Source organism: Tenrec ecaudatus, chromosome 14 (assembly GCF_050624435.1).
Source record: "Tenrec ecaudatus isolate mTenEca1 chromosome 14, mTenEca1.hap1, whole genome shotgun sequence".
In the NCBI taxonomy this organism is placed as follows: Eukaryota; Metazoa; Chordata; class Mammalia; order Afrosoricida; family Tenrecidae; genus Tenrec; species Tenrec ecaudatus.
In genome coordinates this window covers 8,159,998-8,231,104 of record NC_134543.1, presented here as the reverse complement: position 1 = coordinate 8,231,104, position 71,107 = coordinate 8,159,998, and the positions used below count along the sequence as shown (strand labels likewise).

Sequence of the window (71,107 nt, the reverse complement as noted above, 5' to 3'; positions counted from 1 at the left end):
CCAGCATCTCTACCTAGCAGCCTTTTTCTTTTCAAGCCAACAATACCTGGCACATAAGCATCCATCATGCTTCTTGCCAGATGGTTTTGGCCTGCCAGCAAGTAAAACACTTGGCACACATCTTTGCCAGAAGAGATGGATGATCTTAGTTACACAGGGATGTTGCTGTATAATAGTGACCACACGGGACAAAACAATGTTTTGTTCTGTTACACTTAAAGTTGCCATGAGTCAGAGCCACCTCGACGGCCACTAACCATAACAACCTTAAAATAAACACTAAGGAAGTGAAGGAAAAGCATTCACCTGCGCATGCTGAATCATGGCACAGGCCCGCACGCTACACTGTGAACTGCATTTGGAATATTACAATTCCCACCCCTCTGCTTCATTTATTTGTTTGGATGCCTCTGTCCTGTAGGTGTCTTAAGTCAACGATTTCATCTGCCTGTTGAGCAACCTAAGGGTGACAGCCTTGGCTGACAGATGACAAAACTGAGTCAGAGAAGCCCAAATGCTTGCTCAGGGATTCAGTTTGTTTCAACTCAAGTCTAGAACCCCCACTAGCCATCCAATCACAGATGGAGCATCCCATAGAGTGCCATTTGACTCTATCCTTGGGCATTCCCTGTTGGGAGGTGGGTCTGCTGGAATTGATCCCAGTTCCTAGCCCAGCAAGTATCATTTCGCTCACCACTCAGTGGGATTATGATCAAGGGCTGCAGCCTTCGATGTGGATGGCAACACAATGTCAGGAAAACAAAAATCCTCACAACTGGACCAAGAGGTAACATCATGATAACCAGAGAAAAGGAGGACGTTATCAAGGATTTCATCTTGTTTACAACCACAATCAATGCTCATAGAAGTAGCCGTCAAGAAATCAAAAGATGTATGGCGTTGGATAAGCGTGCTCCACAAGACCTCTTTAAAGCATTGAAAGGCAAGGACGTGATTTTGAGGACTAAGATACAATGACTCAAGCCATGGTATTGTCAGTCGCCTCCTATGCGTGTGAAAGTTGGACATTGACTACGGAAGGCTGAAGAAGAATTGATGCATTGGAATGACGATGTTGGTGAAGAAGATTGAAAGTCCCATGGACTGCCAGAAGAACAAACGGATCTGTCTTGGAACAAGTACAGCCAGAGTGCTCCTTGGAGGCAAGGATGGTGAGACTGCATCTCATGTACCTTCAACATGTTAACAGGAGAGATCGGACCCTGGAGAAGGACATCATGCTTGGTAGAGAGGCAGCGGGGGTGGAAAGGAAGACCCTCAAGGAGCTGGATGGACACAGTGGCTGCAACAATGGGAGCCAACATAAGAAGCGTTGGAAGGATGGTGCAGAACCAAGTGGTGCTTCATCCTGTTATGCACAGGGTCGCTATGAGTCGGAATTGACTCGATGGCACCTAACCACAACAATCACATGAAAGTAATCGTCAGGGTGGAGAAGGTTTTCAGGGAAGTCTGTTGAGAAGAGGAGATGATGGGCAGGAAGGAGGGGGCTTGAAGTCAAGTTGGGATGGGGTGGCTGAGAGGGTGGCCATCCCTTGGGAGATAGCAACTGGGAGGCTACTGGAGGCTGCTTGCAGATCCCTTGGAGATGTTTCATGGTGTGAATTCATTGTGCCTGTTGACAACATCTGATCAAGAGTCCATTTTCAGATGATAGCAACAAATATACAACAGTGCTTGACACATGGATGGATGGATGGATGGATGGATGGATGGATGGATGGATGGATGGATGGATGGATGGATTGTCATAAGAGTTGTAAGAGACCCCAATAAAATGATTTTTTTAAAAGAGTCCATTTTCTGGGCTGCATCTCCCAACTGTAAGCATTCTCCTCCTGCTGTGCTTTTGGGGGGAGTCCTCCTTGTTGTGGACATGGCTCAAGTTTCCCAAGGACTTTGTCATGGTGGGGCTGCAAGAGGTGGGACCTGACAGAATGTGTGTCATCAAGTGCCCGGTGTCGGCCTTCTCTGTGGCCCAGAGGAAAATGACCCTGGCAGAAACCAGACCTCTGGCAGCCAATGAAAGTTTTGTCTAGGACTTCCAACCAGTGCATTCCCGTTCAGCATCCTGCTGAGAATTTGCCTTTCCACCTGAGATGTAGTGAATCCCAATGGACAGCCTGACATCACCTGGAGATCTTGTTACAATGGAGGTTCTGTTTGTGGATTTCAGGCGGTGAAAGGGGAAATTCTCAGCAGGGGGTTGAGCTGAAATGACACTATTCAAAGCCCTGCTTGTGTGTACCTCTGTGCTCCTGGCTTGGGGCACTGAAGAAGTAGAAGAAGGAGGAAGAAGAGGAAGAGGAGGAGGAGAGGCAGTCCTTGGTTTTATATATGATTAAGGAGCCTTGCTGGGATTGCTGGGATAGTGGTTATTTGTTGGGTTACTAACTACAAGGTCAGCAGTTCCAACCCACCCAACAATTGGCGGGAGAAAGACTTGACTCTCTACTCCCCTAGAGAGTCCCAGCCTCTGAAACCCACAGGGACAGTTATACCCTGTTTTCTAGGGTCCTCGTGAGTCAGAATTGGCTGAAAGGCAGTGTGTTGGGGTTCCTGGTCTAGTCCATTGGCTCTAGCTCCGTCAAAAGCCACACCTGGCCTGCCTGGCACACAGTCCCCCCCGCACAAGCATAATCTGTCGTGAACGTGCTATTGCTTATTCTACACACCTCGTAGGGGTAGCTGCCTCTGGCTCCTTGGAGGCCCAAATTGATCAGGCAAGTAACACTCATTGAGCATCTATCATGTGTGGCCAAGAAGTGGGGATGCAGCTGGAGGCAGACCTGACAAGCCCTGTCCTCAAGGCGCTTTCTTTCTTGGGGGACAGACAGCCCTCAGGTCAACAAACATATAAAGAGGACCCTGGGGGCAGCCAAGGTGGTCTGCAGTCTGCGGAGAACGTGGAATTGATGAGCGTGAGTGGGGTGGTCGGGAGATGGTTCTCTGAGAAGGTAATGTTTGAGTTTCCAGCTAAGAGAGGGAGACAAGATCATGTGGGGAAAGGGGACCCGATCAAGGAGAGTATGGAGCCGCAACTTTGTAGGCAAGTGTGTGTGTGTGTGTGTGTGTGTGTGTGTGTGTGTGTGTGTTTTGAGCACATCCATTGTCCTCTGAAGAGGTGTGGTCCTAAATTTGAAGCTCTGTCTCACAGGCTTGCCTTGCCATAGTCCACTCACAGCACCAGCAGCGAGGGACAGCCAGGGTGGAGAGAGCTGGGAGGGAAGTCAACTGGAAGTGAAGGACATGGTAATCAGGAAGTAAGTGCTTTAGATCAAGACTGGGAAGGGGTGGCTGTCCCTTGGGACCTTGCTGGGGTTTGTAATAGTGTCCTGGGGTTGCCATCACAAAGTACAACGAGCTAAAGCCACTACCATGGGTTCTTAAGTCCAGAATCAGGGGGTCAGTGGGACCAAGCTCTTTAAAGGATTCTGCCTTGTCCCTTGTGGGCAGCCCGGGTGTCCCTTGGCTTGTGGTAGTATCACTCCAATCTCCGTGTTCCCTCCCATCAAGACTCCTGTCTCCACGTGGCTCTCTTCCCTGAGGATGTCCCCTGTGTCCCTTCTATTTTAGGATACCAGTCATATTGGAAGGGGACCCAGCTCCAGTAGCACCTCATATAAAGCTAGCTCATTATCTTTCAAGACCCCCTTTCCAAATAGGGTCACATGCACAAGTACCAGGGATTGAGGAGTTCATTTATCTTGTGAGGGGGACCACCATTCAAGCCAGAAGAGAGCTGGGTGCTTTCAGGGCACCATCGGTGCCCAGCCCAGAGCCCAGAAGGCTATGCCCCCTGAGGGTTGCAATCCGCAGCCAATGGTAGCCTGATGACAGATACAAGAGCTGTCCCCTCAACACCACAGCTCCCCATGGGGTCAGGCAAAAGCTGGTCGCCAGCTGAAACCACTCTGTCTCACTTGTTCCACCCACCCTGCCCTGTTTCCCTCGTGTCCTTTTTTTCTGGGAATTTCCAGGTGCCACCATCAAGCTGACCCTAACTCCTTGTGCCCGTATCTGTCAGGGTAGAACTGACTGCCACGCGGTTTTCAATGACTGATCTCTAGAAAGGAGATGAGCCGGCCTTTGTCTCCCAAAGCACCGCTGGGTGGCCTCAATCCTCTGGCCTTTTACTTAGACCCCTTATGGCAGAGTGAGCGCTCCCAGGAAATCGTTTGCAGGGTCCATCTCATGTCTGACCCTGGGGAACCCCGCCTAAGACAGGTGAGCATTTATATGCAAGAATGGCGGGGGTGGGGAGAGGGTCAGTGAGCCCAAGCACAGCATTGCCAGTGGCCGAGGACAGCAGTGGGCAGGTAGGAAGTGGCCACAGCAAGGAGAAGCAGGGATCCTAAAACCACCAGAGCTTTCCAAGGATCCAGGGGCTCTGAAGCAGAAGGTGTCCATTTAGAAGTTGGACAAAGATTAAATAGGCCCTTGCCCCTCCCTGCAAACCTGAGATACGTGGAAGGAGAGACAAGAAACCAGCTGCTTGAGGAGATGGTGTGGGCGGCTGTGTTCTCTAGGAGCAGCCCAGAGCAAGTTAGTATGTTATCCTGTTGTGGGGCGCTGACTCTGAGTCAGTCTCCAATTCTGGCCAAACCATGTACTGAAGTCCCAGGGTGCACCTAGGATGGATCACACATCAATGTGTTGTAACCCATAGGGTTTCTGATGCCGTCCCCTGCCCCCACACCCCCACCCCTGACGTAGATCCATTGAGCATGGGGTCACCATGAGTCTGGGACTGGATGATGGCATCTAACCCCAACATTATCCCAAGACTCCCTTTGTGCATAACCCTAAGCTACATACTTTCCAAACATTGTCTTATCTAGTCCAACATTAGCCTTAAGACCTATTGTCCCACTCTCTGAGGGGTCCTTGAGACCTGGGAAGTTGTCCCGCCCTCTGAGGGGTAGCACTGAGCATCGGTGATGTCGAATAACTTGACCACGGTCTCAGACGTTGGGGTGCCTCAGAGCTGGGGTTCCCAGGTGGGTCTTTTTCACCTCAAAGCCCTTGATCTTCATCTCTGTGCCTCTGATTCCAAGACCACAGTCCTAGCACCCATCCATCACCGCCGAATCTTTGAATACAGCCTCCAAGAAAGAGCTGACATCACTGTATGTGTGTGAACTTCTCCCTAGGGTCTCTCCCAGGATGACAGAAATGACGTTGGAGATTAAAAGCCCATCGAGGCTACAGGGCTAATTTCAAAAATTGATTGTAAATGACACCTTAATAAGAAAAATACAAAGAACCCAATTTAAAACAATGGACACAAGACATGAATAGACAATTTATGAAAGATGACATCCAGGTAGCCAACAAGTCTATGAAGAAATGTTCATGAGCAATCAGAGACATACAAATGAAAACAACTACGAGGTACTCACCTCACACCAACACTCTTAGCAAAACTCAAAGACATGGTGAATAATAAGTGCTGGAGAGGATGTGGAGAGATGGAAATGATCCTGCATTGCTGGTGAGGTTGTAGAAGTGAACAACCACATGGAAATCAGTAGGGCGCTTCTTTACACCAATGGAAATACAACTACCTAATGATCCTACACGCTGTCTCCTGGGTCCCTACCCTAAAGAACAAGACACAAATGGACAGGTGCACACCTATGTTTATTGCAGCAATTTTTATAAAAGCAAAAATATGGCAACAATTTTTTAAAACTCCAACTACACAGGAATGGGTAAGCAAACTCCGGTACTTGCATTCAAGGGACCATCCTGCAGCCTTAAGAAGCAATAACGAGTCTGTTAAACACCTGAAGGCACGGACAAGATTAGAGAACCTTGTGCTTCGCAAATTTAGTCCATATCAGCAAGGTCACTATCGGATGACGCCGTTGTCATAAAAGCAAAGAAAGAAAAGGGAAAAATTGGTTTTCACACCAGAGGATAAGACTTTCAAGACTACGAGGAAGCCAGGGGTGGGGCGGAGCAGAGCGGGGAGAGGAGAAAAAAAGCAGAAACTATGGAGGGAGGAGAGAAGGGAGTGGTGGGAGGAGGGAAGGAGAGTGAGGAGAAAAGACATGTACTGAGGGACCACCGTGGGGTCCTGTTCCGGATTGGATTGGATTTTATGAGAGGGCTGGACAACTACGTAGGATACGTTTTACTTTGTAACTATTGTATTTCATGAACAAAAGGGAAACCATAAATCTACCTGAGAATAAGTAAGAGTCAATAAAGCTCATTTTAAAAAGAGAGAGAAGGCTCACGGCTTTAAAAGCCCTCTAGACCCTATCCCTGTCAGATGTAAACACCGGTCGGAGTGGCTATTAAAGGGGGGAAAGTAAAACTGGACCGGGCTTGGGTTCTTCAGAGATACACAAGCTCATTTCAAATACACTTTTAAAAGCCCGTCACAGCTTAAATTTATTGGAAAGCTGGGCTTGGGAGGAGATAAGTGTGTAAACAGCCTCCTTGGTCCCCCTGGGAGGTCTGTGAATGATCTCAAAGGAGGGTTTGCCTTTCCAGTTACTTATCCGGGGCTTCTACCAATGACATCCCAGCTGCGGAAAGCAGCTCAGGGGCCACCGGGCTTCAAGGCAGGAAAGCCCCGGATGTGGGGCTCCCTGGGCCCCTCTTGTGTGCCAGGCATCTTCCATACTAGACCACCCATTTTACAGGTAGGAAGCTGAGGCCCTGCATGGGTGCAGCCAGTCTGAGCAGACTCTGAGGCCAAGGCATTCGTCCCAGGGTTCCACAGGGTGGCCAGGCCAGAATCCGGCTCTGCTGGCCCCCAGCCGGCCCTCGACTCACCTCACATGTGATTCTCTGGATGTCACCACCGACCTCTCTGGGGACTAAGGGGGGACTTCCCAGGACCTGAGCTCTGGGGCCGACCTGGCCTCCACCTGAATGACTGTGTAGCAGTATACAATTCTGTATTTCTCGAAAAGGCTTCCTGACTCTAAAAAAATTTTAAAGTTTAGAAATTCGGCTGTTTGGTTTTTTTTTCTCTTTCCCTTCTTGTCTTGCTCCTCAAGTTGTCAAAGCCACGATGCCTCGTGGTCTGGTGTCAAGGACAAAGAATATCAAGGGCCAGGACTTAAGGATGGACTTGTGTGGTGCGTGCGTGTGTGTGTGCATGTGTGCACCACACCCGCACACAGAAGTCACGGTAGACAGGTCTTGAACAGGACATCCTGACGCACTCCTCAGAGGTGATTGCAGATGGCAACCAGGGCTTTGTTTACGCTCCCTGGTTTGCAGGTACACAAACACGGTCCCTGGGTCACTCGCTTTCCCACAGAGCCCCGGACAGCGCAGACACCCCCGCTGGGCAGGCTGGAGCCCCTCGGAACACGAGCAGACAGCGTGACAGGGAGCGGTCCAGCGCCTCAACTGTCCAGGGGCTGAGAAACCAGGCGGTAGAAAGAATCCTTGCTGGGCAAGGCGGGAGAGCCAGGCCTGGCCTCAGACCTCTGGTGCTCTGGGTCCCCAAACGTCTCTGGGAGCCACAGAGCTGTGTTCCCCCAGCCCCAATCCTTCATTCAGAACATGTGAGCTTCTGAAGCCCAAGGCTGCACAGGGCCCCTGTTTCCGGGTCTTCCTGGGCAAACGGAAGCCAGCTGTCTTAGCTCTGCGGGGTTTCTCTAACGCAGGGGTTCTCAACCTTCCTCAGGCCGCGACCCTTTCATACAGTTCCTCATGTGGTGGTGACCCCGCCAACCATAACCTTATTTTCATTGCTGCTTCGTCACTGTCATTTTGCTGCTGCGACCCCTGTAAAAGGGGTCATGCGACACCCCCCCCCCTTCAAAGGGGTTGCGACCCACAGGTTGAGAACCACTGCGAGTCTACCAGCAAGGCCACAGACATTGGCTTTCACAAACAGCCCTTCCGTTTTTCACAGCTTCATTAGATTCCGCCAGAATTCAAGACACCAGCCAGCTCTGGGGGAAAGCTCTCTCTCTGTGTCTCCTCCCTCCCCTCGCAAGGAAGGTCCGTATCTCTTTTCCGCTTCTGTTCCTTGGCTCCCTGATGAGCTTCCCGGGCGGAGGCAGGTGCAACTTCCCCACGACTTCCTGGTTTTGCCTGTTGTTTACTCGGCTCTCTGGCATCTCAGAAGAGACTGGCCTAAGGCACACCCTACACGAACCCATCCCTGTTGACAGAGCCAAGCCACGCCAGCCTCCAGGGAGATGACCACAGCTGTTCGTAGCTGTCTTCCAACTCGAGGCGCAGCACGGACAGCAGGACATAACCTGGCTCCCTGCTACGGCCTCCTCCCCACACTCGCTGCTCTCTGGGAGCCCACGGTGGCCGCCTCTGCGTCCGTCCACCTTGCGAAGCAGCTTCTTCTTTTGTGCTGACCCTCGACTTTACCACGCGTGGTGGCCTGCTCCAGGGACCGGTCTCTCCTGGCGACAGGGCCGAAGTACATGGGACAATGTCTCACCGGCCTCCTGTCTCAGGAGCATTCTGACTGTACTTCTTCTTCGTCTTCGGCCAAGACAGAGCTGTTCCCTCGTCTGGCAGCCCCGAGGAGAGTGCTGAGTGACGCTTCGGCTGTCAAAGGACTCCACGCTCCAGCTTCGCACCTACTCGAGCAGCAGCGTGCAAACGAAACTCCGCTCGGTGTTCCTCACTTTGTTCAAAACCCGACTTGAAAAACCCCGGGTGGGCCCAGAGGGTGTCTGCAGCCGTGTCTCGCCACGGGCGGACACAAAGGAGTGACGCTTCAGTCTAAACACCGCTCTCACTCAGACAGCGTACGAGGGGGTAACCCCACCACCACCACCACCAAAAAATAACAAAAAACGATGCTCCTTTGTTTTTTTGGTGTGAGGAGGATCATGCATTTGGAGTTCCTTCCACCAGGCCATCCTGGTGTTTATTAAGCTTTCTGTTTAGAGGTTCTGAGAAGATTGGGCAGTGATGTGTGACAAAAAAGGCGTCATCTGTGGCAGACGGGGGACTGGTTTTGCCACAATGCACCTGCTCAGCAGCCGTCTCGGTGCGCCAGTTTGGAGCAAAGAGCAGCAGGCTTCTCTTGGCCCCACGTGCCTGAATCACTGACCTCGCTCCATGCGACTTCTTGTTTCCAAGAATGAAGAGGGACGTGAAAGGACAGCGATTTGGAGGTGTAGAAGAGGTGAAGAAGAAAATGAGGGGGTTGCTATCAACCATCCAAATAGATGAGTTTGAAAAATGTTTCCAAGAATGAAAGCGCAGAGTTGACAACTGTATTAAGTGCAATGGAGAGTACTTTGAAGGTGGTAAGGATTTTTTTTTTGTAAAAATAGTTAAATACATAGCTTTGAGGGGGGAATTCTGGGGTTCTTATGGGGAGTATAACCCCTCATATAGGACCTTAGAACCAATTATGTTCAGGTCTCAAACTTTTCGGTGTTCAAAATTAATTTGGCAAGAATTGAGTCGGACATCCGAAGGATCACTGTCTAGTCAATGTTCTTCAGCAGCCCTATAGGTTAAGGGCGCCGATTCTGCTCTGGACTTGCTTAGACCGTGCCCAGTCTTCACAAGCATAAGAAGTAATCGAAGCGACCATGACTTTGGCCAGGTGCACCTCAGTCCTCAAAGTGACATATTTGCCATGCCACACTTTTAAGGAATCATATGCAGCAGATTCGTGCAGTGCGCCGCTCGATGTCTTGGCTGCAGCTTCCCTGGGCAGTGACCGTGGATCCAAGTAAAATGAAATCTTTGACTTTTGTTTTCTTCACACTGAGGGGCACACCTTACTGAAGGCCGGGGCCGCGAGCCTTCATCAGCAAATGCTTCGAGTCCTCTCAGCTTTCAGCAAGCAAGGTGGTGTCATGTGCATACGGCGAGTGGTAAGGGAGCCTTCGTCCCATCCGATGCCATGCTCTCGTCCACATAGCCCAGCCAGTCGCATTATTTGCTCAGCACACAGATTGGACAAGAGGGAGGAAGCAATAGGACCCCGACACACGCCTTTCCTGACTCTGAACCATCCAGAACTCTCTTGCTCTTTCAAACAAGGAAGTGCCTCTTGATCCGTGTGATGCTTCGGCGTGAGCACAAGGAAGTGTCTGGAATTCCCACTCGATCAAGGCTACCTGGAGGCTGTTATGATCCACACAGCGGAATGCCTGCGCATAGTCAATTTTAAACAAAACAAGAAAACACCTTTCTGGTGTCTCTGCTTTACACCCAGGCCCATCTGACACTGGCAATGATTTCCTTGGTTCCATGGTTTCTTCTGACTATGGCTTGAACATCTGACAGCCCCTTGCTCAGCAACTGCTGCAACTTTTTTTTTAACTATCTTCAGCAAAATACTATTTATATGGAATGTGAATATTGTCGGTAATTTCGGCATGCCGTTGGGTCACAGACATGGGTCTCTTCCAGTCTGTTGCCAGATCACCGTCTTCCAAATTTCCTGGCAGGGCGACTGAGTGCTTCCAGGGCTGCATCACCTTGTTGAACAGCTTGGTTGATATCCCATCAGTTCCTGCAACCTGTGATTCATCCATCTCTTCAGTGTCCCCCTGGACTTCTGCCTCTAATGTCACTCGTTCCTGATCACACGTCCCTTCTTGAAATGGTGGCATATGAACCAATTCTTTTTGAACTACAGGTACATGGGTTAGGATTTGCAAAATACTTTTAGGGGGAAACAATTCAATCCACAGCACCAACCTACCAGGCCCTCTGAGATCTGGGACCCACGTGATCGACTTTCTCCTGTCTTCCCGAGTCCATGGATGTGCAAATGGCTGATGAGCCTGATAGTGCCGACATCTGCAGAGCCCCCCACCACCCGGCAACCAGGAGCCATTAGTATGACATTCTGTGTACTCTTTCATAGAGATGTGCGTGTGTCTGTCTGTCTGTGTGTACTGTGTGTGAATGTCTGTGTATATGTATCTCTGTATGCGTCTGTGTGTGAGTGTGTCTGTGGGTATATATCTGTGTCTGTGTGTATGTGTGCATGTGTGTGTGCATGTGTGGGTATCTGTGTGTACGCACAGATGTGTCTGTGTATATGTGTGTATGCCTGTGTCTTAGTATGTGCATGTGTGTGTTTCTGTGTGCACACATGTGTCTATATGTGTGTGTGTCTCTCTGTGTGCCTGTATCTGTGTGTGTCTGTCTGTGTGTGTCTGAGTGTGTGTGCATGTGTGTATCTGTATGCGCACACATGTGTCTGTGTGTCTGTCTTTGTGTGTGTGTCCTGTGGAGTTGCTGGTAAAGTCATCTCAGTAGCCCAGGGAGTCGGACAGGTGTATGAACACCTACCCCAACCTATCACCTGCTCCTCCCTCTTCACGTTCTTCTCTGGACCCCTAGCCTGTCTTGCAAGGAGGGTGTCCCTCTGACCATCTGAGGAGGAGCGCTTGCTCCCTGAGGTCCACAAGAAGCCACAGAAGCCAAGCATCAGAGGGATGCAGCCTGCTAGGGAGGTCGGTGTGGGGGCGGAGGTTGTTGGAAGCCTCTGGATGCTTCCACCCCATATTAGAGAGGAGAAGGCTGAAGGTCTAGCAGGTGCTGTGGCTGACAGCTGGACACACAGCACAGCCCTTTCAGTGGCAGAGACAGAAGACACATGTAAGACAGGGGATGTTGCTCTCCTCTGCAACTTTCCATCCCCCTGGAATTCCACCCGAACTCCCCACTCCCACCTGTACGATCGGTCCCTCCCCCTGCCCTTTCAGGTGCTGAGGAGGAGCCTGGCTGGGCGTGCCACTCTTGTCTCTGGGGGGATCACAGGCCTGAGTTCTGACCAAGGAAATTCAGACAAGAGTCAAGTCTACCACTTCCAAGCCTGACCATGGAACGTGCCACAGACTTCTCCAAACTCTCTGCCCTTGACTGTGAGCTGGATGAAAGGGCCCAGTGACACTGGGGACTAGTTGGAAGGCAGAAGACACTAGCACTGTATAAAGGGCCTTCCTAAGGACAGGAAGTACCTCTTTCTCTCTCTCTCTTTCTCTCTCTCTCTCTCTCTCTCTCACACACACACACACACACACACACAGGCATTCCTAAAAGACTGAAGGGAGCAGAATTGCACGTGCACACACACCACACGCAAGCACACACTTACCCACACATCACACCACACCACACACACACACACACACCCAAGGCCACATGGAACTTTACGTGAACTGGAAACAGGCCTTTACTGGACCAAGCCTCTGAGTTACAGGAGCTCTTTGTTCCTGCAGCCGGCGCTGGCGCTGGCTTGCTCTCTCAATGCAGCCCTCCTCCTCTGGCACGCTGTGCTGATCACACACCACCTTCTCTCGCCCGCCTCCCACACTGTACCCCGGGCACGCTGACCTTCGGTGTGGTCCTCCTTATGAGCCTGGCTTACTCCTTCTCAGGCTTTTCCACTTGCCAGGGAAGCTCCTTTCCCTGCATCCATCTTTCTCATCGTTTGATGCTCAGCTCGAGTGTCGACCCCTCAAGCGGATGTGTACCCATCTCAGGATTTCATTCTGCTTTCATTACACCCCAAGCTGCACCCTGGTGGCAGTGAGTTGCCCGCTGGGGTGCCAATGGCAACACGAGCAGTTCATACTCCCCAGCTGGCTGCTCTGGGGGAGAAGGAGGAAGCTGCCTCTTCCCATCATGACTGGAGCCCAGAAGCCCTGGAGAGAAGTTCTCCTCTGTCCTGCAGGGACACCGTGAGTCGTCACACACTTGCAGGCAGTGGGTTTTCATGACACCGGAGCAGAGGCCACCATCTGGGACGTCCTGGCTGATTTCTTTGCATATTGGCCTGTGATCGCTGCCCGTAGCGTCATGAGGTCCGGGACTTGGCTGTTTGTTCCCTGAAGCATGCCCAACACTTAGAACCTTGCGTGGTTTCTGTGAGATGCTTATTAAATGAAGGAGGGAGGGGATGAGGAACTGGGCAGGTTTCAGCCCCATAGCACCCAGGCCCACCTGGCTGACCATTCCCTTCTCGGGTACCGAGAGAAGGCCATTCTCTGTCCCATTCATTTCCCAGAGGAGGGCAGGCCTGGCCCAATATTTGAGCTTGGTTTCTCGTGTGGTTGGAGTCGTTGGGTGCTACAGGGCTGGTTCGGACCCACAGCAGCCCCGTGTCCAAGGGAATGCAACACTGCCGGGCCCTGCGCCATCCTTGCACCTGCTCTTGTGGTTGAGCCCACGGTGGAAGCCACGCATCCACCCATCTTCTGGAGGGGCTTCCTCTCTTTTGCTGCCCCTCTACTTTCCCAAGCATGATGTCTTTTTTCCAGGGACTGGTCTCTCCTGACAACATGTCCAAAGTACACAAGATAAAAGTCTCGCCATCCTGGCCTCCAGGAGCACTCTGTCCGTGGGTCTTCTGGGTCGGTCGGCTCTCTGGGCAGTCCATGGGACTTTCAGTGTCCTTGGCTATCACTGTAATTCAAGTGAATTGATCTTCTTCGGTCTTCCTTATTCGATGTCCAACGTCCATGTGCATACGGAATTATTGAAAATGCCATGGCTGTGACAGGCGCACTTGATTCAAGGTGATGCCTTTGCTTTGCGACACTTTGGAAAGGTCTTCTACTTAAGGCCCTTCAGGAAAGTCTTGGGGTCTCAGGCACCCCCTCTGTGCAGGGATCCAGTCCTGTGGCCTCGCCCTCATACTTATCGCAGGAATGGTTAAACAGATGCTGTGTCCCACGACCTCCCGCAAAAAACGGAGGGACTCTGCTTGGCTCCCGTGACATCTCCAATGCCCAGCCCTGTGCCTAGAGCCTAGTAGGCCTATGTGTGCATGTGTGTTTGTGTACGTATATATGCACATCTGTCTGGTCTGATGGTGCAGTGATGATGACCTGGACTGTGACCCCCAGGTCCACAGTGAGAAACCACCAGCTGCTGCTTGGGAGAAAGAGGAGACTCTACTCCCATAAAGCGCGGCAGTTGCGGAAACCCAGGGGAGCAGTTCTACCCTGTCCTAAAGGGTCGCTGTGAGCGGACCCTGTGGCAGTGAACTTTTACACACACGCACACACACACGGAAGTTGGACTTGCTGAGCCACCCAAGGGGAACGGAGTGCCTTGGGGCTAAGGGTCACTGGAGTGGCCTGGGCACTGAATTCAGGGAGCTGGGTTTGCTGACCCGCAGAGCTGGAGCTCAATGCCTTCGGGCTTGCAGCAGAGTGGTCTGCCCCTGCACACGTTTATTAACAGACTGAAACGTGGTGACCTGTCTTGACAACAACTACCTGGAGCATTGCTCACTGGCATCACAACTGGTCAACTTCCTAATAAACCCTTTCACCATGAGCTTTGTCTGAGAGTTGAACCCAAACAAGTCAAATGCAGAATATTGATTAAGACATGAAAATTATAACTATAGATTGGAGATATAGCTCTATAGATCTAGATAGGTATGGATGTAGATGTAGGTGGAGATGGAGCTGTAGCTGTAACATAGGTACAGATAGAGAATTAGATAGTTATAGAGATATAGCTATAGATTTAGATATAGATAAAATATAGATATATAGATTTAGATATAAATATATAGAGATAGCGATGTAGATATCAATTTAGATATATAGGTGTAGATTTAGATATAGATATAGAGTTAGAAAGAGAGATTTAGATAGCTTTAGATATAGATATAGACATAGAGTTAGCAAGAGAGAGAGATTTATATAAATATTTAGCTTTAGATTCAGATTTAGATATAGATGTGAGAATAGATGTAGATTTCCATATCCCGTAACTAGTTGCTTTTGAGTCTATTCCAACTCATGGTGACTCATGTGTGCCAGAGTAACCCCCTCCCACTTTAATGGTTCCCTCAGTGGGAGGGGGAGGGGAAGCAGGAAAGAGGAAGCAGTAGGCTAGAGGCAAGACAGGTGTTAACTTGGTTGACTAAACCAAATTCACTGCCCTCCAGTCAACGCTGACTCACAGTTACCCCTGTGGGTTTGCGAGACTCTAACTGCTGGTGGGAGTGGGAAGCCCAGCCTTTCTCCCTTGGCGCTGCTGCTGGTGATCTTGCACTGCTGGCCATGGGGATGGCAGCCCCACACATAACCACTACGCAAAGGGAATGACAGAAAGAGGAGGCAGGGAGCAGAACAAGCGATTGGAAGGTTTAACAGCTTGATAAAATGGTTGCATGCCAAGTTAATGGTCTGGAGTGTAAATCCCCACCTAATTCACCAGTCAAATGTAAATCAAGACCAAGAAAGCTCTTCTCCCTAAGGCTGTTCAGTAGCTCTGATTTCCGGATGTAGATGTCAGGACTCTCCCCACCCCCTCTGATGGGACATCGAATCTAGCTCCTCAGTCAATAGCCGAGTGCCTTCACCTTATGCTCAGAGCGTTAACATGCTTGGCTGCCGTCTGAGAGGTTGGAAGTTCAAATCCACCCAGAGGTGCCTCAGTGAAAAAATAAAAAACAAGTCTAGCGATGGACTTCTGCAAAATCAGCCCTTGAAACTCCGAGACGTTTAACCCTGAAGCCACGGGGTCACTGTGAATTAAGCTGGTGCAACGGCAGCTGGGCTTGAGATAGGTTTAAAGACAGAAGATCAATTCACGATTCAGGAGCCCTGGTGGCATAGTGGTTACTCTCGGGCCGCAAACCACAAGGTCAGCAATTCAAAACCACCGGTAGCTCCTTGGGAGCAAGATGAGGCTTTCTACTCCCACAGAGAGTTACTTCCTGGGAAATACACAGGGGCTTTCTACTCCCATAGAGAGCTGCAGTCTGGACAGCGCACAGGGTCGGTTCTACACTGTCCAGTAGGGCCACTATGAGTCAGCATGGACTCGATGGTTGTGAGTGTGGTTTTATTAACGATCCGGGTGTGCACAGTAAAACCCTGGAGAGCTGGAACTCAGATTCCTCGGGTGGGAAATACCTCGATTCTTGGCTTCGCACGAGAAAGAAATTCACGCCGAAGCCTGGTTTGCGATCCAAGTAAGTTTTATATAGATAGAAGAAGTTTCCGGTTTTACAGTTAAGAACACAGGCAACCTCGTGGGACTACACACCCACACATGCAGCCTGAGGCCAGAGAAAAAGGGAGAGACCACGGGCACAGCCACGTGGAAGGCAGAGAAGTGGGGGTCAGAAGAGGATGGTGTCCCAGTTCCAGCCTTTTGGGGGCCTGAGGCTGGGAGGCGTGGTCAACGGCACTGGTTAATCCCATTGGCTGAATTAAGCTCACCTGGCCTAGATTGGGGCAAACCAGGTGTGCCACCCACCTAGGTGTACCGTGCCCCTTCCTGGCTAGGGGCCTGAATTGGCGCATGCCCGCTGGACACCCTGGTCCCTGTTCTGCTACCTAACAGAACCTGCTACGGTTGGGACCTGTCAGACAAGGGAACCTTAAATACAAAGCACTGGGAAGACTGCCGTCTTATCTTGTTCTGAAGCTCCCAAAGTCCGCTGTATTGTCGGTGGGATCATGGATGATTTGGCTGCATTGCAAATGATCACTCTTGATTTTTTTTTTCCAGTGTTGCCCTATCCCTGATAACATTCAGATGAGTTTAGACTCTGTCTGGGCCCAGGAACCCCACCCATGACCTTTCACCTACATCCCCACCCCCACCCCCCCTCCTCCCAGCTCTGCCCCTGTGGTCCAGCTGTGAGATCTCAGTAGCTGAGGATCCCAGAGATCTCTCTCTCCTTTCTAAGAGGACAACCTGGTAGCAGATGCAGATTGAAACCCAGCCCAGCTGCTAATTCTTGGTGTGGCCTGGGGCTGCTGCCTTAGCCTCTCTGGCTCTGGGTTATCTGTAACTGAGGGAGTTGAGAGGGGATATCAGGGGCCTTTCCCCTCCAGCTGTGTATGACGTGACCCAGTCTGTGTTTCCTTCTGCGTCTTGGCCAGATGGCCTCTTCTCACTGCAAGGACTCACTTGCCCTCTGAACCAAACTCCACAGCTCCACCCCAAGTAACTCTTAAGCCACCAGACTGCATCCTCTCTCCAACTCCACCCTGGCTGATCCATCCGTCTTCCTCCAACTACCTGCACCTCCAGCGGCCTTGACACACCTGTGTACCGATGTTGTGCTCCCTTATTTTCAGCTGAAAGTGTCGCCTCCTCCAGGAAGCCTGGCCAGATTCCTGTCCTAAACACTGTCCGTTCTGGTCACTCGCATCCTGCATCCCTCTATTTGGGGCAGAACTGTATGGTTGTAAGCAACAGAAACCAGTTCTGGCTTTTCTAAGGAAAATGGAGGGAGGAAGAGATTGACCTGGAGAAGGCTACGAGGAGGAGGAAGGAGGAAGAGGGGAAGGAGAGGTAGTGGGAGGCTTGAAGGTTCTCCCATAATCGCAGGAGAAGGTGGAGTCTTGGGAGGGACAGGGACGCAGCCCTCAGAGATCCCAGAGCCGGAGCTGGTCTGCAGCATCCTCGAGTTCTGTATGGCTTGGTTTTGTGGCAGAATCACACCATAGTGAAAGAAGGTTATGTTTGTAGCAGGTAGCGCTGGGGAGGACATTGGAGGTGCTGTATCAGAGGGTGTGGGCATGAGTGCTGGGCAGGCAGAGCCAGCATCTCCTGGGGCTCGGTCACATGCCTGTATCATGCTTGAGAAGAAGAGCTTCGGGTTAAGATTCTCCCTCTCTGACTTAAACACGTGTCTGTAGGGACAAAGATCAAAGGGTGTATTGCATTGGGGCAATCTGCAGCATGAGACCTGTTTGGAGTATGGAGAAGCGAGGCTGTTACTTTGAGGACTACGGTGCGCCTGACCTCAGCGAGGGTACTCTCCACTGCTTCCTACGCATGTGCTCCAGGTCAGCCGACCCTCCATCGTATTGCCCACTGGCTTGACTTTGTCGAGGAAGATGCTGGAGCTCAGAGATTGTGACCTGCCCAGGCCTCTTAGCCCTGGCCTTGTCCCCAGAGGATAACCCTGGCCGCCTGCCTGTGCAGTCTGTTTCGCACAACAAAGCAGCATGGTGGTCTTTACAGCCTGATGAGGTGGCTCAGATGGGAAGAGGAACTGGGGAGGTGGCCGGCCTAGAGGGATGCACAGAGGGGAGGTGATATGTCTAAGGTGATATGACCAAGAGTGAACAGACTTGACATTCCCCCCAGACCCTCTCCCCAGGGACATACCTGCTCCAATCGTGTCTCCGTCTGCGGAGATGATGGTGAGCATTGGACTTGATAGAGAGGCAGCCCCTCTTCCTGCTGCCAGCCTGGGGTGAATGTGGCTGTGTTTGGCCCACTCAGTGGGGAGGGTCGGAGGAGCCAAGAGAACAAACTGCGTGGTTTCGCCTCCTGATGTGCTCAGCCCAGGCCAGCCCAGCCAGCGGCAAGCCTCACCAATCCACAAGGAAGTTTGGCTTACCTCAGCCCCATAAAATAGAAGGCAGAATGGCACCCAGTAGGCCCTCTCCTTCTGAGTCTCTGTATTCGTTTCTTTGACCTGGTCAGCTTCTCGAGGCTTCCTGCCTTTCTTGGCGCAGAGCCGCTTCCTCCCCATCTCCAAAGCCAGTAATGGCTGCTTGGATCCTTCGCTGCTCACAGCACTCTGACAATGATTCTTCTGCCTCCCTCTTCCAGACGAAAGGACCCTCAGGATGCCACTGGGCCCGCCCATGTAAGCCAGGACCAGCCTACTGGCTTACGGTCAGCTGGTTGGCAACCTCTGCGATCTTGACCCCTGCTTGCCATGCAGCAGAGGATAGGATGTGGACATCTTTGGGAGGAGGTATTATTCGGCCCAAACAGACTGCGTTCACTCTTCTAGCCGTCCGTAACATGCTGGTATTTTCAGCACCGTCATTCAAATGCATCCAGTCCACATCGGTCAGTCTTCAGCATGCTCCTCAGAAGGGAGGGTCGCAGATGCTCAACATGTTCTCAAGAAGGACAAGTCTCGGGGGACAATGAGCTTGGTAAAGTAGAGAGTCAGCAAACAAAACAAAAAAGAAAGAGGGAGACTCTGAATGAGCTGCGTCGACGCAGTGGCTGCAGCAATGGACTCAGTCCTAACAGTGTGAGGATGGGCAGCAGGACTGGGCAGGGTCTCCTTCTGTTGCTCAGAGGTCTGTACCAAGTGGAACCCACTCGATGGTGCCTGCCCACAGCCAATCACCCAGGCCAGCAGTCACCCACACAGGGTGATGGCTCCATCCCGGTTGTTGAAATGGCCGTAGATTTGTTCACCTCAAACTCTACCACATATGACGAGACAAACTCTCTCTCTCTCTCTCTCTCTCTCTCTCTCTCTCTCTCTCTCTCTCTTTCAGGACCAGAGAAGGGGAAGAGAAAGACAGAGCTAGTGGCTTCCTAATATCAAATTCACTGATTGCTAAGGGAGATTTCTATCCAACCCACAGGCTCCCCTATGATCCCTTGATGGATGAGCTGGATGATAGGTAAGTAGGTAGACAGATAGATGTGGATGGATGGATGGATGGATGGATGGATGGATGGATGGATGGATGGATAGATGATGGATGGATAGCTAAATAGATGTGAATGTATAAATGAATGTATAGATATGGGTGGATGATAGATAGATAGATAGATAGATAGATAGATAGATAGATAGATAGACAGACAGATAGCCCTGCCATCTAGTCCATTGCAACTCATGGTGACTTGCCATGCAACAGAGCAAAGCACTGTCAGGGGCTCTGTCATCCTTACACCCTCCACGTGTGAGTCCATGGCTGCCGTTACTGGGCCCACCCACCTCACTGGGAGTCTTCCCGACCCCCGTGGGCTCTCTTCTTCACCGGTAAGGCCCTCTAGCAAGTCATCCCTCATGAGGACAAAGCAAATTTCCAGAAACGGATCATCAGGCCCTTCTTCCTAATCTGTCTTTGTCTGGGAGCTCTACTGAAACCCAGCCGCCGTGAACGAGCCTGCTGACATCTGAAAGCCCAGTAGCCTGGCTTCCAGCATCAGAGCAGCGTGCCAGTCACTACAGTACGACACCCTGAGGAGCACACGGGTCTTGCTCCCGTTGGCGGGCATTTCTGAGACACAGTTCAAGGTTCCCTGGAAGGCCTGGTGGTACCAGCACCCATCACCCACAGCAATGACCAGCACCGCTACACATGGTGGCATGGCCTTATCCTCCTTACTTCCCTCACTCTCCCCACCTTCATTCCTCTGCCCACAGGGTACCCCCAACTCAACATCCTGACGGGAATCCCAGGGTCTTCTTGGGAAGGCAGTCCTGTTGGTGCAGGGTCTCGGGTGCTGTTGGCCCGTCCCTTCTGGGAGAGGCGCCTGCAGCTGTGGCCTCTGGAGCAGCTGCAAGCTCCACCATGTAGATGCCGTGGCCCTTCCTGGTGGTGCTGTAGAGGGATTGGTGCACCCTAAGTCGTGCTGCTTTTCCAAGACGGACCCCACAAAGTCATCACAGCAGAAAGCCCTCTGGACATGGGCGCTGCATAGCCCCAGCTCCACAGCCTCAGGCTGGAGGAGGCGGGTGCTCTGTGTGTCAGGGCCTCTCCGCACAAGACCCCTGTGTCCACACTCCTTCCACGTCTGTGAGATGATGTAGAGGAACCTTGGGCACCCATGGACGCCACAGAGGAGTGGGCCACGGTATCTGCTGTGGAACTCTGGGTGGCAGTGAGGGTGGTGGGCAGGGGCTATGGAAAGACCCCTGAGCAGGGAGTCCACATCATCATTGAAGAAAGATCATCGGGGTGGCCCCCAGCCAGGCACGGTTCTTAAGTACCCAGAGAACCAGACAGACAAGGTCCCTGGCATCTTGGACTTTGCTCCCCTGAAGGGGAGGGGACTGCGTGGTCACCATGAGCAAGTGGAGGCTAGATAAACAAGGGTGGTGACAGATCTGCGGGGAGTGAGAGAAAGAGAGAGAGAAAGTGTGTGTGTGTGTGTGTGTGTGTGTGTGTGTGTGTGTGTTGTTCATGGACTGGTGTGTGTGTGCATGTGTGTGGCATATGTTGGGGGGGCAGTATGGGTATGTGATGTACGTGGGTGTCAGTGGGTGCTTGGTGTACGTGGGCTGATGGGATTATGGAGTGCTGTGTGTGGTGTATATAGGGTAGTGTGTGTTTCCACGTGTATGTGGGGAGATGTGTTTAGTGTATAGGAGGTGGTGGGTAAGGTGCAGGTATATGTGTGTGGTCAAGATGGGGTTGTGTGATTGGAGTGTGGTTTGCATGGAGTGGTGGAGTAGGGTGAGGGGTGTGTGTATACTCGCGTGTGTAAGAGGGGAGGTGTGTCTGTGTGTGAGGTACGTGGAATAGTGTGTATGTGTGGGGGAAGCCAGTCCCTCACACTATCACGGGTTCAGTAAGTGCAATTGTACTGGTAGGATATATAAAGATAATAGTAAAGTCATAGAGAAGTGGAGGAGATGGGAAAGAGAGCAACACAGAGGTCAGACACATTTCATGGTAGCATGCTCACCTCAGCTCCTCTTGGTGGTACACGTGGAGGTGGGAGACGGGAGGGTAGGAGCGAGCGAGAGAGTGAGAGCAAGCAATTTATTGCTAACCAAGGCTTATATATCTTTGGGGGCGCACATGCCCCCTAATTACAGGTAAAGACATACATCACAGAAAGGGGCTGTACAATAGACAACACGAGCAATAGGAAGGGGATATACAATGGGCATAAGCGTAACAGTGTGGGGAGGAGATGGGGTGTACGTGTAATAGGAAGGGGAGGGACTAGGGGTATACACGTGACAAGGGCAAACCCTAGACTAATGATGGAGGCCTAACCTTGGTCACCCTTGAGTGGGCTTGACCTCCCTGTCTCTCCTTCAGGGAAACAATCGACTACTATCCTGGGGGAAACAGAAAGATTCCTCCCAAGTCGTCTCCCCCAAATACATGTTAGACTTAGGACACAGCTTGCAGCTAATGGTGAATGATTGTCAAGTTACCTTCCTGAAGGCAGTCAGTTGACAGACTACTGACTGCTACCACCACAGGTAGGGCCCCCCCTGCTGTTAAGGACAATGGGCTACTTCTCCCTAAAGACTTGTGGCCATCTGTTTGGTCCCTGTAGGGTGGGTTTGCACCCTACTGATAATGGTTTCATGGAGAGCCAGAGAACAAGTCAAACCTGCTCAGTGACATCCAAAGTTAAGTTGCCATCATGAATCTAGGGTCCCCTCGCCATCTTGTCACATGTATACCTTTATTCCCTCCTCTTCCAATAGCTATGAACCCCTAGATCACCCCCTCCCATTACTGTATTACCTATAGCACAACCCTTAACTGTGACGTATGTCTTCACCTGCAATTAGCGGGCTTGCACATCCCCAGAGAATATAAAAGCCTTGGTTAGCAATAAAGATATCTCCATCTCTCTCTCTCTCTCTCTCTCTCGCTCTCTCTCTCTCTCTCTCTCTCTCTCTCTCTCTCGCTCTCGCTCTCGCTCTCGCTCTCGCTCTCTCTGTCTCTCTCTCTCTCCACGTGGACCACCAAGTGAGGTTGAGGTGAGCATGCTACTATGAAATGTGTCTGACTCCATTATTTCTATCTCTCCTCTATCTCTCATGCTCTCTATGACTTTACTATAATCTTTACTTACTATCGCTGTACAATTGCTCCTACCAGATCCGTGATGATGTGTTAAGCTGGTTTCCCTCATACTATCCTTATCAGAAGGGAGTGGGCCCTACTTAGGGTGAGACAGACTTTACATTCTGATGGCTCTGGATGGCTGACAACCCTTAGGGAGAATAACCCCTGACCTACTTCTGTTGACCTCCAAGTGTATAATCATTTGCCACATGTAGCCAGCAGCTAGGTTTGGCATATATTTGGGGGAGGCAACTTGGGAGAAATCTTTCTGTATCCCACATGGATGGTATACCTGGGGTTGTGTGTGTGTGTGTGTATGTGTTATATGGAAAGGTGTCTGGCAGGAGGCCTGGTGTATGTGTGTAGGCAGTGTGTGTGGTGGTGGTGGTATGTGTGTGGTGTACATGGAATAGTGGGGGGGGGTTGGTGAGTGAATGTGGGGTGAGGATGGTGTCCATAGGCGGTCTGTGTGGATGTTGGTGTATCTGTGTGTATGTGTAGTGTACCTGGAGAGTGTGGGGATGTGGATGTGGGTGTATCTGTAGGTGTGGGTGTGGTGTGTGAGTGGATGTGGTGTATATCTGTGTATTTGTGTGTGTATGTGTGTGTACATGGCTAGTGTGGTGGGTATGGGGGTGTGAGGAGGGTGGCATGCGAGGACCTGGTGTCCACAGGTGATGGGGGAGGGGGGTGACCTCCATCTCTTGTAAGAATACCTGTGTTGGATTAGTCCCTGAACTACACACGTGATTACACTGCAGTTCAGGTTGATGGTTCAAGCCCATTCACAGGCTGTCGGGAGAGGGCTTCCACTTAGGAAAAATCAGGCTCTGAAACCCCTCTGAGCGCGGTCATGCTCTGACAGGCGTGGGGCAGGCCTGACAACCTCGTGGGAATTGTCATTCGAGCCCACTAGACACAGATCATCCAGAATAATCTTACCCTCACCTCCTTAACTTCCCTGTGAAGACCCTCTGGAGATCACCACTCAGTGCCCTGCAGGGGACGCCTCAGCGCAGGCCCCCCAGGTAAGCTGTGGAGGACAGCACGCATGCTTCCCCCCTCCCTGTCCCCGGGGGCCACGGGCACTGGTCTGGCTTCCCAGCAGCCCCAGTCACGGTCTCGGAGCATCTCTTTCATGTCTACATGGGAACAACTCCTAACGACACGGCGTCCAAGCCCCCTCATGCGCACCCCTACCCACTCCTCACGGCCTCCAGGTCAGAGCTGCCTCAGTGTCCCCATTTGCTCCTGTGCTGTCTGCCCCAACCCAGAGGTCGTACTGGTTGACCCAAGCAGCGAGTGTTGTGGACGCATCTACTCCCCAGGGCTAGGACATGTGTCGGTCTCTGTTATTTGAGTTCATTCACATGTGTGTCTGTTCACTTCCTAGGATGCCCTCCGCGTAAACCCTGGAGTCAGGAAAGGAGCCCTCGGGGAAGGGAAAGGTCACCCTTGTCGGGGGAGAGACCGGAATGAGGTCTCAGAAGGGCAAGCGACCGGCAGCCACCGGCCCCGGCCCAGCGGGGGCCTTGGTCTATTTCTGGCAATGAGGAAGTCTAACTCCCATTTTCAGGTCACCTGGGCACTGCTGGCAGCCCTTGCGGGAAGCTGGTGCATTAATAACAGGGCATGTTGGCGGTCGCCCACTGATCTGGGTGGTTCCCACACTTCCCCAACACCTCCCAGGCTCTACCAAGAACCATTTCTCCCTCCCGGGGCCAGTACAGGTGAGCCCCCAGCCACAGGGGCAGCTGGGGCCCTGGGGGTAGTCCAGTCCTTCTGTGGCCACCACTCCATCCTCTCAGGGACCCTCCCTGGCTCGGGGCCACCCTCTGGACCCACAGAGAGACCAGCATGAGTCTTGGAGGGTCAGAGTCCCTTGCGCTGACCTCCTGTCTCCCTCCTGCCACCAGGCTTCCCCCCACGGGTACTGTCAGGTTAGGGGTACACTTCTCCCACTCAACTGGATGGGTCCCTTCCTCTTCTGTAAGATGGTGCTGCTAATCCTGGGTGGTGTATTGGGCTACGCACATTGAGCTACTAACCCCAAGGGCCAAAGTTCAAACCCAACAGCTACTCCAAAGCAGATAGGCTGTCCACTCCCGAGAAGATTTAAAGTCTCAGAAACCTACATGGGGCAATTCTACGTAGCCCTTTAGGGTCACGATGCGCTGGAATCGATTCGATGGTGGGGAGTTGGGGTTTATTGGTTTTAATCCCAGGTGGTGTAAATGGTTAACAGACCCAGTTTCTAGCCAGCAGGTAGGACCCTCGGTCCATCCAGAGTCGCCTCGGAAGAAAGGCCAAGTGATCTGCATCAGGGACACGGCCATTGAAAGCCCTGGGAGTGGCTTGTTGCCAATGAAGTCAGGTTAAACTTGACCAACTGTTGTAGTCACCTAATCTGGTGTCGATTTAAGTATTAAGAGTGCAGGGGTGGAGTCAAGGCTGTCAATCTGGAGATGGCCAATGAGACTTCTGTGTGGGCATGGCCTTCTCCTGAGAATTCTGGGAAATCTGGGACTTCCTTCTTGGAGGCAGAAGACACTCTCTCTGTCACTCCCTGGGAGACTCTACTGACAAGGCTGACTACCTGCAAGGCATCCCTGAGGAGATGCCACGTGGGCCTATTCTGATGTAACCAGACCTCTAAAGCTGGAGAAACCACGAGAGACACCTGCCAGAGCTGAGATGCTTACACCACCACTGGATCCAAAGGCTTTCTACCCACTGGCCTGTGATCATCATTCTGCATTTGGCATCATTGCATGTGCTTCGTGAGTCTGAAGAGGACTTTATAGATTGGTATCAGACATATGATGGGCTGATATCAGACTTATGGACTTGGACTGGACTGGGTTGGGATGCTTTCTCAATGTTCGATTGCTCTTGTATATGAATCTCTCTCTTATACACATATGTGTGTCCATGGATCTGTTTCTCCAATCTCCCCAGACTAACACACCACTCTATCGTGTGGCCTCCCTGGTAAGTACTCCATGGCTTCAAATGAGGAAGGGTGTGTGTCAGGGTTGTGTATCCTCTCAGCCTACTTGTTCAATCTGTGTGCTGAGCAAATCACCAGAGAAGCGGGACTACATGAAGAACAATGTGGCATCAGGATTGGAGGAAGGCTTACTGACAACCTGTGACATGCAGATGACAGGACCTTGCTGTCTGAGAGCAAGGAGGACCCGAAGCACTTGCCGATGAAGAGCAAGGAGCACAGCCTTCCGTGTGGATGACAGCTCACTGTCACGAAGACCAAAATCCTCACAACCGGACCAACAGGCAGCATCATGATAAATAGAGACAAGGTTGAAGCTGTCAAGGATTTTGTCTTGCTTGGATCCACAATCAATGCTCATGGAAGCAGCAGTCAAGAGATCAAAAGAGGTATTGCATTAGGTCAATCTGCTGCACAGACCTCTTTATTGAAGAGCAACGGTGTTAGAGGACTAAGGTGCGTCTGACCCAAGCGGTGGTGTTCTCCATTGCCTCCCGCATGTGACAGTGGATATTGAATTAGGAAGACCAAGAAGAATTGATGCATTTGAATTGTGAAGTTGGAGGACAATATTGAAAGTACCATGGGCTGCTAGAAGGACAAACTGATGTGTTTTGGAAAGACAGAGTGCTCCTTAGAGGCAAGGATGGCAAGACTGTCTCACGTACAGACATACAGACTGTCTCACATGTTGTCAGGAAAGACCAGTCCCTCGAGGGGGACATCCTGCTTGGTATAATGGAAGGGCAGTGCAAAGGAGGAGGCCCTGGATGAGATGGATGGACACGGTGGCTGCAGTGATGGGCGCAGGCACAGGAGCAATCGTGAGGATGGCCCAGAACCGCACGGCGTTTCCTTCTGTGGTGCATGGGGTCATGACGGGTCAGAGCTGACTCGATGGCACCTGGCAACCACACCATGGTGCCTTGGCATTTGCCCTGGTGTTTAATACGTCCTGCTTTCCTCTCGATTGATGTTTCATCTGTCTTGTTTGTTATCCTTATTAGTTGCTTTGGTTTTTGATAGTTTTCTCTGTGTGAACTCCGGGGTAGGTAAGTCTATAGAAAGAAGAGCTGGATTAATGGTCCCTTGGGCATATGACAGGGGAGTTACTAACGAGGGTAAGATGAAGAGAAGGTGCTACAGTGGGTTGTGGTGATGCCTGTACTCCTCTTCTTGATGGGAGTGAACTGCGAACTTGTCAATCCCACTGTTGGGAGAAGGGAGCGGGGTCCTACATACTTGAGGTTGCTGAGTATGACTGTTGAGTCCAGGGCAATGGCTTCGTCTGTGGGGGGTGGGGATGGGGACACAAAGCATGGGGAGACCCTCTGAGGAGAGAATGGGGGTGTCCTCTTGCTCTCAAGTGACTGTGGGGTTGACCTGGCATTGAGGAGGCAAAACCGACCCTGGGGCTAGAACAGGTTCAGTCAGGGGTGTTTGCTGGACAAGTGATGAATGGGTGGGAAGGCCGGGGAGGAATCACTGAGCAGGGAGGAATCACTGAGCAGGCTGGACAGTGTGTAAGGAAGGCCTGAGACGAATTGCTGTCTTAAGAGGCTTGGATTCTGTCAGGAGGGGCTGTGGGGCTGGGAGGGAGATGAGGACCAGTCAGATCTAGAAGCAGAATCTCTAATGTGGGGAAAAAACATGAGATGTTCACTTGCTCCAGATGAGTGAGGAAGCACAAGTAAGCCTGTGCTTACCTTGCTTTCTGGGTAATCTGCCCTGGTGGGAGGGGCCGCTGAAAGGGGCAGGTGGGTCTGGGTAGGTGGTGGCCTTGGAGCTGTGAGCACTGGCCTCAAAGAGCCTCAAGGTCCCCGGAGGTGATGTGGAGCCTGGATCTGAATCTAGGGGTGGGTCCTAGCCGATACCGGTCACCTCTCCCCTGCAGAAGCCTATATGACTGTGCTCTGTGGGGGACGCTGGGACTGACCTCAGGGGCCTGAGATGAGCTACATGGCCAGGGGGCAACAAGAAGGGGCTGGGAAACAGGCCTGAAGGTGAACAGAGGGGAGCTGCTCAGAGGCCACAGGCATTGGACTGGAGGGCCTGGCCCTGGAGATCCAGTGACGTCACCCAGCAGAGGAATGTAACTCAGAATGCCATGTGCCCACAGCACCTCTCCCAGGGAGCCCTGAGCACTTAGCTGGAGTTCTGTCAGGGTCTAGCGGAGTCATCACCTGACAGGCAGCTCCCAGGGAAGCAGGGTGAAGTTCAGGGAGGGGGTGGTGCAGGGCGGGTAGTTTACTCACAGCAGGCCCCAGGGCACTAGACCTGAGTCCAGGATGCAGCAGGGGCTCTCTGGGGTGCAGATCTCAGCACTGAGATCAGGAGAACGCCATCTGCCCTCCAACTCAGCCACTTGTTAGCTGGTTGACCCTTGGCAAGTTGTTCAACCTCTCTGTGCCTCCACGTCAAAGGAGTAAATGGGAGAGCACTTCAGCCCACTGCTGTGGAGTCAATTCCAACCGACGGTGACCTTACAGTACAGAGGAGGGCTGCCCCAGAGGGTCTTCGAGGCCGTAAACCTGTACCGAAGCAGACTGCCACATCTGTCCTCCAAGGAGCAGCACCTTCCTGGACGGTAAAGCTCTCTCCCACTGTGGAACTGAGATGATGCTGATGCTGACTGTGGTTGTGTTAGTCCTGGTAGACCAGAGAAACAAATTCAGGGAGACTCATATGTGTATAAGAAAGAGCTTTATCTGAATTAAATTAAACATTTGTTGTATCGGAAAAAAAAGAAAGCTTTATATCAAAGAGTAATTGAATATTGAGAAAACATCCCATTTCTGTGATGGCAGGTGTCTCCAGCTCAGGGCACTAGTGTAGCTCCATGTGTCTTGTCAGCTGCAATGTCTCCCAGGGCGTCAACCTGTGTCCCACCTCAAGCAAGCTATTTATCTCCTTAGCACCTCCAAATGAGGTCATCAAGCTGTAACCTGATTGACCCCTTCACTCTTAATCCTCTCAAATTGACAACAGATTATGCAGCTACCGCAGTGATGAAGGACCGGCCCACTGAGTGGGTACAGACCCAGCCGTCCCCTGGACCGGAGCATCCTTCCCTGCCCCGCAGAATGACGGTCTGCATGTAGGAACCTTCCAGAGGACAGCAGGAGGGGCGTGAGGACATTGCTGAGGGAAGGCAGACTAGTGCGGCCGCTGTGGGAAGGCACATGATGCTGAGTGATGGTGGGGGCCAGCACGTCTGGATCCCTGGGTACAGACCCCAAAGAAATGAAAGCAGGGGCTGATCCCGCAGCCCAGCAACCATGAGAGCAGGATGCACAGTAGCTGAAAGACGGCAAACAACCCATCTGACGAGTGGACGGACAAAGCGTAGTGTCCGCACCGGCAGACCGTTCCAGCCTCATGACATGAAATGGAGTTCTGACAGGTGCCTCCACATGGGGCCTTAGCAACACCATGATGCGTGGGAGGATCCAGGTAGGTACAGGTGGTCACCTACCTGTGATTCCTTGTAAGAGAAATGTCCCAAACAGGGGATCCTCTGGCCACTGTGTGAATCCATCTCAGTCAACACCTTTCTCTTTTTCGCCGCCCTTCCACTTTACCCAGTGTGATATCCTTCCCCAGGGACCGGTCCCCTCCTGATGACACCTCCAACGTACAGGTGAGATGCAGCCAATTATTAGCCCTGGTGGTATACTGGTTGCGAGCTGGGCTGCCATCAGCGTGGTGGGCAGTTCAAAACCACCAGCAGCTCCACGGGAGAAAGACTGGCTTTCTACTCCCTCCCATCAACAGTGATGGTGTGAGAAGCCCACGGGGGTCCCAATGAGCCAGCACTGACTCGATGGCAGTGAGTTTGGCCTGGCTGTGATTCCTCATGTGATGTATTCTCATTCTGGACTCTGGGCTATGGGCTATGATCCTGTTTTAGAGGGAGTTCTCTGTTACAGGATTAAGGTGGGATGCATCTTTAAGCTCTGCTACAGGATGTGACTTTTGTTTCTCTGGGAGTGTGGTGGCGGAGTGGTTACACATTGGGCTGCTCACCACAAGGTCAGTGGTTCAAAACCACCAGCCACTCCAAGGTAGAAAGATGAGGCTGTAAATATAGTCCTGCAAATGGACAAGGGCAGTTCTACCCTGTCCTATGGGGTCGCTATGAGTCGACATCAACTCGATGGCAGTAGGTTGGCTTTTGAGTTTATGATCTAATAAAAGACAAAAACCATATCTCCATCAAAGCCATTCCTCCATGTAGAGGAGCTGTATAGGGCAGAGGTTGGAAAGGCCAGGGCCATCAGAGGGGCACCTTCCAGATCTCTGTCTGAAGTGGAAGAGGCCAGGGCCAGAGGCGCCTGAGACTGTGGCCTGATGGCGATGGAGCCAAAGGAGCAAGGAACAGGAGGGCTTCTTGGTCCCCTGAGGCAAAAGGCAAGAGGGAGGCTTGAAACTAAGAAGTGAGGCTCTGGACCAAGGGCAATCTTTAGGGTCTGCTGATACTGACTGGTGGCATCCTGTTCACTCCCCCCGAGAAAGCCCTGAATCGTACTGTCTGTGGTTCTGTGCAGTCAGTCCAACAAACTATGGAAGCCAGGAGGATGGAGCTTGGAAACATGCCTGACCCCTGTCACTTGGCCACATGGAAGCCAAAGGGGGTCAGATGTGCCCCCCGCCCGCCCACCTGCCCAAGGCAACATGTGACAAAGTCTTGCCAACCTCACTTTTAAGGAGCATTCTGACTGGACTGCCAAGAAGAGAGATGATTGGTGCCAGCTGAACATTGTGGATTCTCTGAGTGTCACAGCACCCTGTGATGGTTGTGTTGATGCCCACATCTTGCCCACCTAGAAGCAGGCCCCAGCTTGAGCACACGCAGCCTGTGGGTGGCAGAGCCGGGCTGGAGGTGAGCTTGGTGGGCACAGTGCTCACTCACACTCGTGCCCCTCACCCCAGCCCCGTAGGGAGGGTGTCCAAATCTCCCAGAGCGGCAGACAAGGTGCCACAAGATGTAGAGCCTGCGAGGCCATGAGTGCCCAGCTCCCTCCCCACTGTGTGCCCAGCCCTCTCCTCACTGTGTGCCCAGTCCCCTCCCCACTGTGTGTCCCCAAAGCACAGGGTTCAAGAGGGCAGTGGGGTGAGGAGGCACCTCTGTATCCTTCCAGCATCTCAGACGTACATCAAACACATCAGTCAGTCATCAGGAGCCCCTTGAGGAGACCCCTGATGACGGACCCCACAGATCCGCCGCTACCCCCATCACGTGGATTCCGAATCACGGAGGCCCCGTGCGCCGCTCAGTAGAACTGCTCCTGAGGTTTTCTTGGCTGGTGACGCAGCAGACTCAGTGTCGGGCTGCCAAGTTCCAACCCCAGTTCCCAGGTTCAAACCCAGCAGCCTCGCCTGGAGAGAAAGAAGAGGCTCTCTCTCCCCAGAGAGATTTACACTGTCAGAAACCCTACGGAGTAGTCTGTATATCTGTGTGAGCGGAAATCTACTTGACGGCAATGAGTTTGAGGTTTTCATTCAGTTTAAGGTTTGAGGGTTTTTTGTTGTCTTGGGGCTTTTGGTTTGTTTATTTTGATCCTCTTTACTGAGATAGTTTGCCAGGCATTTCTTCCACATTGCTGCTAGGTGGAATGGAGCCAGTGAGCTTGTAGTTAGCAGTCGAGAACCCACCATTTGTGCCAACCACCGTGTATCAACCCTGACAGCATAGTGGTCACAAGTTGGGCGGCTCACTCTAAGGTCATTAGTTTGAAACCATCAGCTGCCCAGCAGGAGAAAGATTAGGCTTTTTACAGCTGCGGGGGAGCGGGAAGCGGGGTGGAATTACGGTGTCTTGGGCACTCAGCCAGGCTCCGGGCAGGTCCCTAACACTCTGCAGTCAGGTCCGGAAACCGTCCCTCCAAGCCTCACTCACTGAGGAATTCTCAGCCTCAGAAGACAGCGCTAGGAAGTGAGCAAACGGAACGGAGCGGTGGCAGCCCCAGAGTCTAGGACGGAGAGAGGAAGTGTGGCCTTGCTGGGTGGAGCAGCCGGCTGGGGGACTCTTCCTGCCTGGGGAGGCCCAGTGTGATCCATCCACCTCACCAGGACCAGGACCGCCTCCCTGTTCTCCGCCTCCTCTCCCCGTGTCCCTCGCCCCACTCAGCTCCACAAAGCTCTGCACCCACCGTCAACCTTTTTTCCACTCACAGTCCGTTTGCCAGACCCTTGGAGAAGACTTGGTCTTCCTGCTCCGTGCTCATCGCTGTCCAGCAGCTCTGACTGACGGTGACCAGGCAGCATGCTCAGCCGCTGCCTGGCCTCAGCCAGTACACAGACATGTGTGCTCACAAGGAAAGCGATCAGCCACTGGTTAAATGTACACACCCATTGTGTTAATGCACACATGCGTGGACCAAGTATTCACTCACTCCCTTACTGCCATCCAGCCGACACCGACTCACCAGAAGTGCCCCTGTGGGTTTCAAAACTGTTACTCTTTACAGGAGTCCAAAGCCTCATCTGTATCCCACGGAGCTGCTGGCGGTTTCGAAGTGCTGACCTTGTGGTTAGTAGCCCCATGAATAACCACCACCCTGCCACCAGGATACTAAGTGTTAGAATGACAGCCCGGCTCATGATGGGAGACGCCAGCCACCCCTCTTGACCCATCGAGGTCCCTGACGGTGCCTGACACCATTGGTAGGTGCCGTCGAGTCGATTCCGACCCATAGCGAGCCTATGTACAACACACTGAAACACCACCTGCTCCTGCCCCGTCCTCACAAAGGTTCACACTGAAGCCCATGTGGGTCAAGTAATTTAGCAGCCAGTCCAATGCGCTCATGATCACTTTAAAGCAACGGTATCCTGAAATGTAGTTCATCATACATACGGCTGATACTTAAATAAGAACAATGTAAAAGAGGCACATGAAGCCAAATGGGCAGTATGGTAAGCCTTGTCTCTCGGTTCACTGTGTCCTCGCTTCCTATAGGGGAAACACCTTTGCACTCATAGGGACTCTCGTGGGAACTGGGGTGTAACACAAAGCTGAAAGCAATGCCCATGTATCACCCGCTGATTCGGCGGTTCTCAGCCTGTGGGTCGAGACCCCTTGGAGAATTGAACGACCCTTTCACAGGGGTCACCCGATTCATAACAGTGGCAAAATGGCAGTGATGAAGTAGCAATGAAAATAATTTTATGGTTGGGAGGGGTCACAACCACATGAGGAACTATAGGAAAGGGTCGCGGCATGAGGAAGGTTGAGCACCGCCCATCAGTGATTGGTTGGCATTTTTTTTTCTCTTTGCGTTGGATGTTTGTTTCCTGAAGTAACCGACGCAAGGAAATAAAAATATCATATTTCCTCAAAAGTAAAACTAGTTTTATGAAATGCATGAACCAACACTACACGTGTGGTCCCGTCTGTTGTGTTATACCTGTGGACAGGACCAACCTCACTTAGAAAACACGGAGGTACAAAGGAAAGCTAAAAAAGAGTAAGGAACTGCCAGTACCGGTCCATCCATTCCTCTTCAGACTCATGCAGCACAGGCAATGATGCTAAAGCAGGATGACCACAGGCCGGTAGATGAAAAGTCCTGTGGATCCAGTGGTGGTGGGAGCACCCCAGGGCCAGCTGCCGTCAGCGTGGCTCCATGTGGCTTGTCAACAGGAATGTGGAAGCAGAGAGAGAATCCTGAGAAGGACACGCCCACAAGGAGGGGTCATCAGACTGTGACCTGATTGACAGGCTAGACTCCGCCCCTTCATTCCTTCATCAAGTTGACATAAATGTGCGTAACTATCACCACGGACTTGAGGAAGTCTGTCCACAGAAACAGACACACCCACACCCCACGGTCAACAAACAGGCTGTGTGCAGATATGTCCACGGAGTCAGCCTGGCCAGGGAGGGGCTTCCCCCAGGCTGAGGCGGCCAGCTCCAAGGGAACCACAGGTGGATCCCAGAGCCTTTTCGGGGGCTTTTCAGGGATGAGTGTGGACCCAGCTGCTGGCTGGTAGATGTGCTTCTGAGAAGTTACAGGAGGAGGGGGACAGCAGATGGGGTTCCGGCACCCCACCTGCCCCCCAGCACCAGCAGGCTCCCTCTCCTCCTGTCTCTCCTTTGCAAGGAGGGTGTTAAGGTTTTTTTTAATAAAACAAGGGCCTGAAAATCCCTGGATTTTCCAGGAGGGTCACAGCTGTCAGTGGTCAGTACGTTTTGGTGGCCAGACCGAGAAAGTCAGGCTGAATGTTCAAGTGGCAGGAAATCCCCTCTAAGCCTCTCACGGGGGTGGGTGAACGACTCAGGGGCACAAACACGTCACCACCGCCCACAAACAGGTCACAGGAAGGTGCTCCCCCCTTCAGGGTGGCTCTGAATGTCTGTCCCCTACAGCCACGGCTGCCACCAAGAACCAAAACCTCACTGCCACTGAGTCAATTCTGACTCATAATAACCCATTAGGACCGAATAGAACTTCACCTGTGAGTTCCCGGGCCTCTAACTCCTTCCCGGAGTTAGAGGAGATAACTCTCCCACGGAGCAGCCGGTGGCTTCAAACCGCTGACCTTGTGGTTAGCTGCCCAGCTTGTCACCCACTCCGCCACCAGGGATCCACAAGCGGCATAAAGTAAAACCAGGCCCCGACCCGCCCATGTGCCTCCCCCTCTGTTTACACACCTCCTGTGAAAACGCCCAGGTTTACACCTAAAACTCAGACCCAAAGCAACTGTCTTGAGAAAGTAAGTAAGGCCCAGCAACGGTGTTCTCGTTCACCAATGTATCCGCGGGCGAAGCTGACCCAAGTGAGAGCCAGCTCCGAGACACAGGAAGACGATAAGCTCTTGATGAGCTCTTTGGGGAGGGGCGCACCGGCCTCCAATAAAATGATAATTTTAAAAAAACAGTCAAAGAAAAAAAAAAGAAAGAAAGAGGGTGGGCGAGTGGCTTAGAACTAACACCTGGTTACCAGAGCTCCTGGGTAGCTGGAAGAAATGGCCGAGTGGATGTGTTTTGTGCTCAGACGGTACCTGGCGTGCAGTAGTGAACATGACTTGGGTCAGGCATGGTTGTCACTCCGCACCACACTGCATCCTGCTGTCAGCTCCATTTCTGAACTCGGTAAATGGAGGCTTGGAGAGCGAAGTTACTGGCAAAGGAGACCCACCGCAGCATTGGAATCGAAACCAACCCAGGACAGATAACTCCTGTCCGGGACCCATTAGCCCCTGCAAACTGCCTCTCTCTGAGGCTCAGATGGGCAGCCGGCCACACAATAGGGCGGAGCTCAGTGGGCAGGCGTAGCCGGGCTGGGCAGCTGCTGTCATGCCCACCAGACCCCGGCCTCTGCAGACCTGGGTTCTAGAAGCTCCAGACAGGCAGCCTGGCTCCTAGAGTGGGTGGGTGGAAGCACACAGCCTGGCTGGAGGTGAGGGGAGGGAGTGCCTGGGAGGGCGGTGACATCACCACCGAGCCCTTGAAAGATGAGCTGTTTCCAAGGGCGCTCCAGCTCCGCCTGGACGGCAGGCAGCTGGGACGGACAGACGGAGGAGGACACCGAGGTGCCCACGGGCTTGGGCTTCCTCTGGACGAGGTAGGTGCGGGCAGGAGCTGGTCCAGCTGCCTCTGTTGGCCAGGAGTGCGGGCCAGCGGGCTGGCCGCAGAAAGAAGTGTCCCTCCGGTCCGTGTCCGGCGGGACTTAGGGAAAGCTCCCCCTTTCCCTGAGCCTGGGGAAGGCTCCCAGCAGCAGGACTGGAGGCAGGTGACCCGTGGCGTGTGAGAGCCATTTGGTGAGTGTTGATAGACTCTGGGTGGACGCCTCGGACTGAGGCAGCAGGGACCAGCCCGGAGCAGTGGGGACGGGAGTGGGGCTGATACTCCTGACGCTGGCTTGTCACTTCCACCTGTGACACTCTGGCAGAGCTCTACCTGTGTGACCAGGGGCAAGAAAGACGCTTCCTCTCTGAGCCCCCCCGCCCTTGTCGCCTGCAAAGGACAAGGGGGTCAGAAACCCCAGACCCACTCTTTGTGGAAGGCAGGCGCTGAGCCAGGCAGCGAGAGGAGGGGTGTAAACGGTGCCCTCCCGGGGGTGCATGGGGAATGTTATTTCAGACACGGCTTCCTTTGCCACCTGTTTGGGTCCTGGCTGTTCGGGCGGGGTCTCGGGGTCTCTAGGTGGGGGACACAAAGAGCAGGTCTTTGCACCAGTTTGGAGCCCTGGCAAGCCCAGTTCTGCCTCTCACTCCGGGTGACATTGTTGGGCAAGTTATTTTGTCCCAAACCACAGAGAGCCCTAGGCACCTGGGGGATAAGCGTTTGGCTGCAAACTGCAGAGGTTGCTGGTTCAAGTCCAGCAGGCGCTCCACGGGGAGGGACACTTGAGGCCGTCTGCCCATGTGAAGATTTGCTGTCTCAGAAACCCCACGTAGGCAGGGTCTCTATGGGTCAGAGTCAGCTAGGTGGCAGGGGCTCGTTTGGGTTACAATTGCAGGGTGGCTCTGAAGGCCCCAGGGTGGGGACAGTGGGGTGATGGAGGTTGAGTGGGTAGGGGGGGTCCTACCAGGTAACCAGAAGTTTCTCAATCGATGGAAGTCCTATTGGAGCTGCTGAGAGCAGCAGGTTTCCTGGACCAGGTGGGATAGGCTCTGGGTGCGGCCCACGGGGCAGGTTACGATGTGCCTCTCATTGAGTCACGGCTGCCTGGGGTTCCTGCCAGCCCGCAGAAAACGGGAGTTCAGCCGGCTCAGAGCAGCTCCCCCTCTTGTCCCTCCAGGCTGGGACAGGATGAGTGGCCCTGGGGGCACACTGGCCCCTCCTCTGCAGGAGTGCCTCTGCGGGGCTTTCAATGGTCTGTCCTCGGGCTCCGGCAGCAGTGCGGTGATGGGAGCCATTGGCAGTCAGGAGCCCTGTGGCCTTGTCCCCTGTCTGGGCTGAGAGTCAGGGCAGCCCGGAGAAAGGGTTTTGAAAACCAAGAGGGCATCTATGCCCGCCCCAGGCCTCAGCCCAGCTCTTCCCAAACTCCCAGAAGCCTGGGATCATGAAGTCTAGACCTCATGTGGTCCAGAGGGGGAAACTGAGTCTCAGGGAATGGACAGGACCTCAGAAAGACCCTTTGCTTGCCACCCCCACCATGGGCCAAATCCAGCTTGCTGTGGCCCGGTTCTTATCTGTCATCAACAGCAAGGGTCAGTTGGAATGATGACAGGTTAGTGGAACTTTGGAGCTGAGCGGATTTGGCGGCCACTGCTCAAGGGGCCCAGCAGGGAGCCACTGTGATGCCAGGGGTCCTCATGCTGAGACCCTGGCTAGCAGGATGTCCCGAGGGGCCCCAAGGGGACTGCTAGGAGCGCTGCTCCATCTTCTGAGCTCCTGGTGGTCGTGGTCCAGGGAGGAGCAGCCCCAGCAGGGCTGTCAGGATGAGAGCAGTGGCCTGCTGTCCCGTCCACCACGTATTCTGCATGTGTTCCTGGTGTGGGCAGCACCGACAGGAGCCTCCCTTCGGACTGAGATGAGGTTCCCCCACACACGAATTGTGGGGTCGCTCTGACCTCTGAAGGGAGCTGAACTCCACATGGATCCTCTCTGGGGCTCAGGACTCCACGTGGGAAAATGGGCAGTTCAGAAACTCAGCAGAGGCCTGAGCCCCTGAGGCCCAGTGGCTGGATGTGAAAGAGGGGTCTTTTCAAGGTGCTGCCCAGAGCCCCAGGGTGGCACCGCAGTGGGCATGGTCTCCTGGGAGGGGGTGGGGTGGAAGCCTGCCCTCGGTAGACACCTAGTACAAGTTGCCCCGCCTCGGGAGCCTTCTTTGTCAGTTAGTTACAAGAAGGTGGGACCAGGAGACCCCCTACAGTCTTCTCTAACTGGAATTGTCCTGGAGTGACCGGTGGAGACAGGACAAGGGGATAGAAGCGGAAAGGGAATCGGTGCACCGATTGGAAGGACACAGGGTTGGAAGGACACAGGTGGGGCTGGGGGCTGCTGTAATGATACATGTGGGACCATGCATTGAAGCATGGGCTATTGGGTCCATGAGAAATGTGTGAGCCCCAGCTGCTGACAGACAGGTTGGAGGTTTGGGTTTACCGGAGGTGCTGGGCAGGAAAGGTCTGGCCATCTGTAGAGCATAAGTCGACCCTGACTGATACGGGGTCTCCACAGTCAGAGCCGACTACACCACTGGGACCAGCATTCGTCGGGAACCTTGGGACATAGACTCCAAGGGCAATGCCCACTGCTCCATCGTGACCCTCGTCTGAGACCTCATCCTCGTCTTCCTCCTCCTCCTTCTCCTTCCCCACCCCACTCCTCCTCCAGCTCCTCTGCTGACCTAGAAGGCAGAAGCTGGAGGTAAAGACAGGCCACGACCCACATGACTCTGAGAGGCCTCTGCATCCGCAGCCCCCGCTCCCACCCCCACCCCCACCCCTGACGACCCTGGACAGTCCCATCGCAGGTTGTTCCTTCACCTCCTGGGCTGGGGTCCCGCGGCAGGGTCTCTGTTCTTCCCTTCCTCACGCCCTACCTGTGCATCCAGCTGAGCTGCCTGTGTCCATGACCCACCTAGCACACACTCACGCACACCCTCTCACATGCACACTCACACACGCACACACACCTCCCACCTGTGCATCCAGCTGAGCTGCCTGTGTCCATAACTGACTTCCCACACACACTGTCTCTCTTACACACACTCTCTCTCTCCCACACTCTCTCCCACACTCTCTCGCACACACTCACACACTCTCTTACACACATTCTCTTTCACACACACACATCTTCCACCTATGGATCCAGCCTAGCTGCCTGTGTCCATCCCCCCCACACACATACTCTCACACGCACGTGCGTCCTCACATACACACACTCACAAACCCACTCTTTCACACTCACACTCGGATACACATACTTTCACACACTCTCATACTCAAACATACACGCTGCCTCACGCTCCCTCACAAACATTCACAAACACACGTGTGTGCACTTACATAGATATTCTCACACATACACATGTGCACATTCTCACATGCACACACACACTATCAACATTCAGACACGCATCCATGCACAGAATGCATACACTCATACACACATGTATAGGTTAGCATGTCCATATGCCTGTGCAGTTCATGTGTGTGTTTAAATGTATACATATACATGTGTACACACACTCACAGATACATATAGAACAACACATGCATGTATGGATACAACATGCACAAAATGTACACATATCCACTCATGCATACATATATACACATACCTGACCACCTATGTGCATACATTCACCTGCTTATACTCACACACATGGACATGAGCACACAACACACATGCACACACGTGTTCACACACGCATCAACACTCACTGACATATGCATGCACATACACACTCACTCATGTACATGCACACACACATGTGCATGCACACATTTATCCCCATACAAACACAGACACACATGTGCTTTCACACGCTCACACTTTCTCTGCTGCTGGCACGTGCCCACCACCAGCTGTGGCATTTCTGCAGCGTCCAGGCTGTGACTGTGAGCAGGCTCCACATCCTTACCCCAGGATAGCGAAGGGGGTACCTATGTGGGGGGAGAGGAACGTGGCGGATCCAGCACCACAGGCAGGTGCTCTGATTAGGGCACCCTTGTCCCCTACTGATGCTGGGCTCCCTCCTGGCTGGTAGGAAGTGCACTCTCTAGAGCTGGTCACCGTGCCTCCCCCTGCTGCAACTGGCCTCTCTAAGAGATCTGGAGTTGGACAGGTGGACGCAGGGGGTCAGTGCTGAATCCACTGAACTCTGACCAGAGCGCTTCCCATGGTGCGAACAGCAGGGACACCCCGTCTGTGTCCTGGACATCTGTTCTCCCAGCCATGGGCACACACATTTCCCACAAATATCAGCTGGGGCTTCCAAGCATGAGACTGTTTGGACTATAGCGTCCTTTGGAGGGCGGGATGCAGGGGCAGTGCAGGGTGAGACATTAATCTAGGGACTTGAAGATAGAGGCAGCTGTCATTCCTGAGTCAGGAAGGGGAGCTGCTGGCCAGTGTGAGCTAAGATCTTCAAGCCGGAGAGAATGCTCCTCACCCCACGAGGGGCACACACTGGAGGTCACATCACCCCTAAGGCGAGAGCTGGAGTCAGGATGCCAATCAGGGTGCCAACATGGTGTCAGACCAGATTGACTAGGGAAACACCTCCAGAGATACTCATATGTGGGTGTATGTGAGAGCTTTATATCAAAGAGCAATTATAGGTTGAGAAAACATCCCAGTCCAGACCAATTCCATCAGTCCGACATTAGGCCATATGTCCATACTAGTCCACAAATTCCTCTTCAGACTCTCACAGATACATGAAACGATGCCGAATACAGGAAGATCACAGGCCAGTGGGTGGAAAATCTTATGGATCCAATGGTTGTGGAAGCATCTCCTGGGCTCTGGCTGCCATCAGTGTGGCTCCATGTGGCTTGTCATCAGGAAAGTGAAGCAGAGAAAGCATGTGTCCCCTCTCCAGGGAGGATGACAGGAGTTCCCAGAATCCTCAGGAGAAGGTCATGCCCACACAGAGGTCTCATTGGCTTATGACCTGATTGACAGGCTAGACTCCACCCCTTCATTCAAGTTGACAGGAGATGATGTAATGGCCACACTCACTGTCCAGGCTTTTGGGTACAGGGCACGACAGCCCAAAGGGCAGGTCTGGCCCAGCTTGGGGTGGCCTGTGAGGGTGACAAGGTGGTGTGTATCCCCTCCCTCCTCCCCAGTCTCTGTTTGCCCATCTGTGAAATGGGTCTGCCTCCTCTCCATGATGGAGTATGAAAAGGAGAGCTAAGGCCTCCCCCCGACAGGTCCATCCAGTGACCTGTTTTCATTGCAAGGCAAGCAGAAATCATGGAACCAACAGATGTGGCAGCAAAGGCAGGGGTACACTGTACATCAACAACCCAAACCAAACCCACCGTCCTCGGCGCTGCCGCCCCATACAGGACTCAGAGAACTGTCCCGTGGGTTTCCGAGACTTTCTATCTTCCTCCTGCGGAGCAGCTGGTGGTATCGAACTTCTGACTTTGCAAATCACAGCCCAGCTCCTCACCACTATGTCACCGGGCCCCACCAAGGAAGAAATGCCAAGGTGGCCTCAGGCATTTCTGCACCAACAAATACGAGACAGCTTCAAAGTGGGCATTGGGGTAAACAAAACAGCATAATCATGGAATTTTCCCACATTCAGCTAACAGCAAGGGTGGGAGCCACGATAGACTTGGCACTGGGGCGGCGGGGGAGGCGAGCTCTTTTGTTTTCCTGTCTCATTTGTTCCTGCCTGCCTAATATCCACCATTCATGCCACTTCCTTGGACCCAAACATTGAGGTCATTGCACAGGGTAATGCTGCGGCACCAGGCCTCTTGAAAGGGATGATCAACAGGGATGTCACCCTGAAGGCCATGGTGTACGGGATTCAAGGTTGTAGTGTTTTTCATCATGTCACATGCAGGTGAAAGGTGGACATTGAATAAGGAAGGCTGAAGAAGGACCGATGTATTTATTTGAACGATGCTGGCGAAGAATGTTGAAAGTCCCATGGACTGCCAAAAGAACCAACAGATCTGTCTTAGAAGCACAGCCAGGATGCTCCTTAGAGGCAAAGAGGATGAGACTGCATCTTACAGACACATTGTCAGGAGAGGCCAGTCCCTGAGAAGGATGTCATACTTGGTAAAGTGGAGGGACAAGGAAGCAGTGGAAGGCCCCGGACAAGGAGGACTGACACAGTGGCTCTATGTTAGTCCGGGTCGACTAGAGAAGCAAATCCATAGACATTCATCTGTGTGTAATAGAGAACATTGCTTCAAAGAGCAATTGTACATTCCGAAAACATCCCAGCCCAGTCCAGAGAAGTCCACAAGTCCAATAGTAGCCCCTATGTCTATAAGTCAATACCAGTCTATAAGTCCTCTTCAGACTCACGCAATACATGCAGTGTCTCTGAGTGCAGGAAGATCACAGGCCAGTGGGTAGAAAGTCATGTGGATCCAGTGGCGGTGGAAGCATCTTAGCACTGGCAGGGGTCTCCACGTGGCTCCTCCAGCTCCATCAGCATAGCCTCCTGTGGTTTTTCATCATCATGGATGTCTCGCAGGGAGTGAGTGTATCTGGCCTCCAGTGGGCTACTTCTCTCCCTGGCACCTCCAAATGAGGTCATCAAGCTGCGACCTGATTGACAGGCTAGACTCCGCCCCTTCACAAGTTGATGCCAGATGATGTCACTGCCACAGGCAGCCACAGTGGGCTGCAACATAAGAGCGTGGGGCAGGGTTTTTCCAGAGAAATGCCTACTGCGTTTGGTCTTCCCACCGGGGCCCCTTGGCTGACCCATGAAATGCTGGCCCATCAGATTAGTTAGACGCTGCTGTGCGGGCTGCAGGGGACCTGCGGGAATCTGGGATGGAGACAGAGGTCCCAGGACCTGCGTCAGAAGTAAACCCCCCCTCATGAGGATGGAACCCTGCCACTAACCCAGCCCATTTTACCTATGGGGACAGTGAGGTTCCCAGAGGGACAAGGTTCCTGGACTCAGACACAGAGGGGTTCACCCCCCCCCCATCAGTGTACATGGGTGCTGTGCTGCCTGGACAGCACCTACCAGCTCGGTCCAGCAGCGGCTTTCCAGTGGATTTGATTTCTAGCCCCAAAAATGTGCGGGAGGAGGGGACTCAACAGGTTGGGGCACATCCGCATTCTCCTCAGTCCCTGCAGAGCTAGAGGGTTGTGTGCCTGCTTTAGCACCGGAAATGGGGGGGTGGTGTAAGACTCTCAGTCCCAAAGGCCCAACCCACCACCAAGCATCCTGGTCAGGTTGGTGGGCCCCCCCAGGGGGGAGGGGTAGCACAACACAGCAGAGAGGACAGCACTCCTCTGTCTCTATCTGCAAGGAGCAGGCAGCCTAAGAACCCCAAGGTTCCCAGAGGTGGGGTGGGGTGGGGCAGGGCCAGGGCCAGGGAGGGGACAGCTGCCACCATGCCCCCTGCAATGCTGCCTGGAGGAGCCTTAAGGGGCCATGCCCCTGGGACCCCTCTCACGCTGTGGGTACCTCCAGGGTCTCCATGTACACCTTTCTTACATCTCCATTGCACAGGCTTCTTAGATGGCAGGGCTACAGAACGTTCGTGTTAGAATGGAATTAGGATCATGGAATTTTCCATGAATTCACACAGTCTTCTTGGGTGTGGACTCAAGACAGAAAATGTGGACGGATGAGGGGGCCATGGTGTCAGATGGGGCATCCCTACGTGGCCTCTTACTAGGGGAAAACAATGCATGATGTATACGTCTTATGATAAAATCTACAATATGTAACATTGTAAGACAGCCACACCCTCTGGAGCTATTAGGTGTCCTGGAGTCGGTTCCGAGCCATAGAGACTACGCACAACAGAATGAGCCCCGGGCCAGTCCTGCGACACCCACACAATTGTTCTTTCGATTGAGCCCACTGTGCATGTGACAGCTCCTTCGTGTGTTTCATGCTGGCTGTGTGCTGAAATAATGACCTTTCGGGTGGCACCATGAAAGCCGCATTGGCAGAATTGATGTCACCATTTCTGTGTTGTAACGTGGCCAGGGGCAGAAGATCCAGCCCTTCCCTGGCTCATGCTCTATCCTTGGGGACAGCGCTACTCTGGGCGGTGGTGGAAACGCTAGAGAGCCCACCACCAGGATTTGTCGCCATGCAAAATCCCGGGGGGCAAAGGCAGCGATGGGGGGCAGTGTCTGGCTATTAAAACCAACCTAAGAGAAACGCCATATGTGAAGTGAATTGGATCCAAGGAAACCAAGAGGAATGCCGGCAGGGGGGTGGGGGGGCAGGAGGAAGTTGTTAGGAAGAGAGGGAGCGCGGTGTAGCACTTCTGAGAGGACGACTGGGCGCTGGCGCCATCCGAGTGGTGTTGAAACGGAGCGATGCGTGCGCCTCGCCTCGCTGTCACTGGGCCCGCAGGCGCTGCATGGTTCGCAAAGTGAAGGTCAGGCGGTCCTTCGTGGAACAAGTCTGTTGACGTCATTTCCCAACCGCGCATGCGCCCCTGGAGGCTCCGTGCCTCGCATTGGTAGCAACGGATAATCACTAAGCCCTTTCTGAATGTGGCTGCGCATGCAACAGTGTACGCACCGCTTTCATACGCACTGGGAAACCAACCAACCAAAAAGCCATACAGCTGGCTTTTATTGAGATAGTTGCCTTATTGGGGTGGTCTGGAACCGAACCCACAACGTTGTGGAGATCTGCCCATACTGTTCGTTCCCCTTAGATGGGAGGAGCCCTGGTGGAACCGTGGGTGCATGCTTGCCTTGCCAGTCAACACGTCAGCATTTTCAACCCCGCAGCTGCTCCCCAGGAGGGAGATGCAGCCAACCGGGGAATCGGATGGGGCAGTTCACACCCTGTCCTTCATGACTAGGATGAATCGGAACCTGACTTGTCCACAGCGGGTTTCTTCAGGGTGCTGTAGCGAACGTGTGGTTGTATTTTCTGGAAAGAGCCCTTGTCAGTTATCGATGCCTCCTGACATGTGTATGGATTACATGATGAGTGTGTGTGGGGCGGGGGGATGGAAGACAGAAATAGAAGCAGGCTTTTAGGTCAGTGGCCCCGCAGCATTATTCACCGTAGCCCCCAAAGTACAAGCAGGCCAGGTGAGTGAGTAAGCAAACTGTGGCCTGTGCATGCGATCGAACATGATCCAGCCCCAGACACGAATGGAGCTCAGGTGCATGCTGCAATGCGAATGGCCTTGGAGCCATCAGAGGAAACATGCCAGATGCACACGTAGTATGTGATTCTTTGTTATATACTGTCTACGGGATGATTCATGTTCGTATGGTAGAGCTCATACGAAATAGCTAGAAGAGGGAAATGCATAGACGGCAAACAGACTATCGGTCACAAGTTGCTGCCGTGTTTAGGTGCCATTGACTGGTTCCTACTCTGGTGGTGGTGGTGGTGGTGGTGGCAAAGTGGGTCACACGTTGGGAGGCTTGTGGACAGCGAGATCAGCAGTTCAAAACCACCAGCTGCTCCACAGGAGCAAGACTAAAGAATTAGTGTCTATGCACAGGATCTCTGTGCATCAGAATTGACTCGATGGCCGTGGGTTTGGTTTGGTGGTGGTGGCTCTTCTTGTTGTTCTTGGGTGCTGCCCACCCAGTTCCAACTCATGGCAACCCTGAAAGCTAAGCCTTCCTCGTGTTGGTGCCATTGGTGCAGCCACTGTGTCACTTTATCTTGTCCAGGGCCTTCCTCCAGGATGCTATCCATCTGCTCTACCCAGCACAATGCCCACTCCAGGGACTGGTCTCTCCTCAAGCTGAAGGGACATGAGATGAGGTCTCGTCACCCTCGCCCCTAAGGAGTATTCTGGCCGCACTTCTTCCAAGACAGTACTGCTTGTCCTTTCGGCAGTCCTTGGTATTCTCAATGTCCCTCGCCAGCACCATGACTGAAACACCTTGATTCTTCTCTGGTCCTCCTCATTCCATTCCCAACTTCCACACGCAGAGGAGGCGATTGAAAGTACCATGTGACCTGTCTTGTGCAATGTATCCCTTTATCTCTTACTGTTGCCTCCAGGAGAATGGATTGTGGATCCAAGCTAGGCAAAATCCTTAATGACTTCAATCTGTTCTTGGTTGGTCAGGATGTTACCCAGTCTCGATCCTACGATAGACAAGGCACGTTTAGTCCTGCACGATCCTCACAACCATTGCCATTACTCTGCCATCGAGTCGATTCGGGCTTATGGCAACCCTGTAAGGCAGCAGTTCTCAACCTGTGGATCATGACCCCGTTGGGGGTGGAACGACCCTTTCACGGGGTCGCCCAATTCATAACAGTAGCAAAATGACAGTGATGAAGTAGCGATGAAAATAATTTTATGGTTGGTGGAGTCACCACAAAATGAGGAACTGTATGAAAGGGTCGCAGCATGAGGAAGGTGGAGAACCACCGCTCTAAGGACAGGGTGGGACTGCCCCAGTGGGTTTCCCAGACTGTAACTCTTTGCGGGAGCAGAAAGCCTCTTTTGTGCTATCGCTGAGACCATGCCTGCAGCCACTGTGTCACCCATCTCACTGAGGTATTTCTTTTCTCATGGACCCCGCAGTTCCCCAGGCATGATGTCCTTCCCCAGGCATGAGGTCCTTCCCCGGGCACTAGGCCCTCTAGATACCATGTCCGAAGGACTTGAACCAACGTCTGGCCATCCTGACTTCTAAGGAGCACTCTGACCGTACTTCCTCCAAGACAGATTTGTTTGTCCTTCTGACGGTCCTCGACCCTTCCCAGCACAGTCATGTCAATGCATCCATTCTCCTCGGTCGCCCTTGTCCATTGCCCAGCTGTTGCCCGCGTAGGAGGCCATCAGAAAGACCACGGCTTGAGTCAGGAGCGCCCTCGTGCTCACAGTGACATCTTGGCCCTTTGACTCTCAAGAGTTCTGTGCAGCAGACTTGCCTGATGCTGCCATGTGCCATGTGATTTCCTGACTGCCAGGTGAAGGGAAAGAGGGGGTCCCTGCTTCGTGGATGCAGAACTTCTGTTTGAGGTCATGAACACGTCCTAGCAATGGCTGGAGGATGTTACGCACCGTGGTGAATGCAGCGGATAACCACGCTCTGTACTTGAAGTGGTTGTACTATCTATGTTCCGTTATATCTTTATATGTTCTGTGTCATATGTGGTGATGTTTTTATTTAGAGTGTATGTGTGTTTACCACAGTAGGGAAAGTCAAACTGAGAGAGACTTGGGGCCCATCCCCCTGCAGATCAACTATGAGAGAGCCGCATCCACCTACGCACAACCGGCCACTCCGGAGAGATCGTCGGAATTACCCAGGAATTCCTTAGGTTGACTCCCTGGATTCCACAGGGCTTGGTCTCCCAGCAGAATTGGGCAGAGGGCTGTGGGTCACGTGACTTGGGTGGATGTTGTTGGGGCAGGAATGCCTGCTGAACTGACAGGGGGAGGGTGGGAGGAGACCAGGAGCTGCAGAGAGGCCCGGAGCTGCCCCTTTTGGAGCCCAGCTGGTGAAGGGGTGCTTACTCATCCACCCACCTCCACATGAGCTTGAGGATGCCAACAGAGTAAGGAGGTGAATCCTGAAAACACTGTGGGCCAAATCCCATTGCTTCTACTTGCTTGCTTCTGGGAACAGGGAGCTCACTGCTCCCCTAGGAGCTTAACCTCTAGGAAGATAGCTATGGGAAAGGTCTTCAAGATGGTCTGATACATCCCCTCCCTCTCCCAGGGACTGATCCCAGGGCTCTGACTGTACTCTTAGACGCGGGCGGGAAACAGGGACAGCTTCTTGGAGGAGGTGGCATTTGTGATGGTCCTGTGAGGATGGGGTGGGGTGGGGGGTAGGGGCCTTGTTGCTGGGCTGGGGCTTGCTGTCCAGATTCTTTGCGGCTGTACCCACCCCTTGTCTCTGTTGCTTGCCTCTGGGTGGCCACGGTGAGCACTGCAAACAGACCAGAAACAGGATGAAGGAAGGAAGGAGTAGATGAGCAGCGGCATGGTCAACCCCAGAAGGGGAGAGGGCGCTGGACCAGCCCCTTCAGAGCCACTGGCTTGGTGTGGGAAACCTTAGAACCCAATCCGACAGTGAGGTGCAGTGGTTACATGTTGGTTTCCTAGCTGCAAGATCGGCAATTTGAAACCCCAGGAGCAAAGATGGGGCTCTCTAATCCCATCAACAGCTGGCGTCTCTGAACCCACAGGGGCAGTTCTACCCTGTCCTATAGAGTCGCGATGAGTCAGCAGTGAGTTGGGTTTGGGTTTATTAGAGTAAGGCATCGTGGTTACTCCTGCGCTGCAAGCTGCAGGTCAGTAGTTTGAAACCACCATCTGCTCCTTGGGAGAAAGAGGAGGCTTTCTACTCCCATAAAGAGTTTCAGTCTGCTGCAGGGCAGAGAGGAGGGGAGCGTCGGCATCCACCCAGCTTTCAAAGCATCAAGCATTGTTCTCTGTGCTTCCCACTCCCTAGCCTGCTTTATTCTCAAACCCACCCCTGAGAGTAGGTGCTATGCTGACCCCCAATTTTCAGGTGAGTGGAACCAGGGCCCTGAGTGGTGACCCTGCTTTTCAAAGGTCAGACATGTGTGGGAACTGGGATTCCAACCCGGCTGTGAGTGTCTCACCCAGTGAAGCCCCAGATGCCCCTAGTTCCAGCCCCGGGCATGTTTCCAGGCACCTGACCCACCCCCACGGTCACACAAACTCACACGCTTAAGCACACATACATGAGCACATACTTACATGTGCACGCACACACATATGCACACATTGGCTTCTCCTCTGTAGCCTACCTGCCAAGCTCCTCTCAGGCCCCAGACCAAAGGTGTCTGTGGAGACAGAGAAAAGGCACTCCAGGGGTGACCTGGGAAGGCTCAGAGCTGGGGGGTTAGTGGGGTCGGGGCTGGTGTCTCAGCAAGAGCTGCCCAGATGGCCAGGTCCTTCCAGGATCTCTGCCAGGATCCCTGATGGCATAGTGGTCAAAGTGCCCAGCTGCCACCTAAAAGGTGCATGGTTTGAACCCACCAGCTGCTCTGAGAGAGAAAGCCAGGGCACTTTGATTTCCCTTAAGAACAGTGACCTTGGAAGCCCACAGGGGCAGCTCTCCTCTGCCCTGTAGGGTCACTATGAGTCAGAATGGACTCCTGGTCAGTGGCTGTGGTTTCCATGACCCCTGCGTGCCTCCCTCCCCCTTCCCCCATGCGTGCCTGCCCCCCTGATCAGCAGAGTCTGAGCTGTCCTCTGACAGCCTCCTGCACTGCTGCAGAGCTTCTTCACAGCACCCCCTGCTGGCCAGGTACAGGCAGTCCTGCAAGTCCGCTCATCCCTCTGATGTTCCAGAGGAGTGTGTGTGTGTGTGTGTGTGTGTGTGTGTGTGTGTGTGTGTGTGTCCTGCAAGCCCTCTCATCCCTCTGATGTTCCAGAGGAGTGTGTGTGTGTGTGTGTGGGGGGGGGGGGGGGGGAGGACCTGTCCTGTGATCAGTGGAGGCCTGTGAGTGGGAGGGAAAGGGCCTGAATCCAAGCCCTGCCCCTGAGCTTCAGCCACAGCGGGCTCATTCCCAATGCCTCTTCTGACCTGGCACATGGGCATGAGGAGGCCTCCACCCCACAGGACACAGGCTGGCACACAGAACCTTCCACCTTGTCCTAGGGGAAGAAGTAAGGATCCCCCTGCCTTCTGTCCATCATCCAGTCAGCCAACAGTCACTGTTGGTGTCAATTTGGAACTTGAGAGGATTAAGAGTGAAGGGGTAGAGTCTAGTTTGTCAATCGGGTCATAGCCAGTGAGGCCTCTGTGTGGCATGGTCTTCCCCGAGGATTCTGGGAATTCCTGTATTCTTCCTTGGAGGCGAGAGACATTCTCTCTCTCTGCTTACTCCCCATGAGATATTTCTGATGAGAAGCCACATGAAGCTACCCTGATACAGCCAGAACCCTGGGAGCTGGAGAAGCCACGTGGAGACCCCTGCCAGTGCTGAGAGGCTTATAACGCCACTGGATCCACAAGACTTCCCACCCACTGGCCTGTGATCTTCCTGCATTCGGCATCATTGCGTTAATCTGAAAACCTTGGCACAGGGAATGCATAGGCTTTCAGAAATAGGGAAGGATACAAATACAGAGGAGTCACAAATAGACAAGTGGGATATACTGAAGAAAAGACACCTGTGTACATTGAAAGAATTCACCAAGAGAGTAATAAGAGAGTCTGCAGACTGGGGAAACATCTTTAGGAATAACATATCAGAGAAAGGTCTTATTACTAAAATCTACAATACTCTGCTAGCTTATAATAGGAGAAAAACTAATTGCCCGCTGAGGAGGTGGGCAAAGGACCTGAGCAGAAGTTTCACAGAGTCTGAAACCCAAATGGCCAATAAACATATGAGAAAATCCATAAGAGAAATGCAAATCAAAACAACAATGAGATACCACCTAACACCCTCAAAGATAGCCCAACTCAAAAAATCAAAAACCAACAAGTGTTGGAGGGGCTGTGGTGAGATAGGAACTCTCATCCACTGCTGGTGGACCTGTAGGTATGTACAGCCACTATGGAAACCGACCTGGCAATTTTGGCATCATTGCATGTGTTGCGTGAGTCTAAAGAGGAATTTATAGATTAGTATTGGACATGCGGGCTAATATTGGACTTATGGCCTTGACCTGGACTGGGCTGGGATATTTTCTCCATATTCAACTGCTCTTGGATATAAATCTCTTTCCTATGCACATATGAGTGTCTATGAGTTTGTTCCTCTGGTCTACCCCGACTAACGCATGTTGTCGAATTGAGGCCAACTCATTGGGGTCCGATAGACACTTCTCATTTGGTGCCATCATGTCGAACGGGCCTCCCCTGGTCCCCTTTCCCTGTATAGCTGCTGCTGTTGCTGTTGTTGTTGTTGTTGCTGCTGCTGCAGTCAGTTGGTTCTGACCCAGAGTGACACTCCATACAGCAGAATGAAGCGCTGCCGGTCCTGAGCCATCCTCACAGTGGTGCTCAGGCTTGAGCCCATTGCTGCAGCCACTGCGTCCCTCCGTCTTGTCGAAGGTCTTCCTCTTTTTCTCCACTTGACCAAGCATGGTGTCCTCCTCCAGGGACCGGCCTCTCCTCATCCCCTCCCCTCTAGTGACCGGCATGAGGGTGACAAAGGAGGGGAGGGAGGGACTCCGCTGCCCAAGGGCACGTGGCAATAGTTCTGGGGACTGACCTGCACGTTCATGGAGTCTGGCTAGGCCAGTCCAATCTCTGTGGGACAGGCCAGGGGGAGGGGCAGGCCAGAACGCTCACACCACAGGCTGACCTGTGTCTGCAGGGAAGTCTTCACTCTGTCCTCGGAGTTTTAGCGGATTGGATCAGGCCCACCGAGGCGAATGCCCTCCACAGGCATCGCCATTGTTGTCGTTGCTATTATCACTGTTGGTTGGTTCGAGTCCATCCTGACTCACAGTGACCCTCCCTATGCACAGCAGTGGGAGACACCCCCGGGTCGTTTGAGCCCCTCACTGCAGCCGCTGGGCAGTCCATCTTGTCTAGGCCTTCTTCTTCTGCTTTGCCCCTCTACTTTACCAAGCGCGATGTCCTCTCTCCAGGAACTGGTCTCTCCTGGCATCAGCCGGTGGAGAACTTTTTCCAGACCACCAAGGACAACCAAACTCACAGCCAACTCACAGCCATCTCAGCGTGACCCCTGTGGGTTTCTGAGACGGTGACTGTTCACGGGAGTAGAAAGCCCAGTCTTTCTCCTTCCTACGTTTGAGTTAACTCCTACACCACCAGGGACACCCCCCCCCCCCCACCTAATCCCATCCACAAAATAACCTCATCAGAACACAGGGGAAAGATCAGACAGGAAGTGAGCCCCGGGTAGCTGAGGGAGAATAGCCAGGGAAAGTCCTGTCATCCTGTGAGAAGATGGGTGGGTAGAGATGCTGCTTCTCAGAGCGCTCCCTCTGCTCCGGAACATCCCAGGCCCACATGGGCCCCGCTGCTGACAGCCTACAGGCAAACAGCAAGGACTGACTTGGAGTTCTGACTCAGCTCTCCTCGGGGTAAATCACATGGTCCCCTCTGCTCTGTCCTTCTGGGTCCCTGTGAGTCACAATGCACTTGCCGGCAGTGGGTGGGTGAGTGGCATCCGTACTCAGTGGTCATGGAGGCCAGGTTTTAGAGGAGCAAATTGTCCAGGCCTGCGTCTAAGAAAGGAACTGAGCTGTCTTGAGAAGCCGTGGCTCATTATAGCTCTGGCCTTGACTCTAACTTGCTGGTGGGCATGGTGATTTCACCTGGTTCTAGAGCACAACGGAGCCCTGGGGTGCACTGGTGAAGTGCCAGGTTCCTAAACCAAAGGTCAGCAGTTCAAACCCACCAGCCGCTCTGAGAAGGAAAGATGTGGCAGTTTGCTTCTGTAGAAACGACAGCCATGGAAACCCCTTAAGGCAACTCTACTCCATCCTGTAAGATAGCAGGTTGGTTTGGTTTGGATGTTTGTTTGATTGGTTGGGTCGGGTTGGGTTGGTTTGATTTGGTTTGGTTTATAGCACAAATGTTTTTCAGGAGCTTGGGTTGTAAGAAAACATAGTAGCAGACATAACAGAGGGCAGAGAGATGAGGAGGGCTAAATACAACAGTGTGCAAACACACCTGACTTGCACAAGTACTTCTCACATACACACACATCCCTCATATGCACATGCGTACATGAACACCCTCACCCACTTCACACACACACACACACACCTCATATTCACATCACAAACAAAGGTGGGGGCGGGGGGCTCTGCTCTATCCATAGGCTTTCCCATGGCTCTGACTTCCCAGAAGTGGATCCCTAGGCTTCCTTCGGAGGTGTCCCTGGGTGAGTTTGAACCTCCCATCTGGTTAGTAGCCAAGGGCTCCTAATGGAATATCAACAAGGGTATTGAAGTCGACAGATCCCAAGAACCAGCCAAAGCACCGGGCCCACTTTCCACTGGCAAGGGAAGCGTCGCCGAGGCGGGAGAGGTGCTGAGGACACCCTAGGCCCCGCTGAGACTATTTCCCTGACCTAATCCAGACTCGCTCAGTGATTCGGGGTTGCTTACTGCCCAGTCCATATGGAAAGCGCTCACTGGTTTCACAGGCTGCCACAAAGCATTAGACACACGGTGGATCCAGGGGACTACAAGCCCAGGGGGCTCCTCGGTCGGAAGCCAAACTCGCCCCTGGGAAAAAGGGGCGGGTGTTGCCCCCTCAGACCTGGATTCCTGGGGACCCAAAGCAGGCCTTCTCCGAGGTAAAAGTGGAGTTCAGCTCCTGACAGCCCTGATAGCGATGTTTATGCAATGGCAGGAAGAGTGGTCTGTGTAAAATCAGCCTTCTTGGACAGAATCCTGAGGCGGGAAGGGTACAAGTGAATCACCGGGTTGGACATCCCCACTGAGGCTCCAGTCTGACAAATGTGGGAACGCCCGGTCTTCTCTCCTGAAGACTGGGGTCAGTCTTGGGACTGGGGGCCCGCAGGCTGCCCCTAGCCTGAGCAGGAGGAATGCAAGCCCGGAATGGTCCAGGGGCTTGGCCAAAGTCCTCCAGTGACTCACACCCGCTCTGGACCCCCTACCTCTCCCTCCCCTCACTCCTTCCGTCCTCAGACTTTCTAAGTCCAGGATAAGTGAGCCAGGGCTTCAGAGAGGTTTGTTTTGTTTGACTTTTTATTGTGGTCTGGGTGAAAGTCCACGGAGTCAACTAGTTTTCCGCTTGATCGTTTTGTACACATTCTGTCCGGTGGTGTTGATGACAATCACCAAGTGCAGCGGTTCTCAACCTGGGAGTCAAACAACCCTTTCAGGGGGGTCGCCCGATTCATCACGGTAGCAAAATGACAGTGATAAAGTAGCAACGAAAATAACTTTATGGTTGGGGGGTCCCCACCACATGAGGAACTGTCTGCAAGGGTCGTGGTGCTAGGAAGGTTGAGAACCGCTGCCCTAGTGGTGTTCCCTGTTTCTGTTCGTCCTTCTTTGCTGCCTCTTCACTGCTCTGTTTGGGGGCGAATGCTGCCCCCTTGGCTGGCAGGATGGGTTTTAAGAAGTGTGTTCCTCCCTGCTGTGACTGTGCACACTGGTGACGGTGTGGTTTTCAGGTGCCGTCGAGCTGATTTTGACTCATAGTGGCCCTGTGCACAACAGACGAAACACTGTCCAGTCCTGCGCCGTCCTCACAATGGTGCTTAGCTTTGAGCCCAGCATTGCAGCCACACTGCCCATCCATCATGTCGAGGGCCTTCCTCTGTTTCATTGCCCCTCCACTTTACCAAGCGTGATGTCCTTCTCCAGGGACGGGTCTCTCCTGACAACATGTCCAAAGTACATGAGACAAAGTCATACCATCCTTGTCTCTAAGGAGCATGTGGGCTGGACGTCTTCTAAGATAGATTTTGCTTGCTCTTTGGGGAAACCATGGTACCCTCAATATTCCTCCCCAGAACGAGGATTCAAACGTATCGACTGTCTACCTTTTATGGAATATCAACAAGGGTATTGAAGTTGACCGAGATCCCAGGAACCACTGGAAAGGGAAGCGTGGCAGAGGCTGGAGAGGTGCTGAAGACACGCTAGTTGATTTACAGTTCAGTTCATGGCTTGAAGGGGTCTGGGGGCCACAGTCTTAGGGGTTCAAGCAGTCTCTATCAAATCAGTAGGCCTAGTCTCTCTATAATTTTGAGTTTTGTTCCACATTTTCCCCACTCTGTCCAAGACTTCCTAATGTGGTCCCTTTTAGAGCGGTGGTTGGTGGTCTCCTCTCTGGGCATCATCTAGTTCTTCTGGTCTCAGGGTTGTGGAGCCTGAGCTACATGGGGTCCATTAGCCCTTTGTGTGAATTATTTCCTAAAGTCTTGGGCTTTCTTCACTTTTCAATGCTCCAGACAGGAATGATTGCATCTTCGATGGCTGCTCGTGAACTTTTAAGACTCCAGTCGTCACTAGTCAAAGTGGAAGGTAGAATATGGTCTTTGTGGGTTGCTGTACCCATTGACCTCGATGTCCCTTGTGACTAGAGTCCTAAGTCCCCAAGCCCAGTGCCTCATTTCCTCAAAATGTTTGGGGAGAGTTAAGAAGTCGTCATAACATTGCCCGAGATGCACTACTCGATTCTCAGCTATATTTGCAGTGTAGGTAAATGTATTCGTAGGAAGAGCCTCTGCCAAGCCTCTGTGTATCCATGAACCTGGCCACATTGGCTTTCCCACACCTGATCAACCTCCATGTCTCTGTCTCCACTCCCACCTGGACCTCCTCATTCTGACTGTCCACATAGGCTTGTGTATCAACTGCTACTGACCTCTGTGCCCTTGACCTCTCCTTCTCCTCCCGCCTTTGTCTGGGCCATGCTTTGCTGACCTGATGAGAAGGATTGTTTTAGAGGCTCTTTACAAAAGCAGAAGCTAAAAAGCTTACGCATCCAAATCAACTAGAAGACAATGGGAGGAACTCTGGAGGTGAGGAGGGGACAGAAGAGGTTCAGGGGTAGAATCCTCACCTTCCCTTCAGGAGACCTGGGTTCAATTCCAGTCAACCCACCTCCTGCGCAATCACCACCTGTGTGCCGGTGGAGCCTTGTGTGCTGTGATGACATTGAACAGGTTTCAACAGAGCATCCATACAAGAATTAACCAGGAAGAAAGGCCTGGTTAGCTACTTCATCTGATATCAGATGCGCCAGGAGCCACATGGATTGATGACATCACTAGGGTTGGGATCACCCAGTGCAGTAACTGATGGCGTCTCTCCCCACCCCGCAGACCTCCTCCCACACCAGACCATGTGGAATCGTTGTTGTTGTTGTTGTTGTTGTTGTTGTCGTTAAGTGCTTTTGAGTCCGTGCAGACTCATAGTGGCCCTACATACAACAGAACAAAACCCTGCCCGGTCCTGCACCGGCCTCACAGTTGTTCTGTTTGAACCCATTGTCGCAACCACCGTGTCAATCATCTCATCAGGGGCCTTCCTCGTTTTCACTGCCCCTCTACTGGACCAAGTATGATGTCCTTCTCCAGGGACACGGAGTACATGAGACAAAGTCTCGCATCCTTGCCTCCAAGGAGCACTCTGGCTGTACTTCTTCCAGGACAGATCTTTGTCCTTTTAGCAGTCCATGGCGCCTTCACTATTCTTCTCCAACATTGTCATTCCAATGAATTGATTCAGGAATCCATAATACTGTCTATAGTCAATGTTACAATAATACATGATGATAGAGCTGCAATTGTTTGAATGTAATACATCTTAGACGATATGAATACTCACAACAAAATCCTGTTGTTAAATTGCTCTATATTAAGTCACAGTATTACTGTTTACAGCATTATTTGATGTTTCTCTTTCTTTTCCTGTAATTACTACTTCAGTCTCCAAAAATAGCTATTGGTATCTTTTCACAAATACCGCTTACCACAATATGTAACTAAAACTCAAAAAAAAAATTGAAAGGAAGGTCTCACTGCCATCAAGTCGATGCTGAGTCGTAATTAAAGCACGGGAAAATGCGACAATATCAGGGCCATGCAAACCCAGGAAACAGTGTGCAGACAGAACCACGTGATTCGTGATTGGGTAATAATGGCCTGCGTGCCTTAGGAGACTCAGAAAGTAAATAAGTTACCAAGGGCTCCAGTAGAAAGAAACTGTTTTAGAAATGATGATGGCAACATATGTACAAATATGCTCGTACAATAGATGTATGGGTTGTTCTGAGAGCTGTGAGAGCCCCCAATAAAATGATTTATTAAGAACATTTTTATGTAAATAAGTAAATTAGCATCAAGTTTCAGCCTTGTAGGTGTGGTGCTAGACGCAAGCAGAGCTAACCAAAGGAAAAAGGAAATAGTTTTTTTTGTCAGCACTAACGACCGGAGCATATTTATTTAAAAAATAACACAGCTCTGCTGGAACACTGCGCAAAACTGTCACAGTCAGTCATTGGGTGGCATGTCCTTTGACAGTGTCACACACCCTCCTTGGGGACTGCATGACAGCCACCAACAGACAGCAGACTTGGGGGGAACGAGCAGCACTCCAGAGCTCAGACAACAAAGAAAGGCCCGGACCCACGGTCACCCCTGGCCCAGGCCTCAGAGACAGGGGTTGAGCACCATTGCTAGACTCCGGAGACAAGCTCCCATCCCCACCCCCATATGAGCTGGGCACCTTGGTCCCGGCACAGCTAGGCGCTGGGGTCTCAAAATGAGGAGCTGGGGGAACAGAGCTGTCACCCTCCCCATCTCCGCATTTCCTCCTATCTCCTGATGGTGCCCCATCATCCCTCGGTCCTGTGGTCCCCAGCTCATTCCTGAGGGCTGGGAGAAGGAGGAAGAGGGTGACCTGGCCCCAGACCAGCTGCCTTAAAGACTAGGAACAACAAATCAGTCAGCTTCTGCCAGGTCCTCAAAACCCTGGGTCCGACATCTGGAGACCGTGCTGGGCTCGAGAAACCCGGGGTATGTTTTGAAAATGAAAGCAATGTTTATAGTCATTAGTGAACACTTAGGATCTGACTGGGCTGATTCAGCCAGATCTGGGGACATCCAACCAGGTGGACCCACAGCGGAGGTCAGGGAGTAAACCGGCCCAGGAGGCTTGGAACTTGCCTGCACTTCTGGAAATGGAACGGGAGACCCTGCAGAGTGGGAGGGAGGAGTCTGGTCAATCGGACTCCTGGTGACCCTGTAGGTCTTATACATTGGCCGTTGTGGGTTAGTCGCTCTGTTGCTAACTACAAGGTCAACGGTTCAAACCTACCAGTCCCTCCAAGGAGGAAAGAGGAGGCTGTCTGCTCCCATAAAGATTTACCGTCTTGGAAATCTCCCACAGGATCACTCTGAGTCGGAATCGACGCGATGGCAGTGGGTTTGGTTTGGGGGCTCTTTACAGAGGCAGACTGCCGCTGTTTCTCCCAGGGAGGGGCTGTGGGTGGACAACCGCCGACCTTGCGGTAAGCAGCTGAGCACTTAATCCCTGTGCCAGCGGCACTGCTTCAGCCATACCAGAACCAAAACCAAACTCACACCCATGGAATCCGCTCTGGCTCACAGCGACACTGCAGACAGGGTTCTGAGGCTGCAGGTCTTTATGGGACCAGAAAGCCTTATCTTCCTCCTGTGGAGCAGCTGATGGATTTGAACTGCAGACCTTGTAGTTGGCAGCCTAACTCATAGCCCACACCTCACAACAACAAAACACTGCTATTGAACGGCCTTTGACTCCTAGTGGCCCTATTTAGGATCTCCAAGACTGTATGTCTTCACAGGAGCAGACAGCCTCCCCATTCTCCCTCGGAAAGAGGGTTTGAACCGCCGACTTTGAACTGTTTACCCAATGAGGGCCACCAGGGTTAAAAGCAGTGATTGATTAATTAATAGCAATTAACTTAAAGTGATGATTCAGGAGTCATTGCTTTGAACCAGCCTGGTGGAATAAGTCTTTTGCAACCAGCTGCTCAGCCAAGGTGGGCAATTAGTACCCCAACGTGGCTCCATGGAGGAAAGGCCTGGTGATCTACCAGGACGCCTGGCCGAGCAGTTCCACTCTGTCACCCTCCAGCCCCCATGAGGAAAGGGAGACTCGATGGCAGCCAGCAGCCACCAGGGTGACAACAAGCGGCTTCTAGCATGTGATTTAAGTCCTCGGCCTCTGACTCTCTGGTCAGAGAGGCCTTGCCATGGCCAGGCCAGGCTAGTCAGAACAGAAAATTTTCAGGTCCTCCTGCACTCCCCAGGGTCCCTCTTCCTTTACTGTCCACCCCCCCGACCTGGGCTGCATGGGACCCCACTCTCAGCTCTGCTTGGGGGCCCAGGCACCCCGTCCCCAGAGCCTGGCTACAGGTTGCTGTAGGGTACAGCCTCTCTTCTACCATGTGCGACCCCTCAGTGCCTACTGGTGGGTCTCCATCTCCTGTAACTACTTCGAGGGGACTGAGTTGCTGGGAGCCCCAGACCCACTGTTGCAGTCCCTCTAGTTGAGTGGGTCACAACGGGAAAGGACAGCTCTGTGACTACTCCTATGTACACACACACACACACACACACATGCATGTCCATGCCCATACATACACACACACAGGTGTACATGCACACATGCATGATGTGCATATGAGACCATGTGGGTTTGTGTGTGCACATACACAGGTATGGCACATCTGCACACGTGTATGCATGGGAACATTCACACACTGAAAAATGCAGCTATAACTGCATGCACCTCATGTGTGCCAGCCCTTCCGGGGCAGGAGTGGGTGGTCAGAGAGCAGGGGGGTAGAACCAGATCTGGGATGAGTCTCACCTGCAGGCTTCCCCCCAGTGTGAGCGGACAGGACGCCTCCTCAGGCCACCTCGCTTCCCTGTGTAGCCAGCATGGGACTTCTGGTCCCACTGGGGTGAGAGCAAAGATGAGCAGGAGGAGACACAGAGAAAGACTCATCCTTGGAAGAAGCCCCAGCTGACAGCAAGTGTACCCCCCCCCACCTTGGGGGCTCAGTTGTGGTCCCGGACTCAGGGTGGAGAGCCCCGAAAGTCCTAAGTCCTTTGTCCTAAGTCCTTTCTGACATAAGTTAAAATACCTCTTCTTTCCCACCCTGTCTGCCTGTTCATATCAGTCTCTTAAAGACCCCATTGTCAGTGTGGTCAGCCTAAAGATGGGGCTGCAGCGGATACAAGTGTGGGGCTAGCTCAGTTGTCGCACATGGTGATCGATGAACATTGACCGACCTGAACTTCAGCAAGTGAGCATGAGAAAGGTGACATCAGCACGGGCAGGCTGCCGTGTTGTATACAGTTGTGTTACTAAGGTGCAGAGAGCTACCAGTTGTAAGTGGGCTTGTCGTAACTCTACTCTGGATACTGCGCTCATCTGTGTCTGTCTCTCTCTTTAGGCTCAAGGCCACTCTGGATCCTGCCCCTCCCTGCCTCCTCACACAGAGACAAAGCTCGCCCTCAGCCCTGATCAGTCCCTGAGCTCCAGGCCAAGCTCCAAGCACTTCCAAGGTGACAGGTTCAAGTCTAAGCTCATGAACTGTCCTTCTAAACCAACCCCCACCCCCTGCTCCTTTCTCAGTCGATAGCAGTTCCAAGAGGTCATTTGTCATACCTCCTCCACGTCCACCTGTGTCCAACCTTCTCCAGGCACGTCCGTTCTATACTCCAAACACCACTGGAACCCCTGTCCTCTTAGTCTCCCCCACCCCTCTCCATTTAGACTGGCGACCACCAGGACCTGGCACACAACCTCGCCAGTCTTCTTCCTGCCTCAGGGCCTTTGCACCTGCTCTTCTTGCTATCAGCACTCCGTCCCATCCCCATCCTTTCACCCATAACTCAAGCCTCATCGAGGCCCCAGCTCTGGTTAGCACCCACATGAAGCTGTCCTGAGAGCTTGTATGAAAAAGCCCTGGTGGCAACCATCATAGGTGAGCCATTGGGCTCCTAACTGCCAGGTCAGCAGTTCAAAACCAGCAGCTCCTCGGGAGAAAGCTGAGTCTTTCTGCTCTTGTAAAGAATCGCCGTCTGGGAAACCTGCAGGGAAGGTTCTGCTCTGCCGCATGGGGTCGCTCTGAGTCAGCACTGACGTGATGGCAGTGAGTGCACCCCTTTGGATCACCCCGTGGCTGTCGGAGTGATGTCTGCTTTCTCCCTGGGGCTGCTCCTGGAGGACGGAGACTGCTCGGCCTCAGCTCCATGTCCCCAAAACCACAAGCCATTTCCGACTCACAGACTGCCCCCTTTGTGTCTCCGACACTGTAAAGATCTACAGGAGCAGCCAGCCTCATCGTTCTCCCGTGGGGCGGCTGCGGGGTTCAAACCGCTGAAGTGTTAGTTAGCAGCCCAGTGTGTAACCACTGCCCTGCCAGGGTTCCCAGTGGACTCCAATTCCAATCTCAGCATAAGTAGACACACACGCGAATGCGCGCACACACACACACACACACAGTACACAGCAGGGGTGTACTTCACAATGACCTGTAAGGAGACTGAGAGAATCCTGAGTGGCAGGCACAAAGGTTACATATGCAGTCCCACCCAGAGACATTTCCGAAGCAGGTGCTCGGCTTCCTGAGGTCACAGCCTAGAAGACCTCATGGGTCACTTCTCCGCACACACAGGCACCAGTCAGAACCGACATGGTTGCCAAATGACATCTGGGGGCTGATGAAGGGAAAGGCAGCTGCAGACCACCCCCCCCCCTGCCAGGGCCTAGAGACTGTGTCTGATGCCCCCAGCTGCCTTCTAACTACCTCCTTTGCTCCAGGAGCCCGGGAACTGCACCGCAGCCCACTCTGGCCGTAAATGTTCTCTGCCTGGAAAAGACTCATGTTCGTGTTCTCTGATGAAGACCTGGAGCCCACCTCAGCCCCCTTCGGGTGAGTCAAAGAGATCCCTCCACTGACTGCTTATGGAGGCTGGGGGACCGTCACAGCGGGGCCCGGGATGAAGGGCCTGCGGCTACATTCATCTCCCGGCACCCCTAACCCACCGCCATGGAGTCGGGTTTGACTCGTCGCAACCCTGTGGGAGAAGGTGGAATTGTCCCTGTGGGTGTCCGAGGCTGTGAGTCTTTACCGGGGCAGACAGCCTCATCTTTCTCTGGTCGGTTTGAAGGACCAAATTGCGGTGAGCAGCCCTGTGGATCACCCACTGCACCAACATGAGACCCAACGGATTCAGGAGACCAGTGTTCGAATCCCCTGGTGGGAACCAGGGAGCGAGTTGCTCTGTGGGGCCCAGGGGTGGGAAGCAGAGAGGAAGCCTTCCTGGATGAACTTGGAAATGAAGGTCAGAGACCTAATCCCTCAAATCTACACTCAGCTGGTCAGACAGGAGCCCAGGGTCACCTGGAGAGACAAGATGTCTCCAACACACTGGTGGCTTCTAATGGACGGCCAGTACCTTCTGAGGAGGGAAGCTGACCAGATGAGAGAAGTCGAGCTCGGCCTGTGGCATAGAAGGTCTCCTCTGGAGCTGACTGATGACCATCCCAGCTGGGGTCCACAGAGCACTCTGACCCCCAATTCTGTACTTCCCAAGTCACCTCCTGATGGTTCTAGGGCTCCAAAGAGCCAGCCTAGGCCAGGAGGGCCATCCTGCTGGGAAATGAGTCATGGCATCTGGGGCTGGCTATCAACTCCTGTCTGTAATGAGTGGGGCAATGACAGGGGACTGAGGCACTGAGTCTGTGGGTCTCTGAAACTGCAGAAAAGAGGGCCCAGGGCCAGACCAAGGGGGCTCCATGGGGGTCCCTGAGGAGGATCAGGCTTCCTGATGCCTCCTGGCCCCATGCATTTGATCTTGTCTAGTCTCCTAGACCACCCTCAACATCCAAGTACCCCCTCCAGGGGAGAAGGCAAGGAGGGTGTGGCCGCATGTTCAATCCAGATGCAGTGAACAAGGAGAGCAAAGCAGCCTCTAAAAGCGTAGTGCGCTGGGTCATGAGCCTTCAGTGGCTCCTGGTCGCCCATAGAATCAAGCACCACTTCCTTTTCCTGGTTTTCAAGTTCCCCAGGCTCTGCGCCGAGCACCCGCCTCACACCCACCTCACACCCTCCACTCAGCCTAAGTGAGGGGACCAGCCTATTGGATTCCACGAGGCACCTCCTGCCCCTCTCTCTGCCTTTGCCGGTACTCTGCCTGGATCTGCCAGTCCACCCATCATCCTTCTCGGTATCCCTGACACGGGAGCAAGAATTCAGCAAGCCATGCCGGCATCGAACACCCCTTTTCTAAGAGGCTAACAGAAATAAATCATTATCCAGATAGTATCGAGTGTGTATTGAAATGAGTGCCACTGGGCGGCTTCCTGGGCATTGTCTCTAGTCCCCGCATAAGCCTGAGAGGTGGATTCTTATCGTTCTCATTTGACAAGGTAGGCTAGTGAGGTTCAGAAAGGTAAAGTAACTCCCCCCACAGGTCACAGCTCATGAACGAAGAGCCCGGGCTTTGAACCCAGGAGGCTTGTCTGGCTCCACCGTCCTGACCATCATCAACGCGGCCTGAGGGGAGACCTGGGAACCAGGATGCTGACGTTTGTCAGGAGACATCTGGGTTCCTAGGACACGGGGTGTGGCAGGGGGTCCCTGGCGCTGGGGCCTGGCTGGCATCTCTCTGTCTTGCATGGCTCCTTTTCCTCTGTAGGGAAGGACTCATGTGGGCCCAGGCTTGTGAGGCACAGGTGGCAGCGCCTTTGGGAGGGGTCCATGTGATAGGAAGGAGGTGTTGGGGTGTCCTCCATCCCAAGATGTGGGGTACCAGCCCCCACAACTAAACGGGCCCAAGGGGCTGTTGTGTAATTGAGGGGTAAATTAAAGAGACATCAGACAAGACAGAGCATGCAGCGCTCACCTCCGCCTCCATGACTTCAGGTCCACGCAGAGAGAGAGACTATATTTCCAACAGTTTATCTTTCCTCGGGCCATGCAAGCCCCCCAATTACAGGTAACCACAAACGTAACAAAGTGGGCTGTACCCTAACCCTAAAGGTCCCCGAGTATGTAAAAGGAGTAACTACACCAGTGCTCAGGGCAGGTCAAGGGGGTGGCTATCTTCAGCAGTTAAAGCTCCCGGCTACATAGCAATCAGCCACGTGTCTGCAAGAGGTAAGTTTAAGGCAGCACGATGATGGGAGGATATGGTGGGGAACAGTATTAATTATGAGAATGTGATTGGGACTCACCTCCCACTCACAAGGGTGAAGGCCTCCCTCCAGCCCAGAAACCCAGCCTGCCGGGCTCCTTAAGACATGAGCCTAAAGGTTTCATAACACACACTTTCTTCCTGTTCTCTGTCCCCACACGGAGAGCTGCAGGGAGGCCCAGGTCCAGTCCCGTGACTGTTAGCACTGATGAGGAGACCCAGGCCACGGAAACAGCCAGGGGAGCCATGAGGCAGGAACCTGGGGAGCCAGTTTAGGCTCCGTGAGCAGAGGAGGGTGGGGGGGAGTCTCTAAAGCCCCAGGGAGGCAGGCATGCCTCTGGGTTCACCTGACCCCAGAAAAGGCCTCGAACTCCATTCTGCCTTCACTGTCCACAAGCTGCAGCTGCGTCATTGGAAAACTAAAGAAGCGAACCATTCAAGCTCACGGCCACCCCGGGTGTTGGAGCAGATCTTCTTGGGGGTGGGGTTGCGGGGGGAGATCCTTGGTTTTTACCCAGGCCTTTCTTCCCCGCTGCTGGGTGGGTTGAAATTGTTGAACGGAGGCACCTTAATTCCCCTCTCCTACTGCGCCAGCTGGGGCGTGTAAACAGCCTCTTCCCCACTTTCTTTCAGTGCCAGGATGCTCAATGTCACCTCGACAGTCCTAGTGCCCGCTTTGAACTCGACCCTCGCCCCAAGCAAAGACTGCCCCCTGCCGGAGTGGTGGAGCTGGTTCAATACCATCCAGACCCCCTTCCTCTGGGCCATCTTCATCCTGGCCTCACTTGAAAACATCTTCGTCCTCAGTGTCTTCTGCCTGCACAAGAGCAGCTGCACGGTGGCAGAGATCTACCTGGGCAACCTGGCAGTGGCCGACCTGATCCTAACCTGCGGGCTGCCCTTCTGGGCCATCACCTTGGCCAACAACTTCGACTGGCTCTTCGGCGAGGTCCTGTGCCGCGTGGTCAACACCGTGATCTACATGAACCTGTACAGCAGCATCTGCTTCCTGATGCTGGTGAGCATCGACCGCTACCTGGCCCTGGTCAAGACCATGTCCATAGGCCGCCTGCGCGGCGTGCGCTGGGCCAAGCTCTACAGCCTGGTGGTGTGGGGCTGCACCCTGCTGCTGAGCTCGCCCATGCTGATGTTCCGCACCATGAAGGACTACAGCGAGGAGGGCCACAACGTCACCGCCTGCATCATCAAGTACCCGTCCACCACATGGGAGGTGTGTACCAACGTGCTCTTAAACCTGGTGGGCTTCCTGCTGCCCCTGAGCATCATCAGCTTCTGCACCATGCACATCCTGCGCGTGCTGCGTAACAACGAGATGCAGAAGTTCAAGGAGGTGCAGACGGAGCGGAAGGCCACCGTGCTGGTCCTGGCGGTGCTGCTGCTCTTTGTGGTCTGCTGGCTGCCCTTCCAGGTCAGCACCTTCCTGGACACCCTGCACCGACTGGGCCTCATCTCCAGCTGCCGGGACGTGCAAATCATCGATGTCTTCACGCAGATCGGCTCCTACGTGGGCTACTGCAACAGCTGCCTCAACCCGCTGGTCTATGTGATTGTGGGCAAGCGCTTCCGCAAGAAGTCCTGGGAGGTGTACGGGGAACTGTGCCGGAAAGGGGGCTGCGGGCCGGAGCCCCCCAACATCGAGAACTCCCTGGGCACGCTACGCACCTCCATCTCGGTGGACCGACAGATTCACAAAGTGTCCGAGTGGGCAAGGGGCAGCCAGTGAGCGGTGCCCACCTCTAGCCCCTGCCCCCACCCCACCCCCCAGGCTGCCAAGAAATTCTCTATGGTGGATAAGGCGGTAGAGTTGCCCCCAGGAGGTTGGGAGGCAATCCTGCCACGGCCCATGGGTCCCCACGGCCAGAAGAGTGATGTTGGCAACGCCAAACAGCAGTGCCGATGCTGTAGGGGCGCTCAGGCCTCGCATCCGGCGAGGGCTACACAAGCATAGCCACCTCTTCACTGTCCTCCGCTGTCGCTGCCAGAATTCCTTCCAGGGGTGGAGGGGTGGGGACAAACGGCTGAGCCTCCCTCCATCGGTGACCCGCCTGCCCCAATGTGACAGCTCGTGTCTCCAGGCCATCTGCCCCCAGCTCCAGTCCTACAGCAGAGTGCACACCCGAGAGCTAGTCACCTCTTGTGGGAGGTCTCTCCAACCCTAGGATTCTGGAGGCCGGCTTTTCCCGGGAGCCCAGGCTGAATCTGAGGGCCGCCCTCTCATTCAAACTCAAGGGTCCCTGAGAAGCATGCGGGAGCCCAGGCTTTGGGAGCCCCTCTCTCTGGTGGCTGCACAAGGTGGTGTGCGGGAAAGAGAAATCCAGTCAGCACTTAGTGAGCACTTGCTGAATGCTCAGCGCTGGGCACTGTGGGCTCCCCTGGGAATGACGGGGCCCTGGCTGTCAGCAGACTGCTCGGGCGGGATCAGCCCCGCATCCCAAGGGGTGCAGACAGCAGCTGCTCCCAGCTAGCTAGTTGCACAACTAGTTGCACAACTGAAGCCGATTGGTCACCTTGACCCCGCCTCAGTTTCCTCCTCTGTAACAGGAGGCTGTTGAGAGGGTCAAAAGTCAGGGGCATATACGTTCTTGGGAAAGCATACGGTGCTATACACAGTTGAGGCATTATTGCTCTGCATGCAAACGGGACTGAATGAGTCAGAGTGGGATGGGGAAACATCCCCACGGGCTCAGAGCGAGCTCCACAAGGAGCCAGTACTGTTGGGGCGAAGCGCCCATCAGCACCCCCTCACAGTAGGTGGTCAGTCAATGTTAGCTCTCGTCCACCTTTCCTTCCCACCACCCAGCCCTCACCACTTCCCTGTGTGCGCGCCAGCATGTGTACACACACACACACACACACACACACGAGGAGATCATCCTGTCAGTGTGCGGGCTATGATGAGGCAGAGAAGAAAGAACCCCATGGAACTTACCGCAGGACCACACGGGGACACAGACCCTCCCCCAGGTTGGTAGCAATGTTAGGAGAGGCGAACCCCACTGACCAGGAGATAAGCTTTCCCAGGAAGTAGTGGGGACCACCCAAGGCAACAGACAAGTGGCTGGACATGAAGGTCACCCCTCCACGAGGTCCACACCCAGCCTCGCAGACACACAGCTCAGGGCTCGCTCACTGGGTGCGCTTGGTCTGTAACTAACCAGAGAGGGACAGAAAGCGTTCCTTCCCCGGAACACAGCAGCACTGAGGCTCCGCCCCCGGTGAGATGGGCGGGACCTGCAGGAGCCGGAAGTTGGTGGACCCAGGTGGTCCTGCATCCTTGGCCAGAGGGGTCCCCACCCAAATCCCAGACCCTCCTTGGGGAATTCATATCTGCTTTTTCTGTGCCCGTTGATAAGCTGCCTCTGGGGGTAACTCCATGCCAAGCCCCACAGGGAACCTGCAGCGCCAGTGGGGAAGCTCAGTGAGCCTGTCGCTCAGCACGGTGGGGTCGACAGTGCCCTGGCCACGCCCACTCCAAAAGTGGCTGCCATCTTTGCTGACTCTGGACCGATGAATGTGGCCGGCGGGGAGGGGTTCGAGGGGAAAACACAACCGTTGGATGATCTCGCTCTGAAGTGCAAGACAAAAGGAGTCCAGAGAGTCTCCCACAACCACCCACCCCATATCACTTTTGTTCACCCATGTCTTCTGCCCCATGAATAAATCTACACCCTGGGGGCTGGAGAAAGAACCATGACATGACAGACCAGGGCCACTGGACATTAGAATGAAGCCAAGCCGTGAACACAGTGACTCGCTGCCACAGAGTAGGCCCCCAGCCCGGGGCAGCTCCCTGCACGCCGGTGCTGTGTGAGTCCCACAGTCGCTTGGAGAGCAGGCCACCGCCAGGCCTTTCTGCCTTGTTCTGGAAGTGAAATCTACTGGGCACCAGTTAGGCATCTCAGCCATACCCCAGTCATCTCAGACAAGTGTTGGCTGGGCCTGAAGTGAGTTCACCGGCCCTCTAGACAGCTACCCCTGAGCCTCCACTGGCCATTACCACACACGTGTCATGAATGAAACCAGACAAGCCTGGCCTGGAGGTGTACAGCACCTGTCCATCAGCAGGTCTCCTGGGAGCACAGCGCAAAGCTCCTAATGGCCATTTAGGGTCCACTGGTGGTCTTAGGAACAACATGGCCTGGGGAGATGTGGGGAGCTGCCTTGTGCGTTCTGGTGATGCTGTGTGCTATGAAGGGAATTGTGCCCTCCCCACTTCTCAAAAAAAAAAATTCCAGATCAGCTTGTCTGGTCTATGATTCTCGGTGGCTTGGCAGTTGTGGAATGATGTGATCTCACCTGACCAGCCAGTCAGTTGTAAGGGGATGAGGGTGGGATGCAGCACTTGGAATCAAGGCACAGTCTTGATCTTATCTAAGGCAGGGAGGGGGCAGGGAGTGGGGGGGGGGCACCTCACGAGATAAAGGAAAGAAGCCAGCAGAGGGAGAGACACCTCAGGGCCACAAAGAATGAAAAGCAGGGAGTGGAACCTCTTCTTTGGACCCAGGGTCCCCGTGCTGAGAAACTCCTATACTCATGGGGGGAGGGGGAGATCAATGATAAGGACCATCCCCCAGAACCGGAAGAGAAAGAAAGCCTCCTCCCCCTGCAGCTGACCCCCTGACACTGTGATGAAGACCATTCTCTGTCTTGTAAAGAAGCAGCAAGTCACACACGTGAGAACGTGGGTGAACCCTGCCAACCAGTGTCCTCTCTGGACAGCTGAATAAACAAGCAGAAAGTCTCAGCATGCTCTTGTTTGTGACAGCTCCTAACCCCCTGGATGTTACCTCTCTTCCTCGGTTAGACACAGACTTGGGGGAGAGGGGCTCCATTTATTTCTGCTCGACCTGCTCTAGGGCTTGTGTCCTTTATGCAGAGGCCTCCGTGCTTCCGTGACCATGTAGCCAGTAAGTAAAAGAAAAAGAAAGCTGTTTTTTGATGATCCACGTCGTTACTGGGTGTTGCCTATCCAAGCCCTCACTCGGGGCACCCGCGTCTGCAGTGGTCCTGGTTTGATCCTCGGCTCCTTCTTCTTTGGAAGTAGTTCTCCAGGCCTTTCTTCCTCCGGGTGTGATGGCCGGGAATCAAATGCAGTGCTCCCGTATAAACTCAAAAACTCACTGCCAGTGAATCGCTTCTGACTCGTGACAACTGTATAGGACAGAGCAGAACTGTGCCCTGTGGGTCTCTGAGACTGTACCTCAGAGTCACACTCATCTTTCTGACTCAGAGCAGTTAGTGGTTTTGAACTGCCAACCTTGTGGTTAGCACCCAACAAGTAGCCATTATGCCACCTGGACTCCTCAGGTCTCCCGCATGGAAGGTGGTCATTCCACCACTGAACTGCCACTGATGGTGGTGGGTCATCCATCCGCTCTATGTGTCTGCTTAGTCAATACATGTTAAAACATGCATTCAATGTGGACTATTGGCTCCATGAAGACCTACCTCCTTGGCCATGAGACAAAAATGAAACCTGGTAGCCTGGTGGATTATGAGATGGGCTGCTAACCACAAGGTCAACAGTTCAAACCCACCAGCTACACCAGGCAAAAGAGCAGACTCCCCACTCCTGTAAAGATTTACAGCCCCAGCAACTCAACAGGGCAGTTCTCCTCCCAGCTATAAAGTCTCTGTGAGTCAGAATTGACTCAATGGCTCTCAGTTTGAGTGTTTTGTTTTGTTTTTGCCATTAGACCATGTGTTAGTCTGGGTAGACTAGGGAAACAAATTCACAAACACTCATGTGTATAAAAAAGAGACTTATATAAAAGAGCAATTGTATATTGAGAAAACATCCCAGCCCAGTCCAAATGAAGCCCATAAGTCAGATATTAACCCATGCGTCTGATACCAGTCTACAAGTTTCTCTTCAGACTCACGCAACACATGCAATGACACTGAGTGCAGGAAGCTCACAGGCCAGTGGGTGGAAAGTCTTTTGGATCCAGTGGCGGTTGAAGCATCTTAGCACTAGCATGGTTCTGCACGTGACTCCTCCAGCTACAAGGCTCTGGCTCCATCAGTGTAGCTCCATCTGGTTTGTCAACAGGAATGTCTCACAGGGAGAGTGTGTGTAGTCTGTCTCCAGTGAGCTATTGATCTCCAAACGAGGTCATCAAGCAGAGACCTGATTGACAGGATAGACTCCACCCCTCCGCTCTTTAATAGTCTCAAGTTGGCACCAGATTATGTAACTACCACAGACCAGAAGAACTAGATGGTGTCCCGCTACCATACTAAGTATTTTTGGTCAAAGATTGTCTAGAATAATCTAGGTCAAAGGTGGGGAAACTGCAGAACAGAGATTCAAATACTTGTGGTCTCCAGTTTTCTAGAGCCATGAAGGCTCATGAGTCCCTGAACCACTTCCCTGAAATAATCTTTAAACCCCTTGAAGTCTTCTTCAAAACCAAACAATGGTTTGACTTAACTGCTGATGTTGTTGTTGTTGTTGTTGTTGTTGTTGTTGTTGTTGTTGTCAGGTGCCATTGAATCAGTTCCAACTCATAGCGACCCTCTGTACAACAGAACAAAACACTGCCCAGTCTTATGCCAGCCTTGCTATTCCTATGTTTGAGCCCACCATGTGTGTGTTCCCCTGGCATCCACAGTACTTTGCATATGGGTAGCTTAACTGGTAAAATCAACACATCTGCCATGAGCATTAACCTGGGTTCAACTCACCGCTATAGTGTCAATGCCAACAGGGCAGGGTAGAAATGCCCTGTACATGTCTGAGACTATAACTCTTGTAGGAAGTAGAGAGCCCGTCTTTCTCCCATGGAGTGACTGGCAGTTTTGAACTGCTGACTTTTGGGATCGCAGCCCAATGCGTGAACACTACGCCACTAGGGCCCCCCTATAGAACACTAAGCCCTGTTAAATTGACAAGAGCATCTTGACCTCTTAGATAGGAATGTGGGAGGCAGATGACAGGAGAGAGCCCACTGAGAAGGGTAGGAGAGAATGCACACTGGGAAGACTGTAAGCAGTGTCATGTGCATGGGCTGTTTCGCTGCATATCTTCTCAAAATGACAACCAGACACTTGTCAATGTCCATCTGACAGCGAACTAAAATGGAGAGGTCAGAAAAAAAAACACATGAAAAACACAATATTCCCTGACTTTGCATGTTTCGCCTGACTCCACATGGGGTCCCTCTTTTCCAAGCTTCCATCTGGAGTTCCAGAGGCCTCTGGAAGCCCTGGGATCGTTGGGGTCACAGCCCTCCACTCACTCACTCCTGCCATGCATAGTCACCGTGTGCCTACCATCTGGTATCCCCTTCACAGCAGGAGTTCTGGCTACACTATCCAGATCAAGCAGCTGTCCAGCCGCTGCTCAGATACCCCCAGATTTGCACTCTGGCTTCTGAAGCAAACTCGGACACAAAGCCCACATCTGTAGTTCAAAGTCCCTGGGCACCAAAACAGGTGTGTGAATGGCAGGTTGACAGGCATGCCACAGGTGGGCTCCCAATCAGGGCGCTCACACCTTCCCCCAGGAGTGGAAGAGCGATTGGATGCTGTCTGAGAGGGTAGGTGGTAGCACGCTTTCTCACACAGATTAGGACAGGACAGCTGACCGGTTTTCAGAGTTGTTCCATAGGGAGCCCTGGTGGCAGAGTGGTTACGAGTTGGGCTGGGATCCACAAGGTGTGCAGTTCGAAACCGCCAGGTGCTCTGTGGGAGAAAGATGGGGCTTTCAACTCCTACGAAGACTTTCAGTCTCAGAAACCCACAGGGGCAGTTCTACCCTGTCCTGTAGAGTCGCCAGGAGTCAGAATGAGCTCGATGGCAGTGAGACTGGTTTCATAAGCGGGGTACTAAGGCCCTGTTCAAGCTGACCAGGACCTCCAGAACACAGGAGACACAGGCCTCCAGACTCAGACACCCTGGACCAGGGCTGCACAGCTGGTCTCCCCCTTCCCCAGACCCACAGGAAGGTGGATGCAGGGAGTCTCAAGTCAGGCCAAGAAGAGGCAGAGGGGCTCAGCCCCTGGTTGCCAGACAGCACAGTCATGTACCCTCTCAGCAAGGCCTTTGAGCTGGCCCTGAAGGATCGCCTCCGTCAGACGTCCCTCCACACTGACTCAGCCCTCTTGGCTCTCTTAGGGGCCGGCCGCCTGTCTCTTCTCTTCGATCCCAGCCAAGATGGAGGAGGGCTGGTGCGGCCCCTCCTTATATGGAAACCCCCCGTGTTTTGCGCAATAGCAAAGCCATAGGACCAGGAGCAGTTGCCGTTGGGTGCTCACCACAGGCCGACTATGTCGCCTAGTGATTTCAGCTGACCCTCCAACTCTGCCAAGCAGTCACTGTACAAATTGGGAAACTGAAGCTCTATGGAAAATGGC

The 71,107-nt window shown here is 53.1% G+C and overlaps 1 protein-coding gene across 3 annotated transcripts; it reads left to right on the top strand.

Moving 5' to 3' along the window:
- Positions 1–34,841: 34,841 nt before the first annotated feature.
- On the top strand, positions 34,842–67,494 carry BDKRB2 (bradykinin receptor B2). Of its 3 annotated transcripts, none has more exons than XM_075530536.1 (4): positions 34,842–35,081; positions 58,979–59,090; positions 60,352–60,463; positions 63,537–67,494. In XM_075530536.1, exons 3-4 carry the CDS (start codon positions 60,390–60,392, stop codon positions 64,471–64,473), a joined length of 1,011 nt encoding a protein of 336 aa, XP_075386651.1. In that variant the 5' UTR covers positions 34,842–35,081; positions 58,979–59,090; positions 60,352–60,389; the 3' UTR covers positions 64,474–67,494. The 3 variants fall into 3 exon arrangements, with proteins under 3 accessions (XP_075386651.1, XP_075386649.1, XP_075386650.1); XM_075530534.1 differs by having other exon boundaries at positions 34,847–35,081; positions 63,363–67,494; XM_075530535.1 differs by lacking the exon at positions 34,842–35,081 and adding an exon at positions 35,101–35,277 and having other exon boundaries at positions 63,363–67,494.
- The last annotated feature ends 3,613 nt before the right edge of the window (positions 67,495–71,107 follow it).

Excerpts from the sequence above, each read along its gene's own strand:
- BDKRB2 (XM_075530534.1), top strand. The coding sequence starts at position 60,390 with ATGTTCTCTGCCTGGAAAAGACTCATGTTCGTGTTCTCTGATGAAGAC. Across the intron at positions 60,464-63,362 it reads CCCACCTCAGCCCCCTTCGG|TGCCAGGATGCTCAATGTCA; the intron begins GTGAGTCAAAGA and ends ACTTTCTTTCAG.